We start from the raw sequence: 52,379 nt of genomic DNA on the forward strand, positions 1-52,379 counted from the left end.
TTTATACCTCAAAATCTAAATTTGCTCTCAAAGGAAAGACAACCAACAATTAATGCCATAACATAGCCAGTTAAGCAAAAATGTTTGGTGCAATTGCACTCTTCATTCAATTGATTATGGTATGAAATGACATATCCTCAAAACAGACTAAATTTTTGGATATTCTCTAATCACCTATGTACAATCCAAGATACATATATTCACTATACACGCATATCAATAATCAATTGTAACAAATACTCAAAGTTATTGTCCCCTTTAATTAAAATTCATTTATAGGACATTAAATGAATTGAGTATAACATATGAAGGTTCCACTTTTACTATGTGGTTCGCCTTTTACATTCCTTTATCCTCTCCTCTTACACTAGTTTTTCTTGTAAGACACGTTACGAGCTTTGCCTTAGAAATAATAGAAAAGAAAAGCTCAAGGTGACAATCTAATAAAATAAGTAATGATTTTAACAAAGATAACTCATTAGCCTTCCCAGGAACCCACTTAATTATTAGCTAAATTCATCCAAATTGCCAGCTTATTTCCTTCCATAGCTTTCACCAGTTCATGAAACGTCCTAGTGCACCAAAAGATAATCTTGGTCTCTGTCACTTATTTAAAGAGACTATCTTCTCACACTTTAAATCATAAGATTTTAAACCAAATATGGCAATACGTGAGACATATCTGAGAGTTTCAGCTCCATTGCTGGCCTATTTCTTGATGTGTATCTTTGGAGTCATTGCTGAGGGTAATTTCTATGAAGATATTGCCATCACTTGGGGTGAGCATGGAGGTGTGAAGATACTTGGAAGCAACTTTCTCGTGCTTTCTCTAGACCAGTTCTCTGGCTCTGGCTTTCAATCCAAAGCAGAATATCTGTATGGAAGAATAGACATGCAGCTTAAGCTTGTCTCTGGCAACTCAGCTGGCACAGTCACTGCGTATTATGTGAGAAATATCCTCAGTTTCTGTCCTCATCTTAAACTTAATTGCATTTACATTTGATGCTTCTTTTTTACTGAGATTATGTGTCATGCATGGTGTTGCAGTTATCTTCTGAAGGGCCAAATCATGATGAGATAGATTTTGAGTTCTTGGGAAACATCAGTGGAGAGCCCTACATAGTCCACACCAATATCTACACCCAAGGCATAGGCAATAGAGAACAACAATTCTATCTTTGGTTTGACCCCACAAAACATTTCCACACTTACACAATTGTATGGAACCTTCAACGCATCATGTAAGAAACATAAAGCTTTCATTGTCCATTTACCCTATAGTTTACTATTTATATCTATTTTCTTTATGAAACTATATATGTTTAGTAAAACAAAAATGAAAATTTTCATGGAACCATCCTTGTTCTACATGTAATGCATAGCTACTCCACCTGATCCTCTATGTTTCAACATTTTGGCCAGTTTCTTGGTAGATAATATCCCTATTAGAGTCTTCAACAACTATGAATCCAGGGGAGTTCCATTTGCTAGCCACCAGCCCATGAGGCTATACTCCAGTCTATGGTGTGCAGACCAGTGGGCAACAAGAGGAGGGCTTGTGAAAACTAATTGGTCCTATGCTCCTTTCAAAGCTTACTATAGGAATTTTGATGCTAAAGCATGTGTGTGGTCCAAAGGATCATCTTCCTGTCCTTCAAACTCAGTTACCACTACTCACAATAATACTTGGCAAGTTCAAGATTTGGATGCTTATGGTAGAAATCTTCTGAGATGGGTGCAAAAGTATTACATGATTTATAACTACTGCAAAGATTACAAGCGATTTCCTCAAGGTCGACCTCGTGAATGCAGGCTTTCTAGTTTCGCTTGAGTGTGGAATAAGTACATTTTAGATCAATTTGATTCTTTTAGTTTGTGTGTATGTTCCACTCAAATACACTTTCTTGAATTTGAGATCAATTTAATTTACTTTTGCTTGCTTCAACTGATAATTGCCTTTGTTTATTTACTTTTTTTACCTATTCTGAACAGTGTAGAATTATAAATCGAAGTGAATTCTTCATTTTAAAGGTATTACAACCATACAATTAGATTTACAAAACAGTTCTATTCTGTTTTCACAATAAGTTTAAGCATGATAATTGACAAAACAGTTCTATTCTGTTTTCACAATAAGTTTAAGCATGATAATTGACGCTTTATCAGAAACTATAAGATCAAGAAAGAATCATTAAATATAAGGCAATACCTCATAATTTTGCGAATTTCAAGTCAATAATATAACTGTTCAAAATATCAATTTCTTCTAGCAAGATGTTAATTAACTTTACATGAGGCATAAGCAAGCAAATCAACTCTCCAACAAATTCAAATGGTGTGAAAGTTGCATGAGAAAGCTAGTTTTTATCTGGTTTGTGGAATGTTCATGCACAAAAAGAATTCTTTGGAGATATTATGAGGAAACAAGTATTTGAGAATGCTGAAAAATTGCTTAGTATGGAAACATATAGCTGCAAGGGTTGCGCAAAAATGAGGTCAGAAGTTGGTGGTTCTACTTAGCAAACCTGACATAGGAAGCAATGAAATTAAAAGAAAAAAAAACTACAAGCATTTAAAGTAGGAAAGTTCACGCGACCACTATATATAGCAAATTGATGTACAACAAATGATTGATCCAAACTACATCAAACAATGTACAAATAATTCAATAATATATTACATATAAATTAAACTACTAGGACCAATGGCTTCATTCCCTATTCCAAACTTCAGGCATATCAATCCATAACTCCAATACCTTCAAGCAACAAAAAATCTTTCATGTGTTACACAAGATTGATTCCTTGTGCCAGCCACCACAAATTTCCCCAAACCTGTAAAATTCACGAGAAGTAGCAGGGCCAATTTTTAGAGGTAAAACAAAATGTTGAGGACATCAAAACAGTAATGTCAGGGAAAAGAAAATGAATGCCAGATTGTTGCTACAAAACATAAAAATAAATTAATATAACAAAAAAAGAATGATACATAAATAGAAGGATAAGAATATCATCAAAAGCAAGAGAACAAATCAGTACATTAGGAAGAAAACAAAACATTTCAACATGCCCTGCCCACACACACATGATGAGAAATTTATCTTGGCCATACAATCACAATAGAAGATCAAAGATTATATTTAAGTAAAATGATTCTAGCCATACAGAATTAGCCCCTATAAAATAAAATCCCAGTCAGCAGCAACAAAAAAGGGATTTTTATTCTCTGCCAGGACTTGTGTGGATATCTATTTCATCCCAGTTTAGCCCCACACATGTGTGAACTTCACTCAAGGTTTTTAACCCTATTTCACATGCCCCATCTCTGTTTCAATCCCAACCCACCTCAACCAGACCCATCCTCTATGTTCACACTATCAGTATCCAGCTTTGTTTCACACCAAACAAGGTTCCATGTTCAATTATATGTGTACTACACTATTACCAGTTTCTGAACTTTTTACATTGTATCCTCTACCCTTGATGTGTGTTTGGTACAATCAGAAAAGTCACTTCGCAGTATTTCCCTTTTCCAAATAACTTTCACCAAAAAGGACCAGAATGATAAACGATTTTTGTTTATGAATACTAATTCCAATTTCTAGCAAAAAAAAAATACTTTTTTGAATTACTTTGATACGTTTGAACTTCCATCTCCAAGTACACTGGATACACTAATCTCCTAGTTAACTCAAGACAAGCTATTCTGTTGATCATACACTATTCAAATGATAGTGGATAAGATTTTCTGCATATTCTGGTATTTTGCTCTTTTGACCAACTCAAAATATTAACATATAAGGGTAGATATAAGTAATAGCTTGGTCAAATTTGTATTCACAATGAGAATATTGCCTAACAAGCTTGTGATGTTATTTTAAAAGAGATGGGTACAGGCAATCTTCAAGGAAACACGTAGACAAAACATATCAATTGCAATCCCCTCCAAACTTTCTCCAACTACCCAAGATTACATATATCTTGGACTGGTCAGATACAATGGAACACTTGGAGAAAACAAATGGAAATAAATTGGATTAATGAAGAAAGAATTTGTTTTAGTAGGCCCCACTACTAGAACTCCTTGCATTACCCATCCACTAAGTATATGTTTGCAACACAAGGTAGCATTTTTACCTCTATTCTAATAAGCTGTCTCTTGGACAAATCATCCATCAATATCCACAAGCACAGGAACTCTCAAGAAAGCAACATAAATAAAAATCACTACTATACTAACCCAGAGAGAATGGATGTTGCACACAACCTTATTCAACCACAAAATCATACACTCATTTTTTTTCCTTCCATTAAGTAGCAAACAAAGATATATAATACACATCAATCTTTATCTTCTCTACATTCCTTCCATGAAGTAGCAAAGATAATTCATACTCGTCAATCTTTTTCCCAACATTCATATAAGTACGTCTCTTAAATTAAATCACTACAGTACTCAAAGAAATACTCTTAAGAATAAACTAGATCAAATCCTTGGCCAAAATACTGTATGCTCTAGCACCAAGAATAACAACATAAAGATACCCCAGAGTATAGTAGCACATTCAAAATGGAAACGAAGACTCACATCAGAAATGATGGTAATAAACTCATAGTTATAGTGCTTAGTCAGAGACATAACAAGTTCAGAACCAAAGAAGAGACTTTGTACTAAAACTAAAAGGAAAAAACAAAAAAGATAAGTACTTTAACCATCAAAACTAAAACCCTATGAGAATAGAGCATGGACGAGAAGGAGGAGAGGGAAAAGAGTAACCTTTGGAGCAGAAAGCACGTGTTGAGGAAGTGGGTATGAAAAATGCCATGGGATTGGGAAAGTGAGTTCTTATTCGCTGAAGACACAAACAGCAGAGATAAGAGGCGAATGCGGGAAGATGAGACCTTATATTACAGAGAGGTGAAGAGAGAGAGAAAGAGGTTCTTTCTTTTTCCGAATTCCGAGGTAATGTATACGGTTTGAAAATGAAAAGCCCCACCTTTCGTTGTATTGTGTTGTGTGCTGTGCACCCATAGTCTTTTCTTGCTGTTATGTTGTAGCTAATGGTTTTAAAACAAAACAGATTTTGTTTACAAAAAACAAAAAAACAAAAAAAGAAGAAGATGAAGTGAAACAAATAATTTGTATGTAAGTATGTGTATTATTAATTAACCATATTATTATATTAGTACATGAGACTAAAAAACAAATAAATGATTTTTTATTTATTTTTATCTAATTTTTTAAACTTGATGCTGGTTGTAATAATAAACTTGAATTTTTAAGAAAAGAATGAGGAGAGGTAAAGTTTTTTATTTGTATTTAAAATTACTTTAAAACTGAGTTCAAATTTCTAAACGAAACTAATAACTACATTTTTATAATTTGTTGAAAAAGGTAGAAAATAGTTTATTTGTTTTATTAAACTTTATTATCTTTTGAAAAAAAATTTCATATAGGACGTTTTCAACAAAAGTAAATCACATGATATGTTTGGTATATTGGAAAATATAACTTGTGCTGCATACATTATTAAGTAACTTGTACTAAAATTTTAAGAACTCTAAAATACTCACAATTTAATATTTTTTTTTAATTTAGACTTTTATTGTACACAATAACATTTATTGTTCCAAACCAATGAACAAAATAATGTGTTTTGCTCTTAAAATTTAATTGTTTGGAATTACATAGAGAAGAAAATATTCAAACTTTTTAATTAGATTATAAATAGGTTAAATATGCTAATTTTGTTCTTATTTCTAGTCTAAACTTATAATAAGGAAATTATTAAAATAAATATATTTTCTTAATTAAGAAACAAACTTTTAGCATGAACTTTTAACATGAACAGAATTATAATATTCATATCAGGTATGAAAATAATATATAAAACTATCTATCATTTATATGTTACTATTTTTTAAACAAGCATTATAAACAATTGTTTTTAGATGATCTTATGTCAAATGTCAGTTCAGATGATTCGTTAATTATAGTTTAATTTTGATTATTTTGTATGATGGAAGAACAAACGTTAACGTGTAAAGTTAAATATGTATATTAAAAAAGAAAACATTTAAGTGTAGAATTTTTTTTTATAAGTTTCCCAACCATTTTTTTTTAAACACACTGTTTGAAAAACTTGATTTATTTATTCTAATAAATTGAATTATTGTGAAATATATAAATGTTGATAAACTTCAAAATACGTTATATGTGATTCACATCAATTAAATAAGCTGAAAACTGATATGAATATAAATATAAATAACTTAGTTTTCTATTGATTCAAAACGATTATATACTTAAAAGTATTTTTAAATTTTATAGAATCAATTCATTTACGTCAATTGTTTTAAAATAGACATTTTTAATTTTACAATGAATCACAAATTTTCATAAAACGCTTAACTAATTGATGCTTATTTAGCAAACTCTCAAATGTTTTTTTATCAGTTTGTTGTAGATGATGGGTGAATTATTAATTAATTTTGAAAAACTTAAAATCTTACTTTTATTTATTTAGCAGTATAGTAGATATGGTGCCACTATGTATCTCTTAGTGATACACCTTATATAATTATTTTGTATAATGCCTATAACTTAAAAATTAAATTGTGCGTAATATTACTATTTATTTTCATTATTTAGTTAAATAATTTATTTTGGGTATTTAACAAAACTCTTTTAAAATTAGGCAGACATTAATAGATAAAATGTAATATACAATTATAATATTATTTTAAATTAAAAATATGGAAATAGTTTCGTATATAAATACATATTATTTATGAACTAAAGTTATGTGAATAATATTTCATAGTCATTCTTCATTAATATAATTTTGTGTACAGTATTTATAATTAAAACATATATAATGTAAATTTATTTATTTTCATTACTAAGTTAAATCCCTAATTTTGCACTCAATAAAAAGTAATAAAAACATAATTTAATTGAATTTTAAAATAATATTTTTATGTGAATTTATATTAAATTTACTATATAGTGATAGTCAATATCGTGGTTCGGACAGAATGTTGATGCAGTGATTGGGGTGAAAATGCTTTTAAAAAATGAGAACACAATTGGATTAAAGATATTGTCTTTAAGAGAAGTTGAGTTCAAGAACAAATTAGGACATTTTTAAACATATTTCTCTAGAAGGAAACTTAGAAAAAAAAAATAATGAAATAAATGTTTGTATAAGTTAATATTAGTTTATATATAAATTAAAAAAATGAGATAATTTCTATAAATTAACTTAATTTATGAATAAACTTATTTCATTTGACCTTTTATTTTTCCCACTTAAAAGGTTTTCTGACAAAGTTTGTATAAACCCTTAAAACAATAAGCACTACAACAACTTTACCTCCTTCAATGAATTGATGCCAATTAACTCTAAAAATGCAATGTAATCTCAACTATTAAATTGCACTCCTCTTGTTATAACCTTAACTATTATCAAATCGCTAACTTTAAAAACTTCATATTTTAAAGAGACAAAAAAAAAAAGCTTAGCAAGATTCCATTATAAAGCCAACTAGTAATGAATCACAACCCTTGGTAAAAGACAAAAAGAAAGCTCCTTTGAAAAGTAAAGTGTAATCTATAACCAAGTGTAAAACTTGATCAAACTGATCTTGCCTCAGACTTCTCTTTCCTTGGGATTGTACAAAATTTAAACCTTATCTTCATTCTTCCAACAAGTACTACCACAAACATGAAATGATATCAACAAAGACACATGTTTTCCAATCAATCAATTAGAATACAGAAGACAAAAGGAAACATCTGTCTGTGGCCAAAAAAGTAAAAAAAATATGTATATATGGAAAACTGTCTGCAAAGGTAGTGTCAAGTATCACCCTTGAGGAAGGACAGACCACATGTATCTTACCCCACAGCTTAACACCCTTTTTTCTTTCTATTAATTTTGGGGTAGCACTTCATTTCACTATCCTTCTCCCACCCCTTTTGCTTATCCAAATTTGAACAATGTAGTGCAAAACCATATGGGAAATAAAGAATGAATAGCACAAGATGAGTAGAATCTAGAAAACTTCACTGGCTGAGTTGCTAGAGGGGATTCTTTGTCTTTTCTCCACATATGCAGAAGGAAACCATCCTGCTCTACCATTGCATTCTCCTTCTGACCATCCTGCAGGGCTCACCTGGACAAGCATTTAGAAATTTGGTAAACATGGAGGCTCAAAAATTGAGAATATGAGTTAATCAGGCAAATTTTGCGATGAAAAATGTTTTGCATAAACCTTTCGCACAACCACAAAATCGCCCTTTGAAAAACTTAGTTCCTTTTCTGATTCAGCACTGAAGGAATGCGTTGCCTGAAAGCGATGCACCAAAGAACAGTTGATGAAAAATAATAATAATAATAATAATAATAATAATGATATTGCTAATCATCATAATAATAATAATAATGATATTGCTAATCATCATAATAATAATCAAAGGAAAGATTAGCTTTAGGAACATGTAGCATACTTCAGCCAAGAAGTACATAGTTTTCTCTGAGCCATTCTCAGAAATAGCCACTGGAGGGGCAGATTCTTTCTTCTGTCTATCTGAGACCATCTGAGAAGTCCCAATGAGATGAAGCATTATTAATATTCAGAAAAGAACACAAGGCATAGAAACAATAACACAGTGAATAAAAAATAAATGATAACTAATTATTTAAAAGTTCAATAAATTTGGTTCTCACCTCAGCTTCAATTTCACCAAGAATAGCTGCAACTCTTAAATGGAAAGTCTTTTCTCCTTCAACCTAAATAATTATAAGCATAATCTTTAAAATAAAATTCTAAAACCATCACAAATTAGGCATAAATTTATATATAACTAGCAATCACTGTTATCTTACCATGGCAACAAGCCTTTGAAAAGTAAGTCTCTGCTGTTGTGCTTCAACAGCAGCCAATGCAGCTGAAGCTTCTTTACCTAGAACTGCCATGTTTGCTTTCAGCTCCTGCATCTTTGCTTCCGCAGCATGCAGTTTGGCTACATGTTCAGCAGTTTGAGATTCCCGAACCCGTATTTGTCTTCTAGCAATCTCTTCCCTCTGATTGAATTTCAAAACCAATGAGTTATAAGATTCAGAAAAAATAAGTAACCACCAAACTCTGAAGTTTATGTTATAGATAAGAATCATGATCTAAAAAACAGTGCATTAGAATGTTAGGTAAGCCCAATAGAATGGTTCCTGTTCTGTCAGTTAAAGGAGTTAGGAGTTAGTGATTGTTAGCATTCTAACAGAATTTGGCAGAGACTAGAGGCATTGAATTTCTGTGAGATTGATCCTGGGGGAGAGATTTGATGCTCTCAAATCCTGGCTTGTACACACTTGTAGTTATTCTTTCTCTTTCTAAACTGGGTTCATCATCAATCAAGGACTGAAGGGGATTTCACCAATAAAATCCCATCTTTTATTTCAATCTTTCTCTAATTTCTAAACAGTAGCTAAGAGACTATCGTGTGTTTTTTTGAGATTCTTGTGAGGTTAGGAGTATCATTGACCTTATACTAGTTGTATTATGCCCAGCCTACGGTAGTAGCAAAACCTGGGTTGAGAGATCAATGCTTCTTATTTCAAATTATCATTGCTTAAATCAGACCACAATATTCTTAGTCTCCCTTATTCATCTTCAACATTGGAGCAAGCCTATCAACCATTACTTTGGGCCTGTTTGGAGAAATTTCTTCATAAGTTTTTGCATAAGCTAATCTATAGAAACTTTATTTATATTAACTTCTTCAAAAATTGATTTTTAACTTATGCATAACCTAATTTTAATTTATGGAGAAACTTCTTTTATTCTTTTCTTCTCCTAAAAGTGTTTATGTAAAAGTTTGTCCAAATATACTCTTAAATTAGCCCATTCTTGGTTACAGTGGTACTTGATCAAAACTATTTGTGTAAATAGGAATAATAGATTAATGTTTTTATTTTAAATGATATCTTAAACCACCTCATTAGTTATTCAGAGTCTCCCTTTTTCCTGCTTTTTCCAATAATTTCCTCCCTACAGTATCTCTGTACTTTGACATTTTACTTCCCCAGTGGCTGTCTCCTTACTACAGCCAGCTGAATCGAATATTCCAATTTTTTCCACCTACTTATGGTTTCCAAAGTGCACTTTCAAGACATTATTGAAGCCCGTGTAGGAGATCCAGCAAATTCCAATTGTTGCTTTGCTTGAATCAGTCCTCCTTCCTCCTTTCCATAGATGCTTTCCATATTATGTGGTTTAACTGTTTAAGGAGCTTTTCTCTGCCTTAGTTAAGAGTGTGCATTCATACAAAGTTGAGAGCTAGCTTCAACTTTGCGAGGATTTTTATGTTTTAGTAGACTTGAACCTTTGGAATACCACTCATTCAAGCTTGTTTTTGTAGTAGTACCCTTGTACTTGGCCTAGAATATCAGTATAAATAGGAGTATCATGTTGCCCTTTTGTAATCTCACATCAAAATATCTTATGCGACTAAGTAACAGAAAGTAACTACAAATATACATATTTAACAACATGAAAATGGTAGTCTTCAATTAATCAGATAAAATGACAGAAAAATGACAATCTGGGGCCACAGGAACACGAAAGGAAAATGGAAAAGGTAAAGTTAAATATCTCCCAGCTCCTAGAGCTGTGAGCCCAAGCCATTTTAACACCACTGCCCTCCACTCAGAATAACAATCTCCTTTCATATTTGATTCCTATATGTCCTCTCTTTCCTTCTAGAATAAACTTCCAGTTATTTGGTCCATGGCTGAATTGATCCAATCCAGCACCTGGCTCGTGACCTCTTTGGGTTCACCTTCTCAAACTCTATCAACATCTTTATCACATAACAACTATTGAGAATCTTTCATTATATATAATTTCAACATATATTGTTTCTGCCTTCCTGGTTTATATCACATCAAACATGACACAAATTCAAAACTTCACCTTTGATTCCATTTCATAAATGAGATTAAGAAATCAAATCACAATTAAGTTAATGGTTGATCCAAGAGAAGACATTGCTAATTCATTTGACTTACTTGTGCCTCTGCTTCTTGTCTCATTCGACTATATCGTTGAGCAAGATGACGTGCATCCTCCAAAGGTGCACCATTGATCATCTGCCTCAAAGGATCTAATACCTGGAAATTGAAACCATTGGATCCATGTTTCTCACCTTACAATATTTAAAGATAATGTGAACATTGTGAAAGATAAATTAAATTGACCTTCCTTGAGGATTCCAGATGTCACCAAGACCTCCTCTATAGTATCAGAACATACACATGTTCCTTACATCGAATTTTCAGCAGGTTCTTAAGGGTGTCAAGAGTGGCACATGATTGATAACAAATAAAATTTGGGACTACTATGTTTTGAGAGTAGGAGGTCAATGCAATATTTTATAAACTTAAGGGATATAGATATCATTTACTCTATCATAATATATTTTTCAATAAGCAAATTGACAATCCGATCTTCCAAACTAGCTGCAATAGCATGACCAAATTGATACTCAGATAATCTAGAGATTCAGATCAGTGTATTTTAAACATTAGTGCGTAATACAAAGTAACAATGATCCCCATGTATATCATACACAAAATACAGCAGAACATGGGTATTTAGGAGTTAGAATAGCAAAATGCGGCCACATAATAAGGTCAGGAAACAACATACACTGAAAAGGATAGTTAAAAAGGCAAAGGGAAATTCTACAATCCTTTGTATCTTATTGATAAGATTCTTTCACTGATTCATATTTTAAGCATAAATTCCTTATCTATCATCTTTTTCAACAAACCATTGACTAGACAATTGGTAAACAAAGTTTGGTCATTAGTAGACACTTCAATAGGATTATTGTACTATAGAAAACAGCATGGCAGTGAGCACTACGAAAAATGTCCAAGATTTAAGGACTCACATTTTTCTTTAGCTTTTTACTTTTCAAGACTGAGCAAAAAAAATTATTTAATGGAGAAAAGGCACAAAGAGAGGATATGTAACACTTGTACACAGCTAGGAATACTCACAAATTTAAATGTGGCTAGAAGATAGAACTAATAGTCTAATAGATTCTCTCATTTTGAACTTGCATTAAAACTTATATAAGTGCGATCAACATACAAAAAGTCCACCTGGGTAGATAAAAGCAGATTTAACTCTTCGTGCTCCTTTTCTACATGCTTGCGGGCATCACCATATACAGATGCAGCCTTGGCTAATATGTTATCACTGTTGTTCTCTGCTCCATATTTAGAGCAATCCTCAGAAAGTTTTGTTCCTGTCTACCATGGGTATCGTTTATGAGGATTTAATAAAATCATAAGTCGATAAACAAAATTTCTGGGTGCTTTTAATTCCTGAATATGTGTTATCATTGCTTGTCAAAGTATACTGAATTTGCAAGAAAAAAAAAAGAAACAAAAATCAATTTCCACCTGTTTCAATATGCTTGTAACCTATAGCTGTAAACGTTTCTGCTGCCTTAACAATTTCTTTCTGGAAATCCTGGATCAGAAGGTAGTCTTGTGCATATCAGTAAAAAGAACCAACATGGAAGTACAAATCATTGAAGATAAATTTATTTTACCCAAATGTTATATGACAACTGCTAGAACTGTCGTTGAAAGAGGCACAATCATGCTTATCCCCCACCCCCAGTTAATTAATATGTTCCCCATCCCTCACTACCTCACTCAAAGTAAATATGATAGAAACTACCTCACTCAAAAGTAAATAAGATAGAAACAGCTCCCATAACTAGCATGCATTCCAAGAGATATTAGATCAACTGTAGGGTATCCATGTTTTGGGGTAATAACAGCAACAACAAGAAAATCATTCAGAATAAGTACCCACACCCATCTTTTTTTAAAACCCTTTCACAGACTGCAGAGCCAAGCTTGATAAGAAATGGAATTAGAAGTTGTTACAAAAAATTAAATAAATAAAAAAGTGAGTCCATAAATATGACAACCACAATAACGTCACTCTATGCATGCGTGGACATTGAATAAACTTCCTTAATATACATATAACATACTATATTGAGTTTATAAAGTAGGAAAATTCTTTGCTGCTCAAACATTCACAATTAATCTAAACATAAAGAGAAAATCCATACCTTCCCTGAACGGGTGGCCCTATACAGCTTTTCCAGCTGATGATGTCTCTGCATTTCGACCTCATCAATGACCACAACATCTGAGCTCTCATAACCACTACTGCTGAACTGCTTTATTACAGCCTGAGTAACAAGTACATTCAGAGAGATCACAAACTCGAAATTGGAAAAAAAATAAGTACTATTACCCTGTAACTCTGAAAGTGTGAATCTAAACGACAAAAACAATGTGGTTGAACCATGCGAATGTGCCAAACGTAACCAGAAAAATATTAATCCAACACCTTACTTAAGTAAACGAGTATCTATCTGAACCTAAACTCAACAACTCCATTTTCACTTGCATTTCAGAATGATGACCAAATTCCACAAATTTGGGGTACCCATATGCTAATTTGAGAAAAAAAATCACTGAACTTGAAGTGACAAGACAGAAAAAGACAAACTTGAAGAGATGGGAAGCGAAACCTGTTGCTGTTTGGCAACTTGCTCTCTGAACTTGCTGGCTTGTTTCCTCAAAGCATCCATGGCGGTTACTTTCTGCTATGCTCTCTATTCTTAATTCTGAGAATCAAAGGTAACAATAAAAGTACTAAATCAGATCCAAATCAAATGGTTTCTGAGAACCCCAGCTCAACCGAGTCAATCAACTAGAATTATGCCTCTCATTCCCTCTCTCTCTCTCTCCCTTTATCTAAAATATTATTTTCTTCCTTCAGTTTTAACTTCTGGAAATTATTCTAAGTTTAGGGAAAATTATTTTAAGTGGAGAAATTTTATATGAAAATCATTACATTTTGAAAAAATTATCCATAAGTAAGTTTTCAAAAATGAAAAAGTTATGTTTCAATGATTTTAGTTTCATTTATTTATTTTCTAAATTTTTTACAAAGGTTGTTTTAGATATGACAACTTCTGATTATTTACAATAAAGGCACAAAGATTCACTTTATATAAACATTTAAATCTGATTAAGAAAAAAATATTTTCTTCATTAATTAACAATGAGATTTAAACTAAAACATAAAAATATTATTTCTATTTTCACAGAAGATGGCTGACATAAATTGCTTATCAGGAATTATCAAAATAAGAAAAATCTCCTTCCTACTCTTCCAAAAAAGTCCATGTGTATCACAATTCAACTATTGTACTTTAAAATATTTAAATATCTAAATACCATGAACAAAAAAAAAGTCAAAAAAATAAGGAACTGATGAAATTTTTTAGGCTTAAAATTCAAAAGGTGGATTTCTTGCTTCAAAAGTATAAAAAATATTATATATATTTTTTTAAAAAAATCTCTTCTTCTACCATCATATTTTCTTCTTTCTATAAAAACACGTGAAATGATAAGTTTGTTTTTTCTTTCCTTTTTTATTAATATTTTTTTTCAAATTTATACATTTTGAATTTTAAACTTAAATACAATATTTTATTATGGAATTTAAAGTTAAGAAGATATTTTTAAATTCAAAAAATATATTAAGAAGTCTAAAATTTGAAATACAAAATTATATTCTGAATTTTAAATGGATAAGATATTTTTGAACTTAAAAAATATATTATAAATTTTATAATTCAAAACAATACATTTTAAACTCTAAAATATAGAATACAGATGTATTTTTGAAGGATCACAACTATCGAATTTATTATCTTCTTACGTAAGAATACTAGATTTTCCATATAAAAGATTTAAAAATAATCTCAAACCTCGTTTTTTTTTTCTATTGCAATCTTTTGATTATTATATAACAATTTTTCATCATTTTCTATTTATAGAAATAGATAGACTAAAAATAGAAACTCATCTCTTCTCTCAATAACACCAAAATCTTTTTTGAATTTTATAATTTGAAATACTTAAAATAAAAAATTTAGTCATAAACAAAAACTATTTTTCATATTTTAAAATTTGAAATGTAATTTTATATTTTGAAAATTAGAATTCAGCAGGTCTACGGATTTAATACAATTCAGAAATGAAAAAAAAAAAAATTAAACTTTTGCTGAGGGGTAATTTTGAAATTAAAAATTTAATAAGAGAGGAGGAAGAAAGGAAGAACTTTTGTTTTTCTAAATTTTGAAATTGAAAAATGTATAGAGGAGGAGGAAGAAATTGATGGCTCTTGTTTTTCATTACTTGTTTTGAGTTGTTAAACAGAAGAGCCAAACATATATGCTTATATTTTAGAAGCAGTTTCATGATAATTCGATTTTAATTTTCTTAATACTTTTTGTCAACACTTATTTTCAACCAAGATTTAAAGCATAATACTTTTTTTAACCCAACACAAATCCAAGATTAAAACATGTATGACTAAGAGGAATTTTTTAGATGAATGTCCTTTTCAAAAGTTTATAAAAAAACAAAACATGGTGAAAGGATTCCTATAGACTATCATTTGTTAGATATTAGGGTTTCTCTTAGTATAAATTTTTTAAGGATAAACCAAGTAAAAATTAATATAAAATAGGTGAAACATAAAAGATGAACATCTTCTTAATAGAAATACATATATATGAAATGACCAGGACAAAATGAGAAAGATAAATAATTTTTTTTTTATGAAATTGTACACTTAGGATGTGTTTGGATTTAAGAGGGGATTTGAGATAGTAAATTTGAAGTGATTTGAGATGAAAGTAAAGTTGTTTGGATTGAAGTATATTAGAGTATTGTGAAGAAATTTGTAAATGATGTGATAGTTGTGTTAAAGTTTGTGAGTGATTTGATAGATATAATAAATTTAAAATAATTATAAATAATTTAATAACAAAACTTTAAAAATTAAAATTAAAATAAATTAATAAATAATAATAAAAATACATATTAATAATTAAATTTTAAATTAAATTTTATTTATTATTTTAATTATTCATTTTATTATAATATAAAATTATATAATAAATATTATAGTTATATTTATATTAATTTTTTTATATATAATTAATTTAAAAAAAAACCCACTTTCTTCACAAATCTCTTCAAACCACCGAATAAAATTTGTAAAAATCAAAATGCATTGTTTTTTTGTGATTTCATCTTACTTTTGTCTCGTTTTTTCAATTTTCCTTGCATTGACACCTTTCTTCGCTTTTCTTTACTTTTCTAATTTTGAGACTAGTAATAATATCCTACAAAATTTGTCAATGAAAATAAAATATACTTACTTGTGTTGTTGTTTGTGGAGAGTAAAATGAATCTTAAAAGTCACATAATATCCCAACACATAAAGTATATAGCTTTAGTAAAAATCATCATATTTCACTAATTTAATAAAAAAAATAGTATATAATGTAAGATAACATTGAAGTAGGAAGATCCATCAACAAAATTTGGAGAGAATCTTCAATAGTTGTCACATGTTATTAAAGGAAAAATCAAAGTTAATATAATTATTCTTGAATGAAGTATTTTATTCTTTTTTTTTTCTTCATAAATTTTAAAATCCTTAATGTGACATGTTAAGGTTATTTTTTTACATATTAAAATCCTTAATAATCACTTTCAAAGTTAACTACATGTTAACTTTTTTTTTCTTTAATAAGTACATATGACAATTACAAAACATCAAACATCTCAATTATATTAATAATTATTAGAATTCAAACAAAGTTAACGAAATCAAAGTTGTTGTATTAATATTAACATTTTCTTATGATACTATTCTAGAATAAATGCACTGAAAATTCATTACTTGAATAAACTCTCTAAAATAAGAATCCATGTAAAATAGTTGTATACTCTCAAAACACTTAAAATTTTCACAAGTCAATTCTATTCATTTATTAAGTGTAACTTTGTAAAAAAAGGAAAACCTTATTTATAAGGGAGAAAGTTCGAAGATCATGCGAGTAAGAAGCCATGTAAGTACAAAATTAATAATTATGAAAATGACGTAGAAAAAGTTACAATTCTCATGTGTTACCTCTCAGTTTATTGTTTGTTCAGTGTATTTGGTTATAAGAAATTATAGAATATTCTTGAATCTAATATCCTGGAATGTCCTAAAATTTAAAAGTTATTTTACTTCTTAATCTAATATTTTCAATATTCATTTATTCTTTATTTCTTTCTCTTTTCTTTAGCCACATTCCTTGTAGAGACTCTAAGAAATTTTATTCTTTTGAAAGTCTTCTTCCTCATTTATTTTCTTATAAAATATCAGTTTTATAAAACATATACTTTTTGAAATTTAAAAGGTATAAACTAGTGTTAATTTAATTCCTAAAAGATAAACAATTTATTTAATTCTTGAATGTATAGAAAATGTGACAATTATATATATCTTTTAAAATGTTAAACGTATAAGGTATACAATATTTTGTATAACGTAGTATTCACAGGAAACGTTTTCTTCTAATTGTTGCATTATTATTATTATTATTATTAAGCGTTTTAGAAGTTTTTTTCCCCTTAAATTAATTTCCCCCCTCTTCTGATAAGTGTTGCTCATGAAATTTTATGAATTAAATTGAAACAACCAATCAGAAAGAGATCCCAAAAGAGATAATTTGTGATTTGTTACCGCAAAAACAAATTTGAAAGTTTGAAACTTGTCTTGGTGGGTAGTTCCCCACAGTTTGAAGTTTGAAGTTTGAAGCTTGAACATGACATGACATCCTTTTTTTCACAAGCCCAATAATTCTCTTTGCTGTCTCACTCTGTTGCAGTATATATTCAGAGCGGAAGAGAACACATAGTTGTTAACCGTTCACTTTCACACTCTGTAGATTTGGTTTGTGTGTGGTAGCTTCATCGCCCCCACTGAATAGTGAGGGGAACCATAGCACCCCACCATCCTATTTCACTCTCCTAATCATGCCTTCAGGTGCTAAGAAGAGAAAAGCCGCAAGGAAAAAGAAGGAAAAGGAAAACAAAATCAATCCATCGACCAACAATCCCCAAGGTACCCTTCTTACTTCAAATGCATGTGCATCTTGCAATTAATCATAGATGGGCCCTTTTCATTTGTATATCATATCTGTTTTTGGTCTTTTTGTTCTATTTGGGTAGATGGGTTGTGTTAATTATTCTTGTTTTGTTTCACTTTCATTGGGATTTTCAAAAATTGTTGGGAGTATGCAGCTGTGATTGGTTGTGGCTGGGTTTGTTGAGTAGGGTCCATGAGTATTTTGTAAATTTGGTATTAATTGATAATAGTTTGATTGATTGTGCGACAAAATGTTAGGAAATGGTGGTTTGAAGTCAATAGACGAGGAAGGAAGTGATGGTGGTAAGGGTAATTTTCCTGCCATTCACGGGCAGGATGACCAGCATAATCCATTCAAAGATGGAAGTGAAGAACTGGAATCTGCTGCTCAGCCGCATGCTTCTGATGTTGAGTCCTTGAAAGTAGTCTCTAGTGATGTCAAGATTGACCAAGAGTTAGGAGGAAAGGAAGATTGTGTTGTTTTGGTAGAGAGAAGTTTGAATTCTGAGGAGAGTTTTGAGAGCAAAAATATAAGTTTTGAACACAATGAGACTGCCAAGGAATCATATTTTAAGAATGGGAATGGTAGCGATACTTCAAAGGGTGAATCCCTCTTCGAGAAGAACTCGGACAATGGGAATTGTATTTCAGTCGAAGAGGCAATTGTTTGTCATGTGTTTGTTAAGTCCAATGAGTCTGTGTCTGAGGTAGAAAAAAGTGATAGTGGAAGTGTAGTACTAGAGAAGTCAGTAGTCCATCCTGAAGAAGTGACCAATCTCGCTATGAAGATAAATGAGGATAATGTATGTCCCTTAACCAATGAGAATGTGACAACATTAAGTATGGGGGAGCCTAAGCCAAAGCAATGTGATAGTAAAATTTTAACTCCAGTGTCTGCTAGTCCTTTCACTAAATATACCATTGGTGCTGAACATATTAAAGGTTGTGAGCTCACAGAAACTTCCAAGGACCAGGTTTTACATTGTCTCACATCTACATTACAAGTTTTTCACCACACAATTATTATTTTGTATTTTTTTTTGTTTAGAATTAATTTTAAATATATTTTTCTTTGCTGCATTAATATGCAGCCTCATGCAGCATTGGCTCCAAATGTGGTGAAAAAGACCTCATGGTTGAGTTGCTGTGGATTGTTTGAAGTTCTCTCAAGTTCAAATAGATAATTTCAGGTTTTCCCTTTGAAATTATTTTAGCAGGTATGATCATGATTTTGTGGACTATCTTTCAACATAAAAGAGTGTATTTATAGACATAGAAACGCTCCCTCTTGTATGCTTGTTTGTGGTTGTTTTAAGTGCTTATCCGGTTGCATTGTTTCTAATTGGTTCGGATATCTGCGCTTTGTGAATTTTAAATTAGAGGGAAGTTTGGTGTGTTTTCTTTATCCACTAATTATTGCTTGTTTGTCTTTTTGGTGAATGCGAGGTGTCATAGGTCTTTCGACCAATTTTTTGATACTAGCTTTAATGGTTTTGATACGAATAAAGATGCTAAATTTTGGTGACTATCAATCCATGGTATTTTTTGGTGCATTTGGGTATAGCACAAAGATAATATTTTTTTTGAGAAATGCCTGACTGAGCAGCTGTTTTAGAATGTGATTAGGAAATTTGCTTCTATTTGGTTTTAAACACATGGTCCTTTAAGAGGGTTTCTCTAACATACACACAGAGTGACAAGTTAACTTTGCTCCATTAGTGATTTATCTTATTCTTTGTCGTGAGGAATCCCTTATCCTCTAATTGTCTTATATAACTTAGCTTTCTTCATCTGATTTTCTCTTTTATTGTTGATGACACTGTCTTGTTCATGAGATTCATCTAGAACTAAGTGTCTGCATATCATTCTGAAGCTCGTTCTTTGTTGTTATTTAAGTTCTACTTAGTCTAAGCTGAGCATTATCAGATATTCATGTTTCCTGGACAGAGATTGAAATATTCAAGATGTAGTTCTTAGTTCTATGTGTTGTATCAGTTGATTTTTGAGTTGTACTATTCTTTTTGATAATGTTTATTTTGGGGATTATTGTAGTAGAATATCTCTGTATCAGTATACATTTTAAACTTGCAAATCAACTTTTCTTGCAGAAATACAAGCGAGAGAGTATCTCAACTGATGGATCAAACTTGTGGAGATTTAGAAGGATTTTGTCTGAAATTTTGCTATGTGTTGATATAGGTGATCTCCTTTTAAGATTTTCTAAAATATAGCAGGCAAACAGGCCAAACTGTATAATCCATACAACATTTGTTTACATTACAGTGGAGGTTGGTTTGTAGTTATTGTGTAAGCAACAATGACAATCTTTCAATGTGTTTGTTAATTCTGCGTTATTAAATTATTTTCTCAGCACTGTTTACTTCACCCTTTCAATATGTTTATTTCACTTTGGCCTTAAACATCTGATGCACGAAGAATCGACATTCTTCATCTTCAAACATATGGTGCAATTACATCTCTAATGTGTCATTGTTCAAGAAATGGTCTTGGATAAACCATTTCAACACCCTTAATATTAAAAAGTATTTATTTAACTAGAAAATGGTTGTACTCTATTTACTTAAATTTTAAAAACATTTTATATAGAAAACTTTAACCATACTCTAAAGTTATCTTACCAATATATATATATATTAATTACAAGTTATAGTTATTCAAAAGTATATAAAAAATATAGTTGATATGGATTTTTTCCCAATAATAAAATTATTTTTTCTTCTTGCACCTCATAATTACTAACTGCACCCTTATGCTAAGAAAAATACTAAAATACTCTTCCTTGTTGCACTATGTTGTCGCTACCACTGTATCTCTCACTAAACCTCCGTTTTCCATTGCCGCTGCATTCTTTGAGAGGAAGAAGAAGAGAGGAAAATGAAAATTTTGTTTTAGAATGCATCTCATATGTTCTAAAAAGTTTATTCCAAAAATTCATTTTAAGAAATATTTCGTATCTTTTGAAAAGTTTTATTCTAAAAATCATGTTCTGGAAAGCTTTTTAGAATGCACTTCATATGTTCAACAAAGTTTATACCAGAATTTTTGTTATGAAAATTCTATTATGGAAATGATGTTCTAAAAATTCTGAAAAGTTTGTTGTAGAATATTTTTGGAACCGGTAATCCTGAAGTCACCTTTAATTATATATCGACTAAAAATTGTCTCATCAAGAGATTTAAGGTCTATTTCAAACATATCTTAATTTAGATTGAACAAATATGATTTAAATAAGATTCAACCAAAGATTATATGACATGAATTGAGTCAAAGTTGTCCAGATCGAGTTTGAACAAATATGTTATCATCATTGATTTTAAGTTGAAAATGTCTTTGTTTCAATTAAATTAAAGATATTCTAGTTAAGATTTATAACAAATTTCTCATACAATTCCAATCATTCAAACCACACTCCAATGCTAATTCTCCTTTGACATTTAGGGGACAGAAAAAGAAAGGGAGAGAAAAATACAAGCACACCAGTACAAGCCTTCATGGCAAAAAAAACAAACAAACAGCATCACCAGCACCATCTTCCCTCAACCTTCAGGTTTATCTTCTGTATGCAGCAGCAGCACCGTGAATAGCAAATATGTAGAAAAGCTGTGTAGCTGAAAGTATAATGATAAAAGACTCCATTGTTTTCTGCAAAATTGGACATTTCAGTGGTCTGTCAGATGAAAATATACTACAATAATGTTATTAAGAAAGTAAATTGATGTTTCTGTCTTACCAGACGTGCATTTCTGACACGAAGTCCAATCTCTTTCCAGGCAAAGCTGCATAAATTTAATTATAGGTAGATAAGTAAAATAGTACTGCATAATTAGTTTTTGGGAATGGGTGAAGAAGAGAAAAGATTACCCCATGGCCAGGAGTGTAAGAGTCCAAGCCATGGTAGCAACTGAAGCTGCAGATGGCAAGCTCTCAGCAGTCCAGGACCGGATATGATTGATTCCTGATATTGCTGATGCAGCACCAACCACTCCAGCAAGCAAAGAAAATGTTACAAAGAATCCAGTGGAAGCATTTCCCATGGGGAAGAATAAGGGTGAAAAGTGTGCTGGCAGTTTTAATTGTGGACCTGCATAAATAGTGTCTTAACAACATAAGCATGCTGAAGAAACACAGAATGGTTGGTTGGTTAGATTAGAGGAAACACAGGGACATTATAAATTTTCTCACCTATAATAAAACCATGATCTATTGCTCTGTTCATGGCCCATCCACCAATGCCCAAAACTATGGCATACATGCAGAAGTTCAACCCCAGAAGAAGGGTGGCAATAGGCTTCATTTGCTCATTGGCCATGTTTTCTAGATAAGGGAAAAGGTGCTGGGAATAAGAAAAGTGTTATGGGATTTAAGGAACCTCAAAAGTAGCAAAGGAAAGGCTGTAATCCAAGGAGCAGGAGATGCATATGTTTTGTACAATGAGAGTTCTTATAAATATGTGAAATGGATAAAACAAGAAGTTTGGGGTTCTTTTCTTGACAAGGCTGCTAGTTAGCTCAAAAGCTCCATGCAGGCCTGGAAAGATGATGCTTCATAATCACACTTCACATCAAAATATGACTGATTCTTCCTTGCTTATTACTTTTAGGTTTGTTTAACTGTAATACCTTCTGAACATGCAACTTCTTAATAGTTGTCAGTAGTTTGTTCTGTGAGGCTAGTCATATTCTTTGCCACTCCTCCACTCTTCTCATTCACAGAACTGGCCCCATTCCCAGTTAAAAAAATATTGCACTGTTTCTAATGAACTTAATAATGATGCCCAAGTATTTATTATTTAGTTTTATAAGATAGAATACTTGTTTGCTTTTACTGAAACAGTTGTTACAATCCCAAGAAAATAAACAAATAGGAAAATTAAGTTAAGGAAGTTCTAAAAGCTAGTTGAAAAATGTGTATTTACTATTTAATATTATTTCGTTGCTGAGATTTGAGAGACAATCGAATCCTCGGATCAGAGGTTATTTTTCTGGTAGCAACCAATTGGTCCTATTGGTGCACAAGGAGAACAAATTATCTTTATAAATGACACCCATGGAGGAGGGAAGGGGATAAAACATTTTTAAAAACTAGACTGAGGCTACTACCTTAAAACAAGAACAGTAATAGGTTAAATTATAATATAGCCAGCGTTCAAAACACATTTTAATTATAAGAACTACTCAAGTTTATATATGTTATATATAACATGCTAATATGTTGGTATTAATATGGTTTGTTCAAATATATTTTAAGCCATCCATTATTACATGATACAAGTTTGTATTAAGTTTAACACTGAAATAAAATCCAAGTGACAGTACGAAAGAAAAAAATGAAACTTTTACGGAGATCTTTTTGTCGATCTGGAGTCTCTTGAACGTCTTGATCCTCGAGTTCTCTTTATTCTGTAATTTTTCTTAATATGTATTTTTACCTTTAATGCGCAAAAGAACATACTGCTGATCTTTAAAGTTCTGACGTTGAAGATATTATTATTGGGGTATGTTTCATTCTTCTTTATAAGCACACTAAAAAAATTACGTTTATCAATATTTCTTAAAAGTTCGTTCAGACCCTTTGAACCATGCCTGGAAATTAACTTTGAGAAAAACAATGTATTTTACAGTTTTCTGAAAGCAATAAAAAAAAGATTATTTAAAAAAAAAAGGTTAAATGCTCAAAATGATAGGATCAAACCCAAGCACAGGGACTTCAAGCATGAACTACCTTACCAAGATAACTGGGTTAGAATAGCAGAGTCAGTTTCCGTTAAGAAGCCAGGACGACATAGTTTATTGGAGGGGAAATATTATCACACTCAGATCAGATTATAGATTTTGTTATTAAAAAGAAATAACCAATGTGTGAATGATATAAATTATTCATCAGTTCCGCTCTTTCTTCATAAATTTTTTGGTTCTGGATAAATAGCTATGAAAACAAATTTTCATTCAGAAGAAACAGTCGCCAAACTAAGATCTATTGGGTTGGTAATTACCAATAATGAAGGATAACTAAAAAGCAAGCTTCAATAGTTGCCCCTTCTCTGCAGTAGTACACTGGCATGTTCCGTGCATACAAAGATTACACTGCAAATTATTATGGCTGATAAATCTGAGGAAGCTGAAGACCAACACTTGAAGCAGATTTTCCAAGAGTCCTTTTCACTTCATCTGATCTATCCACGGCAATATTGTATGAAAAAAGTAAATCCTGCAAAAAATTGTCAATAGTGATGCATGGTCAAAGAGACAAACGGATATAATAAAATGAGTCAAAACAAAATGATATCAGTAATAAGACAATCTGAAATCGATTTCTCCTGGCTCAGACACGCCTTGGTGTTGTTGATCACTGGTAAAAAAAGCACATCCTTTTCCGTGTCTCTTATTTTCGTTTAATAATATACACGCCTTAACTAAAGCTTTTAAGGGTTGACACATCAAGTTTTTAACAGAACAAATTTGTGTAAATCTCATTTGACAAATAATAACTGTTCAATCAAACTTCTTACCCACAGGCATAAATAAACGAGTATTTAAACTTTAAAGGAAAATGCAACAGAAAGTAATAATACCTTCTGATGGTGTACACTGTTAAGAAGAAAAGTATAATCACGAGCAAGTTTTATTTTCTGTTGGACAGACACACCATCAGACAATTTTTGCTTGTTACGGAACTCTGAAGTTACAAATTCTAGAAAATGACTCTTGTGCTCTTCATTCCCAATATGTTTCTTGACCGCCTTGAGAAGATGGCGATAAATCTGAGCTGTTTGGAAGGCGTCGGATCTCATTTGTTTCTATTAGTATCCACAGTATACTTTCCTGCATAGGATGGCATATTTTAAATACATAAATTTTTAGGAATCTTGCTAGCAGAATTTTTTTTTGAGAAGATCACAGAAGACATGCAGAAAACAAGTTTATCCCATGTTGATGCATAACAATTCTATTACAGCATACACTTCAACAAATTTTACAAATGATGTAACTAGTTCAAAACAACTCGACTTATTATGCTAAAGGAGAGCTGTGATATTTCAAATTTGAAGTCAATTCCATCAACCATTGAATAGTGGAAATACTTTGAATGAATCCATCATCATTCTAAAGAAAATCATAATGCTTGAATACGCAGGTAGCATGTTTTTCCTGATTCTTGCTCTGCCAAAGCTGTCACAATACATCTGTGAAATGTCGAGATAAAAGGCAACTAAATTCTTCTAAAAAAATCCATTTGTGAATTTCAATGATGCATTTCAAAATCTAGACAACTCATTTGCTTCAGTTGAATTCCCTTCAGTTGCAAAATGTGTTTGTCTGAATAGAGAAATTACATTCCCTCAATTCACAAAATCCCTATTTGGATAAAGTAATCGATCTCCTTCAAAATCGATGATAATTTTGATATATTGTTTAACTTGTGCTATATATACCGTGTCATATAATATATGTAGTCTAATAAACTACTAATAACAACAGCAGGAGGCATGTCCAAAGAAATTGCTGTAAATATTTTTATAAATAAAATTGAAAAGTGGACCTCCAAGATCGCAATCTGTGGTCATCATCGTTTTTAGAACACACATCAAACAGTTTGTGGGCAAAATCAAATATATTGAAAAAGTGGTGTGTAACAAAATGTGAAGCATAGAGGAATCGACTAACAAACGAGGAACTAAACGAGTTGGTATGTTAGATCATACAATGAAATTTCCAACGAGATAAATTGAACAAACCTAGAATAGGAAAATAAATCAAATATATAAAACTCAGACCTAAGAACACCATATGGTCGTAGTCTTGAACGGTTAGCAAAATGAACACAGCAGTTAAAAAATGGTGAATAACACGTAATAAACAACGAAATACCCATATTTAGCACCTATGAAAATGAAGGAGGTGAATTGAAGTATAGGAAGCAAAGCAATGACATTTGAAGAGTGAAATAGAAGCAGCGTTGCTTACTTCCTTTTCTTCTGCCTGTGAATGGTTGATGCTCAAATCAAAGCGTTTTGCGTCGCAAACAAAAGGTGTCTCCGCCTCTGCTACGGCTTTTTGGTAAAAAATAAAAATAATTGCTATTTCTTTCAGCACCCATAGTTTTTCTTTATACAAATAAATGTTATTGTACACAAAATTTATGGTTTGGTCAATCTTTTACATAATCATAGCATGTATTATTTATTTTAAAAAATATTGACTAATTAATAAAAACGTAGCATAACTTGTTATAATGCCAACACAACATTTAAAAAAAAAATGAGTTTTTTAACTAAAGGATTGTATAGTTTATTAAATAAAATATAATAAATGAAATTTGTAATATTTTTTTTTTAATTTTACAAAACAAAGTCATGATTCAATGCCCGTATCTATAGTATGTTAAAACAGGAATTAAAGTTTGCACTTTAAATTAAATAATTTTAAGTAATTAAAAGATTTTTTAATCGGTTAAGGAGTGTTAGATTACAAACTTAATATTTAAATAATTTTAATTTATTTAAAACTCGTCTTAATAGACTAAAATAAAATAAATCTTAAGATTTAAAATTTGAAGTGATTTTAATATACTAATTTATACTTTTAAATATTTAATTTCTTGCAAAACTAGTGAGAGAAAGAATATTTTATCAGAAAGAACTTTTAGTACATTAAAACGCAACTTAAATTTTTTAATGAATCTTTAAATTCTTTCAAAACACTTTCTAACCTTATCAATTAGAAATCGCGATTAAAGAATCACTTACAGTGCACTCCAAGTCAAAGTTACAGCTAAATAAAAAATCAAAACACACAATACGAGATCTTCATCTATAATTAAATATATGAATGGAAATAACAAGTACTTTCTCTTGAAACTTACAATAATCAATATCTTCATGTTTAATATATAATTAATATACTTAAAAAATATATGGATGAAATTTTTAAGTACTTTATCTTTAAACTTACTTTATCATGTGAGGGTAATTTATTCTTGTAAAATGTTTAAAATGTTTTACTAAAAATTGTTATTTGGATAAAAAAATTAAAATAAATTTAAATCCATGTATATTCACAATTGACAGCAACAATATACTTCATTGACTGAAAATCATATCCAACTCTAGTAATCTCTTTCATAAAATAAGGTTGAATCTCGTGTTTGCATAAAAAAATTGCAAGGATTAAAGGAACATCATACACGGATACATCATATATATATATATTCCCATCTTTCTGTTTTTGTTATTTCTTTTTCCCTCATTTACATGAGTAACGAAACACTATCCAATCCTTATCACTGTATAATTCATTGAATTATTCTCTAACCTCCACTATACAAACCTTATCCAACGAACATGCATTCAAGGAACTATATATACTACAAGAAAGCTCAAATGAGTTGGGAGTGGAAGTGGTGACAGTAACCCATTCTTTGTCAACTTTCTCCACAAAGGAATGTGCCCTTGGGATTGCATCAAATTGGAGTTTGTTGGTCTGCAACTTCTTTACGAAGTCCAATGACAATATCACGTCAAAATATTTTTCCAAATCATCTATCGTTGGCGAAATTTGCATCCCAATCTTGGCTTCCCGTGAGTTAATCAACCCAAGAAGCAGTGAGTTTCCCCCACCAATTTGTTCACTTGGGCAGCATAACTGCAAGAATGTACAGCAGAAATGAACCAGGGAAAGTATATGGCCATTAAAAACCAATGAAGAATAAATATAGCTTTTTGCTCAGATAAATTTTCTATAAACACTTGTAAGAAAAAAAGGTAAAATGAACTAAGTTTCTCCCATGAGTAAATAGAGTAAAATGAACTAGCTTATGCACTCTAACTTTTGGAGAACTTAGATGTAAAAGTTTTTATAAAAGTTTAAGTGCATAAGTTGATTTTAGTGAAACAATTAATTTTAATTTTTCCTAATAAATGTTTATGGAAAAAATTATCTAAAAAATACCTATAATCTTTCTAAACCAATAACAGGTTGTTATATGTCTGTCTGGCACATAAAGCTTGCAAATAAATAGAAATGGAACAACTTTGAACAAAATTACAACCTCATCCACCTGAGAAAGTTATCAAACTTCTTTTAAAGAAATGTATCAATGAAGAAGGCACAATAGTTCGATAGAAAAACAGGGCATGAGTAAATTTGGAAAATCACTTACACCTATTTATAGAAAGAAAAAGAGTTTAAAAAAGAGAGAACTGAAACTATGTAATGCAATAAAATTCTGCAATTCTTCAACAAAAACATAGGCACAAAAAGACATGATCCCAAGGCCTGTAGCCTTAAATATAAGCATCTCAAACGTCCTTCATTTCATACATAAACTTGGTGGTACACTTAAACAACAAGAAAAATAACACTGCCTTAAAAGAATGATTTTTTCTTTAATTCATCAAAGAATGATTGACCATATATATATTGCAAGAGGTAATAAATTTTGTGCAACTTTACATATATCCTCATATTATTATATTAATATTATTAAAACAGACTCCTGAATAATTTTTGTGCATAAGTGAACGTCGGAAAACTATTTAAGAGAAAATCAACCATAATAACTGTTCATCAAAGACTAGAATGTAAGAAGAACCCAGACAGAAAAATCATAGAATCATGTTGTCCACCCATTCACTAGCATCTAAACTTTATTTACCTATTTGGCTAAAAGGATAAAGCCATAGAGACTGCAATAATGAGTCGGACAGTAAAAGTAGAGGCATCAAATCAGCAACAAAAAAACCTAACAAAAATTATGTTGCTCTGTTTTGCTCATAGAGTTATGCATTACAACTTAAAAACTAAAAGTATAATCTTTATAAATCTAAATATATAGAGAAAAAAACTAACCTCAATGTACTCAACACCCATGCCAATAAGATTATCCGCAATACTATGTTTTGATAACAAGCTAATAAGTCCTCCAGATCCAACGGGAGAGTGGAGTATTTCCCAAGGTGATTTCATTAAAATCTTATGTTTGTTCTGCTCCTCAGGCAAGCTGCTAACTACTGGCAGCTTCTCTTCCTCCAAAAACCATACCTGAAAGAGGGTTAAAACATGAAATCATGAGTGAGGCGAATTATGCAAGCATTAGAAGACTTCGGCACTAGAAATATATTTTAAAATAAAAAAGGCCAATGCTATTTTGTGTACCAATAGAATGCTGATGAGCCAATGAGCAAACATTGAAAATTTCAGTTTCCAAGCAGTGATCCAATGAGCAAACAACATATTCCATCCTTTACACTTACCCAGACTAAACTAATATGGCTGGATGACATTTTTAAAGCTAAAACGATCTGGCTGGATGACATTGTTAAAGCTAAAACGATCTGGTCATGAGTCAATTTGATCTAACAGTCTTCTCTCAACCATCTATGTAGACAAAGTTAATCTAAATGATGCTTAAATTTAAGCATAACAAATAATGTCCTATTTTGATGAACTAACATATATATATATATATATACATACATGTTTTAAAGCATGTTCATCAGGAAAATCTGCAAGACTGTCTCTCTATAAAGCTAAGACTATGCTTTGTCTTCAAACTATCTTATTTGCATAAGTTGGAGACGCTCTTCTAAAGTTCATACAAGAGAAGACGTGAGGTGTAAGACATTATTTCTTGCGAAACCATAAGAGTGTTGATTCACACATTCCCATAAAGGCTCTAACAGAGCTACGTTCTGCTATTGCATGCTTAAAATAGTGCTGTTAGTATAAGGAAAGTATGTTTAGAACAAGGCATGGTAAAATACAACAAGTTGAATGCAATAGAAATCTTGTTAGCTAAAAGTTTACCAACTATTACAACTCTGACAGGCAACAAAAGATCAACACGCTCCTCACAACGGTCTTATTCAATGACAAGAGTAAACTTGGAAAAAAGAGAAAGAAAAGAAGTATTTTATTAATTACTATCATGACAATTACATTCTCAACTTTTCTATTTTTAACAATCACATTCTCTTAAAAAAGAAATTAAAATCATTTGAAATGAATGAGTAGATTCTAAGGATATTTTCCTCATAACTACAGAGATATTAGGATATTTTAATTCCAATAATCTCCTATTTACAACAAGTAACTGTGTATTTGTTTAAAATTAGAAGTAACGGAACCCTTTACTATTACAGTGAAAAGGAGAACTGAACCAGTATAAAGATTTAAAGTGTTTCGCTACCTCTATTACACTGGTATTAGTTTTTGGCTGTTGTTTACAAGTTGTTTGTGAAAACCTTTTTGAAATTCTTTTTAACTATTAGACAATCATTCCCAAAAATCACCACCATCTAACAAAAAGTTTGCAAAGCATTTTTAAGCTCTATTCAACCTCTCTTCTAGAGCTAACCTATTTATTTTCAAACATCTAACTCATAATGCAATGTTGACAAAGAGACAAGAGAAACCATCAAGAAGTAAAGGAAAAGTAGCATTTCTAGATGAAAGCCTAGGAAATGTGGATACTAAAGCCACATGAACCCTTTCCTTCAACAAAAAATTCTGACGTAAGTATATGTAACTTGGGATAGAACGAAAGATATGCAGCACTAAAAAACTTGACCACATTCTATCTAAGATAGTACAAGACATAACAAGAGATGCTTTATGACATGAACCTTTTCAGCGTCAAAATTGAAGTAATTGTTGCTTGTAAACAGATCTCTTAGAGACTGAATTTGTTGTGCCGAGGAAACCAAAATTAAAGGCACAGAAACATGACCTTTGATCTGCAAAAGATGCAAATTTATTAGATGAAGAAAAACTATTCTGTATATAGTCACTCCAAAAGTTACTTACTATATAATACCATGCAAATGAGCTTTACATGTATCATCAAGGTAGAAAAAGAAAGAAACATGATAGAAGATAATACATTCTCTTCAAAGATAGTGGAAATGAAATGAACATGAATAACAAAACTTCAAATGATGGCATTTTCTGACTTGTTCAAGTATTTGTTTAAGAGATTATTGCTTTGTTGTAATTATATTAATACACAAGATTCATCTGATGGGTCACAGGCAAATAGATTTTCACGACAATTAATCATTACCAAAAGGATATCTACAAAAAGTACATAATTAAACACAAGTTTACAACCATTGCAAAATTTTCACTGCACTACCTTTTGAAACATGTGAATAATCGAAGTGTCAATTGCTTCATTTTCTACCATGTTAGAGTCATAAATGCTCCCATGATGCTCTTTTTCATTCAAGAGGAAGACCGTAGCTATTTTACCCTCAGACACGAGCTTAAGTCCCTTCTCCTGGATATCTTTAACCAACTTATTTTCACTTCCATTTGAGAAATATTCCTCTGATAATTGGATGGAATATATAAGCTTTGCTTCTATGGCACTGGTCAACTCAGCTACTTTCCATCTGATTAAAAAAGTCAAAACACAAATGAAAATTCAAGGAAATGAAACCACACATAAATAAAACAATGTTTCCTTTTTCAATAAAAAAGGGGTTAGGAAGTGGTGACAAAAAATATTAAATTAGCCGTAACAAACTTTCATTGTTGTTATCGTCATATTAGCTTGCCTCTTTGCTGGACGTTCAAGACTTTGTAAAGCCTCCTGGAGCAATTTGGAGTTTACACCAACAATCTGATCACTCAGCAAGCTCCATTGATCTTTCTCTCCATGTTGATATCCATGAAATACATGTTGTTGCTCCATTTCAGAGAGTTTCTTTTTTGCTGCAATGAGACGCTTTTGAAACTTTTTCCTTTCTTTCCATTCCTGACACCATTAAGTGAATTATCCAGAGCCAATTAAATATCTGAATCAATTATCTGGCAAAGAGCATCCGGTCAAATATTGATATCACAACAGAGAAAAAATACATAAAAGGAAGTCTAGAATCAAAATAATAAAAGTACAAATATTGAGATCTAGAGTGGAATGCTGCCACCTTTGGAAAATCAAAATTCCACTTGGGTTGGAATGATATATATATCTGCCAGCATGACTTGCATAGTACTAAATATTATATCTAAATGATAGATAATTGCATTCAATTAACCTGTTTTGGTAGGAGTTACAATTATGCCTCGTTCACCTTTAAAAGGTAGAGACTGAGAAATGTAATCTCATTTGGAATTAATTCAGATTTGATATATATGCCACTATGATATTGTTGAAAATTAAAAATACCATGCATCATGATAGAACAAAGCATGTGGAAATTGGTTGTCATTTCATAAAGGAGAAGATTAATGATAGGATAATTAAACTTTTGCACACTACTTCAAGCCATCAAATTGCTGACATATTGACCAAGGCTTTGCCAATAGCAAATTATGAGAACTTGAGATCCAGGTTGGGCATGATTGACACCTATGACCCAACTTGAGGGTAAGGCTGAATTGGAATTAATTCAGGTTTAGAATTAGGATTTAATGTAATTAGACTTTTCTCTCCTTTCTAGCTACAACAGTTATAGGAGTAATTGTTTTCCTAATTTTTAGGCCATATTAGTGTTTCTCAGTGAAATACATCCAGTTTCCAAAATTTCAAACATATTCAGTGGCAAAGAAAAGAGACTCCTAACAGTAACAGATTAGTAATAAAGTATCAAGAAGTATGGCTCACAAGTTGGCGCCTTTCTTTTTTGGATCGGTCATCAAATCGTAAATTTATTTCGAGGAGTCCCTTAGGTGGTGTAATATGCATTTCTCTTCTTTTCATATCAACATCTGGAACGATGGCTTCAACAAAAGGTACCAAAACAAGCTGACCAGAAACATCTGTTCCTGCAGACTTTGACTTTCCACTCTTATCAAGCATATCAAAAGATGAATCAAGCACAATTTGTAGTAGGTCGTTGGCTCCACTATTGAAAACATTTACAATAGTTCCCACAAGTGTTCCATTTTCCTGATAGGAACAAGCATGGTCAACACCTTCAAAAATTGCATTCAGGATTAAAAACTCATTATAAGGTGACAAAGATACCAGAGTAGAAAATTTAAAGCTCATCCATATCAACATAACAATATCTATACATTATGTATAGTAGCCTTTTTCATTTTTATCACTATGTTAGCACTTGGCATTTCATTTGCTGGATCCTTGGTACAAAGGGACAGCTAGCACTCAGATATGTATCTAGAAAAGTGTTCAATAGAAAAGAAACAGTCCTGTTTCATGGAAGAGTATAAATTATATGGCAAACAGTTTGCATTTCTGTCACAACAGCACACAGCTGGAGTCACAAAATTACAGAAAAAAAACTGATGAAGGAACAGGTGACGCTTTAGCAACAATTTAAATAATGAATAGGGGGAGGTAAAGTGGTTTGTTTTCATATATACACAAGATTTGTGATAAGAACAAACCTTCATAAAAACTCTCATCCCTATCAAATCATGTGTGTAAAATTCACCCTCCTCTAATTCCGGCCTGTCATCTTTTGTCACAAGCAAGGTAGCACCGATAAGCATCTTAGCCTGCACAATGTATTGATTAGCCAAGGCCAAAAAAAACATGTATAAATGGGCTGTGTCAATATACGAAACAGGGGCAATAAACAGAGGTGAGTGTCAATTATTTTAATAAAGTGTAGCATTTGTGTTTGTTATTGTTGCATCAAAACTGACTTTGGAATAAGATTAGTCAAAAGATGAATTCTCTAAGGTGCTTCCTCTTTCTTCAACTAACATATAGTAATATAGTAATATACTGACATATGGGACATTTAGAAGAGCTTAGAGAGAGCTTATTTGGGCTCAGGAAAATAGCTTATGACTCCTATATAAGTTATTTTGAGTTAGTTTATTTTCAATAAGCCTGACTTATCAAATAAGCTCTTTTTAATTTGTTCCAATAACTTTCATGATCAAATTTATTAGTTACGTAAAATTTCTACATTGAAATCAAACTGTTTAGTCCATGCATGACTATAATAGGCTAGTAAAACAAAATTTTCATTATTAGGAAGTGTATCGAAAAACCTGTTCCACTGTCTCAATTCCTCTGAATTTGAGTATCCAACTCTTGAGTCCATGGTGTTCTCTACCTTCCTCCAGCTCAACTTCTTGAATGCTTTGTCCACCCAAAACCTTGCTCTTCAACCATCTTCTCCCAGGCTATTCAACACAAAACACAAGGTTGTTACTTAGCAATTTAAATACCAACAAATACAATAAAAGAACAGAAAATAAACATTACAGTGGCAAAACGCAGTTCAGGAAAATCAGTGGCTGGTTTCACGCGAATCTCTCCGTGAATACCATGAACACTCGATATGTAGCCAATGTTAATGAAGCCCTGTTCGTTTTCACCGTCGTTTACTAAGTCCGGTTCGGTGTCGCCGTCGTCAATAACAACCCCATCGATTTCTGTAACCGTTGCAAAAGAGGGACGAAACTTAACTGAATGCGAAGAACGTGAACATAGGATGAATGAAGAGTGCAAAGGGGCGTGTTTGGTTGGAGTTAGAAAAGAAGGTTTGAAAGTGAATCCAAGAGAAAGCGGAGCAAGTAGAGGCTGAAACGGGCGTTGGCGAAGCGGGGACAGTGCCTGTATCTTCATTTTCTGCTCACTCTTTTGGCAACGATGAACTACACATAAATACCAATCACAATATTAAGTTTTTGATAAAAATATCGTATAAATTATCAGATTAAACATCGGGGAAAATACTTATCCATGATTATATTATAAATTAAAAAAAACAAAAATAATGTTTATATGTTTTATTTTTCATATAAAATTATTCATGCTTTAGTTTTGCAACATAGTATCTTACAAGTTTTTATAATCAATTTTATATAAAGCTATCAATCCGGTAATATTTAATAAAATTATAAATATAATTTGACCTGTTTTTATTTATTTATTTTGTATTTATTTGAAATTAATAATACAACACAGATACTATTGTTGTGTTAAACTTTAGAATTTTTATCCATTGATTTTAAGTAATTATAAAACATCAGAATATTTACTATCATTAATTTATTTACATTATTTTAATTGTATATTTTCTTCTCTATTTTTTTATTTTGATTTCTTCTTCAAATTTTATCGCTATTTTATTCAATCAAACTATTTTAGTCATTAATCATAATTCAACTCGTTTAAACCATAAAACAAAATGAGTAAATAGTAGGTAGAATATAATTTTAGTTGATTTATTTTTGAATATTAAAATTAAGTAATTTAAAAATAGCAACAATTTATTGTCTATAATTTATATAAATTAATCCTGTATTAAAATAATTACACACGATTTTTTAAATAATATAATATCATACACTTCAAAAACACCAACTATTTTCATGAAAGTAACATTATTATTATTATTTATTTAATAGTAATAAAAAAACAGGTAGAAATTAAAAAAGCAAAACTGTGGAGAGCGCGAGAGAAGTTGGGAACGGGCGAAAACCCGAACCTATATTTCTTTTCATTCTCGCTCTCACCTCAACGACGGTGCTGTGTGGAGCCAAGATTCTCTCTCATCGTTCTCTAATGGCACCGACACTATCGTCAGGTGAATCTTTCTTTTTCTTTTTCTTCTTCTTCTTCTTCTTCTTCTTCTTTTCTGATTTATTTATTTGTTTGTATGAATGTTCATTATTATAACTATTGTAATAATTGTTATTGTACATTTTATTGTATTTGATTTCGTCTTATCACGTATACGTGCCGTTCTCTCTTTGCTGAGATCGACTCTTTAAACACAGTAGAATCTTGACCTGTGCTTGTAATTTAGTTTGTCGCTTTCTGAAATTAGATTAGACTGCAGTTAAAATCTCACGAGTGGTTAAATAGTGTGGCATTGTCTAAATTACAAATGCATTTAAATGTAAACGTAACTGCTGATTAATGATTGTAAGTTGATTGAGGGATAAAGGTTTGTTGGCAGTGATACAGAACAAATTAATAGATTCATTTAGAGAATCTGCCAATGTTTATGAACCATATACGAATCCTCTGGCGCATTGGAATCTTTCGTTGAGCCCAGAATTCACTGTTCAGTGTTTTATGTTAAATAGTGTCAGGGTCCATGGTTGAACTATAAGAGAGAAGAGAGAATTGGAGAAAAATGTGATAAACTGGAAAACTGTAAATTGTCTTAGAATGAGTAATTTCAGTTCCAAAAAGTATAATGGGGCTTATTTAGCCAATCTAGACAACTACTTTTGACTAATTTTCTAACTGATTTAACTAATCTATAAATAACACCTTATATTTATATCTATAATAAAATAGGTTGCTGTCAACTAAATAATTTAAGAATTTTGACCTGTGATAAGTTTCAATTTTAGGTTAAATTGCTTCAAAATCAAACAAAGTTGCAGGTTTAGTGGTGAGCAGAGTGAAATTCTGTAAATGGTTGTGTACTTTCATTGCATATCGAAATCATGAAATGTAGTGATGGATTTGTCTGACGTGTATTGGCAGCGTATTTATTTATACATGGAAATTTTTAGTCCATTTTTTAAAATACTGTCATCTTATGGTAGCCTGTTGGCAAATTATTATAACATTTTATGCTTGTATGTATAACTTAAAAAATGACATGTAGGTGAGGTCTTAGCTTCTTATTTGTACTTGTACTTCCTTCCTTCCTTCACTACCCTTTATTTTTTTGGATCTTCTTGTAATTTTTTTCTTCACCATTTTTGGAGAGTACTTGTTAATTAAGAGATGCTTCTTTTATTAGTTACTTCATTGCGTTTTAGTTATCTCTCCATATTCTGTAAGGGTTATTTCTTCATCCAATCAATCTTTTCAACACAGAAAGTTACTAACAATGACACTGAGTTGGGGTTGTCATTTATTTTATTGTTTTTTGCAGGTATTGATGACAATCTTGATCTTCAAGAAGTTATTTCTAAGGGCTTATCAGGTTTCGATGAATGGACTTTACTGATTTCAGAGGTTGAGAAATTATTTCCGGTAAGTTTGATTTCAATAACTGAACATGGTAATTGATTTTATTTCATTTTCATGAGATCAACGTAGCAAACTTATGTTTGATATGCTTTGTATGGCTGTATTAATTTAGGTTAACTAAATAAACTGGGTAATTAAATTATCGTCTTTATTGATTGTCTAAAATGTTGGATGCTTTCCTCCCTCTTCTCTGGCTCTGGTTTGTGTCATACTAGGTAATTTTGCTAATTCTGATAGGAAAATTAAAGTCTAGTTTCATACTCATGTGGAAGTTCTGTAGATGATTGTGAAGGAGAGTTTGAAATTAGATGGTTTTCATACACTTTTACTGACCTTTTTTTCACAGAACAAGACTTTATTAACTGAAATGTGAAATGCAGAATAAGAGGAAGCCCTCCTAAATTAGTCAAAATACTTGGAGAAACCAACTACAAGTATTTGGGTTTAATGTCCTTTTCAGTACTTCTTTCATTATTTATACAACACTGAAATTTCCCACATAGGAAAAACCATTGCTGATGCTTAAGTTGTATGTGTTGAGATCTCACATTGACTATAAATATGACCAACTTATAGTATATATAAGTTTATATCTTACAAGCTTGTTTTGTGAGTTTGAGTTAGGCTTATAGTTCATTTTCTAAGAGTATGCAAATTTTAGAGGTGTTTATGATGTGATATTGATAATATTAATGTCTTCATTATAGTAACTTGTAAATTAGATGATGGATTATAGGTGAGTTTGTTTAAATTTAAGTATAAGCGCTTTTAAGAAAAGTGATTTATTTATAGGTGATTTTTATTAAACTAACTTAAAATTAATGTTTGGTTACAATTATAAAAAAAAGTTTTTTTAATTAAAAGTGATTAACTTGTTTTGGGTATGACATTACAAAAGTGTTTTTTTTTCTAATTACGTAAAAGACCTTATATAATATAGGTATTTATAAAATAACATATTTGTTTAAAAAAAAAGTTTTTTAAAATTAAAAGTATTTAGTATATTTTTACATTTTTAAATTATATTTTAGCTATGGTCATTAACTCAATTCAACCAACATAATAAAAGATTGAAAATCAATTTTTGATGAGTCTTTTTTGTTTTTTAATTGAATCTTATTTTTCCTCATGCAATTTTTTCTCACAATTCTTCCAGTCTTCTAATGTATCCAAAGTTATTATAAATATGTGATCCTAAGAGAGGGAATTTCATTCTCTCAAATTCATTCTCTACTCTTCGATATTTTCTCAAGTGCTATTATGGGATTTATTGTTACAACAAAGTTTGAGTATCAATAATATATCTTGTTCAATTTCTGCAGGACGATGTGGAGAAAATATGTTTGGTTTATAATAATTTCTTGTCCGAATTTCCTCTGTGTCATGGATATTGGAGGAAGTATGCTGCCCACATGTCATGCATATCCACCACAGATAAGGTTGTTGAAGTGTTTGAAAAAGCTGTGTTAGCAGCAACATTTTCAGTCAGTGTGTGGTTTGATTACTGTAGCTTTGGCATGTCAGCTTTTGAGGACCCATCTGATATTCGGAGGTAAGTGTAGTTAACTTAGGGAACGTGGCACACAGTAAAAACTGTTTGGGATAAATGGTTTAGGTGACCTATTCCAGCAGTATCCATATGTTTCCACACTATTATCTCTTTATTCTCTTCTAAGGCGTTTACTCTAGCTTCTGCTGAAAGAATGAGCTGATTTCTTGATATGTTTTAATTCAGATTGTTTGATAGAGCCATGTCCTTTGTTGGGAAGGACTACTTATGTCATATCTTGTGGGACAAGTATATTCTCTTTGAGTTTTCCCAGCAGCAGTGGATATCCCTTGCTCACATTTATATCCAAACTCTTAAGTTTCCAACCAAAAAGTTGCACCAGTATTATGACAGGTAAGGCTTTTATTGTGAAACTTCTTGATGGAAATTGATATTAAAACAATGTTTGTTTACTAGGCTATGAGTATGAAGTCATATATAACTTTTATGTCCTTCTGCCCCCTCTTTGCTTGAGGTCTGAGTTAATAATGGAAACTGTGCTACACTTACATTCTTGTCAACTTTATGTGTTAAAATAAAGGAAAAAAGATATAGGATTAATCCCTTGTGTATATTGAACACATAGGGTTATGTTTATATAGAGATTAATCATACAAAAAGTATGGACTAAGTCCATTAGTGCATATAACTTGTATGTATCCAATTTGTTACAAATATAATCAATTCTAGGTCCTCGTAAAGATTAAGTAAAAATATTTGCTAATTGATCATTTGAATTAACAAACTCAGTCTTGTTGTCTTCAGATACAATATTTTCTCGAATAAAATGACAATCAATTTCAATATGTTTAGTCCTTTCATGAAAGATGAGATTAAAGCTAATACGAAGAGCAGCTTGTTTGTCACATATAAGTGTCATTTGAGTGACCTCTCCATATTGGCAATTAATAAAAAATACATAATATTAGTTAAAATATTCTTGCCAATATAATTTATAACCTTAAATTAAATTTAGTTAAATTTTTGAGATACAGTTCCTCAAGCAGAATAACATTTAAATATATTATTATGTCTCTCACGTTATTAATTCTATATACTTATTATATTTAGAAGATTATAATTTATATTTGTAGTATATAATCTCCCCTTTCAATGATTTGAATGAGATGTTTCTTTAGAGTGAATATATATAATTCTAATTAACAATAATATATCATAAAGAGTGTGTTCATTGGTCAAGATATTTTTAACTGGTAATTTTTTCTCTTGATTAATTAAGTAGAAGAACTAAAAATGAAAACAGTTTAAGAAAAGGGTATTTATATGGTAATTGGAATTGCAGATTCTTAACAGGGAGTAGGAAGCAAGTATTTAGTTTTTCAACAGTTACTTGTCATTTCTTGGAGGCTGTACTTCATATCTTTTAGTATTTACTTAGATATTACATCTTTGTTTTAGTCTCCACCTTCATTTTATATTGTTTTAAATGGATCATTGTTATCAAATTTTATAAACAATGCTTGCTCAACAAATAAATGTCTGCATTATATATGGGTACATTTTATATTATATATGCATATATTTGAATAATACACTAACCAGATATTTGTTATATATTTCAGTTTTAAAAAGTTACTAACTGTTTTGGAGGAGGGCATAGCAAACCATGAATTGCAATCTGAGCCATGTTTTGATTGTGAAATTCCTATGACTACGTGTTACAAGGATGGTGAGATTTATCACATTATCAAAGATATGATGGATTCATCTGTTGGATTGACTAGTTCAATAGCCCTAAAAAGGTACAGGGCCATTGGAGAACAGCTTTATCATAATGCTTGTGAATTGTATTCGAAAATCAGTCCCTTTGAGGCTAGTATTCGAAGACATTACTTTCATGTTCAGCCTCTTGATGCAAATCAATTGCCGAATTGGCATAATTATCTGGATTTTATTGAACTTCAAGGGGACTTTGACTGGGTAATTTTCCACAGTACTCACAGAAAATTTTGTCAGTTGCTTTATTTTTATGCTGGCTAAAATCTTTCATTCCTCCCATTGAGATAGGCTGTGAAACTTTATGAGAGATGTTTGATTGTGTGTGCCAACTATCCTGAATACTGGATGCGTTGTGTGGACTTCATGGAAGCCAAGGGAGGAAGAGAAATTGCAAACTATTCTTTAGACCGAGCAACTGAAATTCATTTGAAGGTATCTTCATATTTACCTCAAGTTGATTTAATTTCTTATTAATTCTCTGCTTCTGCACATGCTTCTTTTTTTGAGTTTCTCTGTAGTAGTCTGGGAAACAATAGACAAAGGTTAGGTATTTTGAAGAATGCACGTGTGAAGTATTTACTAATGTTAAATGGAAATGGATGTCTATAATTCAGAGACTAATTTGTGATGACATTTTATAAGTGAAAAGGAAGAAAATGAAATGTAATGGCTTGAATCTGGAAGGTCACTTGCATTCTGAGTCATGTTTAATTGAGGGGGAAAAGACAATTAATTTGGCACATCTTAATAACAGTCTTGTGATATTTCTTGAATGTCTATCCCTACTTTTGTGGCTTTAGAATATGTTTATTTATGTCGTTTGCTTTTGTTTGGTGCTATGCTCATCATTGATTTCAAGGAGTCTTTTGAATTTAAAGGATGACAAAAATCAGTGAGTATTGGCTCAGCTGATATTTTATACATGTATGAAAAAGGTGAGAACAAGTACAATAGAAGGAAAAAGATACAGCATATGATATGACCCTTAACACTTAAGTTAGATACAGCAAAAAAACAGATTGGTTAAAGCTAACGAGTAATAAACAACTATTTTAATAAAATCAAAGATAGAGCATACAAAATACTTGCTTCATATTAAAAAAAAGCCAAGATGATGGTTATTCACCTTCCATTTTACAAAATACCTGTTTTATCTCAAATTTCAAATATGTTAAGATAGGAAGAAGAGAAACACCAAAAACTTAAATTGGTTCATTTTTTACAAGAGAACTACATCTAGTTGTTTAATAACCCTGATTAGAACAATTCACTAGTTTTCAAAGTTTTACAAGACTCACAATAAAATAAGAATGAAAAACTACCTCACAAGATCTTTTACAGTAATAAAAAAGGAACAAGATCACTTGAACAAACTCTTAGAAGAGAAATGAAAAAGAAAGACTCAAAGGTGATCCCCATCTTTGATGAATGATCTTGAAGCTTTTTGATTTTCTAAAGAAACCAAGAAATGTGTTTTTAATAGCTGTAGAACTCTCCTTAGGTGTTTGATATATTTTGAATCTTTCTCAATTTGATTCAATGAAAATAACTTGAAGTAGCTCATACATATAGTTGATAGGATTAATCAATTAAAATAGAATTTAATCTGTTAAAATATTCCTTGCACAAAGGAAGGGCATTGAAATGGATTAATTTGAGTTTGTTATCAATTTAAATTCTAATCGGTTAAATGTGAGATCTTGTAAAAGCTCAAGTGGCTTGATGTGAAATTTACCAATTAAAACTTGATTTTAATTGATTAAAATGTTCTTGTTTTCCAGCAATTTGAAGAACATTTTAATTGATTAAAATTGTTTTTAATCCATTAACAACTTTTTACCCTTCAACCTCTAACAAAGCAATCCAAATTGATTTCTCTACATAGTTTTTACACGACCAAAGGCAGCAGAGTCATTTACATGACAATAAACATCAAAATTATAACCTTAAAACTCAAGATTAAACTTCCAAATCAAGTCATAATCATTTGGCACTAGGTGGTTCAAAGCATTAGATATTCTAACTTCAAGCTTTTCTGAATCAGCAGTCTTTTTCCATCTCAGGAAATTAACTGTTCAAGCGGCTTACCAAATTAGTATGAAGTTAACACATTCACCTATCTTCAAATATTCTCTAGGTTGGAAAAGGTTTTTATTTTATTGTTAGTGCATGATGCTCAAATAGTGGTCAATGTTCATATTTGGGAATTTTGGGCCTCGACTTCAAAACTTTTTCTTCTTCTGAAAAATGAATAAAATGAAGGCCTTGTAATTTCCATGGGAAAAGCCAAGTTTCCTTGGGATCATGAACCAATTTCACATAAGTTGGAGTTGTTAGGTGAAGGTAGGGGCATGAATGGTTTTTTTACCTTAATAAACCCCTTATGTGAGTCTTTTGAGCTTCATGATGAGAATTTGGGCACAGGGCTTTATTCAATCCCTCAAAATTGACTTATAAGGTGAGGATTGTCCAACATTATACGGTGGTAAGATCTTTAGTCAATGTGAGATCTCAACGCACCTTCTCATTCCTAGATTAGGCATTTGAAGTGTGGACAAATGTGGGTGGCCTAATAGCAACACCTACATCTGAAGTACAGAAAAATACGGGAGACCAAATAATGGATTTAGGATAAGCTCTTATAACTTCTAAAAATTTGGGCTTATGATCTTATTCAACTATAGAAAACCAACTTGTAAATGACTAACCAAGTCTTATGAGGATTACAGTGGCCATATTAGAACTACAATTTTTCTTTTGTCCGAACTCAGTGATAATTCATTTTTAGGCACTCTTACAGTTCAACATGAAATGAAAGTGATACACTTGGTTAGAGCACCATATAAAAGGATAATCCACAATATTGCTGAGGCATTCTTCCTGCTCCTCTTCTGCTCCAATTGAAGATAAACAAAATACCATAGTTCTATATAAAAAAATGTGAAAATTCTATATACTTTGTTTTTTGTATTCTATTGTGTGGTTTATGATGGGAAGGTTACTAATGACAACTAAAAGGAAATCCAACTAAGTTTGTCCACTATTCTTTATGGCAAGTTGAGTGGTATTTTTGCATGGTTAGTTAATTCTTTCCAATCTCATTATTTCTTAACTTCATGCCTAGGTTTTTCCTTTCTTCTTTAGGCTTAGTTTTCATAGCTTTGATGCCTGAAATGCAATGTTTATAGCTCCATCATATTTTTGCTGCAGAGGGTGCCAGGAATCCATTTATTCAATGCCAGGTTTAGGGAACAAATAGGAGATGTTTTTGCTGCTCGTGCTGCATATGTTCAGAGTGGTAAAGAGAGAGATTCAGACTTTGTGGAGAATGTTATATCAAAAGCTAATATGGAAAAACGTTTGGTATGCAATGAGCCTTTATTCCAATTAAAGGAAAATCTGTAACACCCAGGTACAAAAAAGTGACTTCATGTGCTGCTTTATATTTTTTATTGCAGGGAAATACAGAATCAGCTTTCAGTATATACAAAGAAGCACTAAAAATGGCAGCTACAGAGGAAAAGTTACATGCACTCCCTATTTTATATGTTCATTTCTCCCGGCTAAAATATATTGTAGGTATTATGTACTTATCTGTTACTAGGAACTTAACAATTTGTTTTGGATGTTACTATAAATATTTTTTTTTATGATCTGAATCACTCAATCAATGTTTTTGTGTTTTTGAGAATATTCATTTACTCTAATTATTTTTTCTCTTTTTATTCTTTCTTCTAGATTGTATTAGATGGAATTTAGTTCTTTGGATGTCACTAATGATAATCCAGTTAGAACTTACGAGAATTCAAGTACAAAAGAAAAATTCATTAGAGTGAATAATATGTATTTTGTACAAAATTTGAGCTAAAAGCACTTACATTTAGTTCCTTAATTTAATGAAAAAGCTCTTTTTGGTATATTTTTCTTATATTATTGAGTATAAGAAATAGGAACATTTCTCACCCTAGATATCAAATAAATTTTTTTCAGACCCTAACCTTCTGATATCCTAAATTCCTTAATGTTATAAACATTTTGTTTGCTTTTTCTTGTCATTGGCTAATCCTACATCAATTAGAGAAATATGTAAATTTTAGTATATAAGTGGGTGCAAACCTCACCTTGCAAAATGATTTTTTAAGATTGAGTTAGACATAAAATCCACTTTCTAAGATAGTATTAGAGTATGTAAAATAAAATAAAAAAGCATAAAAAAACAAAAGTTATGAAGATAGGGGCCAAGCCTGTTACATCTAACACTCACCCTCAAGTTGGTGCATATAAATTGTATGTACGAAGCTTGTTACAATATAATCAATTCTAGGTTCCCTTAAAGATTTACTTAAAATTTCTGCTGGTTGATCATTCAAATTAACAAACGGTCTTGATATCTCCAAATATAATTTTTTGTTGAATAAAGTGACAATCAATCTCAATATGTTTGGTCTTTTCATGAAAGATGAGATTTGAGCTAACATGAAGAACTACCTGATTGTTACATATAAGTGTCATTTGAGTGACCTCTCCAAATTGCAATTCTTTAAGTAATTGTTTAAGCTCACAAGTAGCTGAGACCATAACTCTATATTCTACTTATGCATTATCTCTTGCCACAACATTTTGGTTCTTTCTCTTCCAAAAGACCAAATGGAGGCACAATATTTAGAAGTGGATCTCCTAGAAGGAGTTTCTGCCCAATTAGCATCTGAATACATACAACTTTAGTATGGTTATTGTGACATACAACAAACTTTTTCTAGAAGAACCTTTAGTGTACTTCACTATACAAGTAACTACATTCCAATGATCTACATATGGAGAATTAAGAAATTGACTCACCATACTGACTCCAAAGAAAATGGAAATGTCAGGACAAGTAACTATAAGATAGTTCAATTTTTCAACTAATCTTTTGTACTTCTTAGGATCTGAGTGAGGCTCCCTCTAATTAGGTAGGAGTTTGGCATTGAGATCCATAGGTGTGTCAACAAATTATGAATTCATTAACCTAGTTTCTTATAAAATATCCAATGGATACTTCCTTTGAGTTATAACAATTCTGTTGTTGGATCGTGCTACCCCCTCAATCCCAAGAAATATTTGAGTTTTCCAAGATTTGTGACAAAGGTGTTGCTTTACTTGTGAGATGTCATGGTGATCACTGTTTGTAAAAACAATGTCATCAACATATACTACTTGATAGATACACCTAACACTTGAGTGATGATAAAAAATTGAATGATCTGCCTCATTGTTAGTCATACCAAATTAGTGAACAGCAATGTCAAATTTTCCATACCAGACCCTAGGAGACTGCTTGAGGCCATATAAAGATTTGTGGGGACTACATACTAATCTAGAACACTCCTCTTGAGCAACAAAACTTGGAGGTTGTTCCATATAAATTTCTTCCTATAAATCCTCATTAAGAAAAACATTTTTTACATTTAGTTGATAAAAAAGGTTATAAAATTTGGTATATAAAAGATAGAGAGAATGCATAAGAGAAAGAGACTGAATATTATTACATTCATAATTGTCTGAGTACAATGAAAGAAAGCCTATATATAGACTTAAGAATAAAGTCCATATACAGATCAAACAGAACAAGGCCCATACATGACCCAAACAGAAAACAGAAACACAAAAAACAGAAAGCAACAAACAACAAAGTTTTATGTTGAAAACAATCAACTGAACATTTACATTATACAATACTAATAAGAGGCCATTGTTGAAAAGCAACCATGACTGTGAATAAGCAAACGAAGACCCTCTTTGCCAGTAGAGAAAAACTGTCACCATAGTTTAAAACAAAAATTTGTGTATAACCTTTGGCTACAAGACAAGTTTTGAGACGATCAATAGTATCATCAAGACCAACTTTGATAGCAAAAGTCCACCTAAAACCGACAACAAATTTCCCATAAGGTAAAAGAACAAGTTCCCAAGTTCTAATATTTTGAGTAACACTTATTTCATCAACATGACTTGACGCCAACCTGGAAAGCCTAAGACATCACCTACAAATTTTGGAATTGACACATAACAAATAAATGAAATGCAAGTATAAAAAGGTTGAGATAACCTGTGGTAAACTCAAAGCAGTATAATGGAGAGAGAGAGAGATTATAGATAGTGTATAGCTTTAATGAGAAAACATGCACTAAGAACCACATCACTAAGAGAGAACATGCACTTGAAGTTTGATGAAGAGTACCATGAAAAACCATAAAATTTTGAAAAGAATGAGAAGATACCCACGAGTATTATTACTGTACAAGGTTCAAACAAAAGTTCCAAATTGATTTTTAATTTCATTATAAAAAGATTGAAATATAGAAAATAGCTCAGAATAATTTTTCATTAAAACAACCAATTACATCTTGAATAATCCTTTGTAAAAGTAACAAAATACTGAAATCCTAAATTGGACTTAACACAATTTGGTCCCCAAATTTTAGAAAGGAGACAAAGCACATTGTGAGATGCTGCTAGGAAAAGAATTACGAACGATTGTGTTTCCCTAATTGACACGACTCACAAGACAAACTTGATAACTTAGACAAATTTGGATCAAACTCTTACATTTTGGCAAGAGTAGGATGTCTCAGTTGAACATGAATGAGAGATGGAGAATCCATTACCGTACCAACATGTGCAAATGTCCATAGGTGATAAAGACTGTGAGACTCACATCCAGTGCCAATCATCTGTCCCGAACTCCGGTCTTGTAAACAAACAAAATCTTTAGTAAATGAGATAATATAATCAAGGGAACGTGGGAGAAGACTAATGGATAATAAGTTAAGTGGAGATCCAGGGATATAAGAATATTATCAATAGATTTAGAAGGAAGGAAGAAGATAAATAGTCCAACAACATGTGATGAGACCATAGAGTCATTGGACATGGTAACAAATGGTAAATAACCCAAAGTAAACAGAGAAGAGAAAAAAGATTGAGAGTCTATCCTAGTAAGGGTTATTTGACCAATCTTGTCATCTATATTGGACTACCCACAAATATCTAGTCATGCTTAAGATGTCCAGTCTTCGGCGCAAGGGAGTGTGCGTAAGGGAGTGTGTTTTGTGAGGTTGATTTACAATTAAAATCCACTTTCTACGACTAGCAATCAAGCATAATCGGTATGATTTTTTGGAAATTCTTTCTTCCTATTTTTTCTCCTCCATTGTTTATTTTATTTCGTTTTTTAATATCAGCAATCAGTATGGCTTTGTAGAATGGCATTCAGTGAGAATAACTTCTGTAGAATTAAAAGACTGGCTTGGGTACTTTTAGGCTATTATTACTCATTACAATTAGTGATTTCAACTTCTTTATTAAGTGCTTGACAAAGGAATGATGTAGGCATATCATATCATAATTATGCGGAGAGTTCTTTTTAAATGGAAACAAGAAAAAATGTCACTTTAATGAAGAATGCTGTTGTCAGGAGTAATTAACAACTTCTTTAAACTAATTAACTAATAACTATACACAGGAGTTCTTTTTAGTGGAAAACAAAAAAATATCTGTTGCCTTTATTATGAATGCAGTTGTCAGTCGTATTTAACTAATTTTTGTTTATCATCTATTCCTTTCTTGGTTTAAGAGTACAAATAGTGCGGATGCTGCCAGAGATGTCTTAATTGATGGTGTCAGAACTTTGCCTCAAAACAAATTGCTTCTGGAGGTATGTTTGTAATATATTAAACTAAAGTAGAGATGGTTCGATAAGTATACATGTATATACACTTTCCAAGGGTTAGATTAGAACCCTTCTCCTTCCAAGACACCGACAACCAACTTGGTCTGGTACCAATTGATAAGATGAGCAAAGCATTTGGGGAATTCATCTTCAAAGACTAGCTATTAAAGGTGGAGAACCAAGTACTTAAATACTATACTGAGCATTCCATAGTGCTTGATGTGGGACTTGCGCACCCCATAATACCCATGTTCATACCAACTTGCTGCTGGATTCAGAGGGGCAAATTCACACTGACTGATCAAGTAAAAATTTAGTTACTACTAACCTACATGGTTAGTGAGAACTGGGACACCACCCAATAAAATGTGGCGAGGAAGAAATTATGGGGTTTCCAGGTGTCCTGTTTGACTCAATAAATAAACAAACTAAATTATGAATAAAGATAAAATTAATTTGTTTTTTAGACAAAATTTGAGTACAAAAACAAGGGTCCCCCTAATGCATAGGGTTTCCTCTCTAACAAGGAGTTTCCTCCTTTAAAACACAGGAAATAGCAATCCCACATCTTGATTCCCCTTTTACAAGTATGTAACAACTTATATTGCACAATGCGTCACTTCGTAACCTATAACTGCCTAATCCAAAATTAATGAAAATGACTGCTTAATCCAAAATTAATATGAAAATAACTGTCTAATAACTCTCTGGTATTATAACTGCTAAATAATCATGTTCCACTTAAAGTTATTAGACTAAGATGAAAAACTAGAAAGGGACAGTTCGTATTCCCTCCAGATTGCGGCATTGTTGAAAATTAATTCACGTGCCCATCGAGCAAACTTCTTTTTGAGCTGGTGTGAAGGATAGGCTCACTATTAGCTAGTGCTTAAATCGGCAAGATCACAGTTTGGGTCACTTGAGAATTGTTATTTCTGTTAAGCTTGTGCTTTCAGGTACAAGCCCAGGGATGATTTTATTTTCAGAAGGTAATTTTTTGCATGTGTGGATAAAATCACATTTTAAATTATGATAAATTTTCTTCAGTTGATTTTAAGTACTTTTCCAGGAGTTGATAAATTTCTCAATGATGCATGGAGGTACAAAGCACATGGCTGTAATAGATTCAATTATTGCTGATACAATATCTCCAAGGTCTGGATCACAAGGTTTGAGCGCAGAAGATGCAGAGGATATATCAAACTTATACCTGGAGGTTATATTCTTTATGTGTTCAATTATAATAGTCTGTCATTATGATTTAGGGTTAAAGTAATATAAAGTGTTTTTTTTATATATTTGTTAAACTAGTTATTTTTCTCATGATTTAACCTGTTAATATTATAAATATTTATAGTTATGCTTGTGCATGGAAGTACTGTTATTTGTGCTATAGTGCATCTCCCTTGAAAAATATTTATGGCTTTTACTTTGTCACTATTATTTCCTGAAAAAAAAATCTTTCAATCCGCTGTAAGCTCCTAAACTTGTATTTAGTGTTTTAATAAAACAAAAGTATTTTAAATATTTATAGATTGTTTGGTTTTGCTAGTGGTGATCCTTTTTATACTGATATTTCTATTGGTAAACCTTCGCCACTTGAAGCTTAGATACCTTAAAAAATTTATTCTAACATGTCTATGTTAATATACCAGTTTGTGGACTATATTGGAACCATACATGATGTAAGGAAGGCGTGGAATCGGCACATAAAATTATTTCCAGACTCTGCTCGGAAAGATTTACATGAGCAATCTGCCAGACACAGAAAATTGCTTAATTTGATGAACAGGAGGGAAGAGATTTCTGTTGTCATTCCTAATCAAGCATCTAGAGATTCTATTTCTAATTTGCAGGCACATTTACATAAAAACGACAAGAAAGTGGCATTGCTAAAATGTTGTGATAACCAGTGTGATGCTACTAATGATGGATTACTATTGAGGAAAAATAAAAATACTTGTTCTAATGATACAGATGCATACAAGCTTCAAATTATGGAATTAGATGACAAAATAGAAGAAAATGGGAGAGAATTTTCACTCCCTGTTTCTGAGGAACCAAGAGACAATGATCCTGAAAATAATGTGTCATCTTCCACTTTAGTGGAAGTAAAAGAGGAATCAACCAGAGTTGTTAAGAATATAAAAAATAGTTCTGAATCTGATGTTTCATCAGAAGAATTTTTACGTCAAACTGGATATAACCAATCGTCACAAGCATTGCAAACTCCCTCAAAGGAAAGTACTTCTTTTTCCAAGGAAAAGTGTGAGTTTGAGTCTGAAGAATTGAAGCCACGTTCTCTGAAAAGCATATCATTGAAACACCAGGAGTGTGTAGCCATTCCAGAAAGCCATAAGTCAAATAGTAGACCAATAATTGGTGGTCATACCATAAATGAGGACAACTCTGCTAGCACTCAAGATTTTGAGTGTACCCAAGTTTGCAAAAGCCCATATTCCGCACGCCATCGAGATCAGAGAGCAAGAAAACCATTTCTACCACCTCGGTCTTCTGGTAATAGTGGTGGAAATTGGCATAGAAAGAGAAATGCTGGTCAATTTAAAGGTCCCAAATTTGGCTATAGGGGAAATACAGATAGAAAACAGCACCAACGGCAGCAGCTATCTCCACAACAGATTCATCCACCTGAAGCGGGTGCACAAATGGCTGGTACTTCAGATTACTCCTCTCAGCAATGCAATCCAGGACAAAATCAGTTTCAATCTACTGCTGCTGCTACTGGGTTAATGGCAGCTCCATTTTGGCCTATGCAAAACATGCAGATGCAGAACACTTCATCTCAGTCTCAAACACCTGTCAATACCACATCACTTGTACTACAACATCCAATGCAAGGGAATGGCCAATATGGATATATGCAGAATGCCCAAGAATATAGTCAGTCATGCCAATACTATTACTATCAGCAGCAGCAGCAGCAACTACAACAACATTATATTCAATTACAGCAGCAACCGTTCCAGCAGGAACAGTCACAACAACTCCAACATAGTTCACTGGAACCTCTTCAACCACAGCAGCTCCAACAACAGGTTCTGCCGCAGCAGCAATATTATCAACAGCAGCAACCTCTGCAGCAAGAACACCCTAGTTACATCATGCACCAGCAGCAACCTCTGCAGCAAGAACACCCTAGTCACATCATGAACCAGCACCAACCTCTGCAGCAAGAACACCCTAGTCACATCATGTACCAGCAGCAGCCATCAACTCAGGTACATTAAATGTCAAAATTATAGGGTTTAGGTGGGGAAGAAAGAAAAGAGAGTATGAATATATGATCTTAAAGTGACTTGGTGTGTGTAACCTTGTAAAATGGGAAGCACCAGCACCGCTACAGATATAAGTTCAAGTAGGCTTGATTAACGCAGTGAGACAGATTCTAGATGAACAATTTTATTATTACAGTGAGATACTGGAACAACTTTTTCTGAACTCCGTTTGGACTCAAATCTACTTTTTTTGTAATTGCAGAGCAGCAGTCATCCTGCAGAAGACCAAGGGCAGGCAATATTGACGTCGCAGGTGAGTCTAATAATAATTCTTAATAAAAAGTGGTATCTTGGCTGGAGAATGATTTTTTTTGTAGGTAATTGCTGCACATATATATGGCTTGTTTTCCGGACCATTCTATCCTGAACTTTTTGATTCTTTGATCATGTAGGGCAACGGAGCAATAGTATCGCAACAATTAGACAAACTTGGATCGATTTCTTCTCCAGTGGTGCATTATTCTGAAGAGAAATCTACACAAGAGTGACATTTCTTTGTAGATATGATGGAATTTCAATTGTAAAATCAAGGATCGACACTGCAAGGGCTTTAGCTCAAAGAAATATAAGCATGAAATGTTAGCAAAAAGAAAAATGCTTGTAGTAATTCACATTTATAAAAGAAGAGCCTTAAGTAGAATTGTTTAATGCGACTCCTAAAATCAATGTCTATGTACTGTTCATTTTTTAAATTAGTGCGATTGGTTTCACTTTGAAAAATGATTTTGGATCCATTTTTTCTATATATAAATTGACATACTTGCACTTAAAATATAAGCATGTTAGTAATAAATATGTAGTACTATAAAAGGAAATACAATTTATAGAGCACACCTATATTTAACCATTTGTTATGATTCTTAAAAGCTTGAATCTAAAGTCGCAGTTAATTAGGAATTTAAACCAATGTGTAGTGTTATTGAATTTAAGTAACTTTTTAAATAGTTTTTGCAATCAATAAAGTTATACTAAGCTGTAGTAATACCTTGCTTTTATAATAAAAATATCTAAATATAAATCAATTTTGTCAGAGCTAATTATTC

General features: G+C 31.6%; 7 protein-coding genes and 1 long non-coding RNA gene across 13 annotated transcripts; 3 read left to right on the forward strand and 5 right to left on the reverse strand.

Annotated features, from left to right (window-relative positions):
• Positions 1 to 612: 612 nt before the first annotated feature.
• Positions 613 to 1,909, forward strand: LOC137812193 (putative xyloglucan endotransglucosylase/hydrolase protein 16). Its single transcript, XM_068614111.2, has 3 exons — positions 613 to 946; positions 1,048 to 1,241; positions 1,423 to 1,909. Exons 1-3 carry the CDS (start codon positions 662 to 664, stop codon positions 1,829 to 1,831), a joined length of 888 nt encoding a protein of 295 aa, XP_068470212.1. The 5' UTR covers positions 613 to 661; the 3' UTR covers positions 1,832 to 1,909.
• Positions 1,910 to 2,571: 662 nt separating this feature from the next.
• On the reverse strand, positions 2,572 to 5,040 carry LOC137812194 (uncharacterized). The gene is made up of 2 exons (XR_011081241.1): positions 4,777 to 5,040; positions 2,572 to 2,834 (listed from the first exon to the last, which is right to left on the reverse strand). It is a non-coding gene; the product is annotated as an uncharacterized LOC137812194 (long non-coding RNA).
• Positions 5,041 to 7,732: 2,692 nt separating this feature from the next.
• LOC137812195 (SH3 domain-containing protein) lies at positions 7,733 to 13,880 on the reverse strand. The gene is made up of 10 exons (XM_068614112.2): positions 13,627 to 13,880; positions 13,159 to 13,281; positions 12,473 to 12,542; positions 12,170 to 12,315; positions 11,069 to 11,170; positions 8,891 to 9,088; positions 8,732 to 8,794; positions 8,512 to 8,601; positions 8,277 to 8,351; positions 7,733 to 8,177 (listed from the first exon to the last, which is right to left on the reverse strand). The coding sequence occupies exons 1-10, from the start codon at positions 13,684 to 13,686 to the stop codon at positions 8,058 to 8,060; spliced, it is 1,047 nt and encodes a 348-aa protein (XP_068470213.1). The 5' UTR covers positions 13,687 to 13,880; the 3' UTR covers positions 7,733 to 8,057.
• A 3,601-nt stretch (positions 13,881 to 17,481) lies between these two features.
• Positions 17,482 to 20,442, forward strand: LOC137812196 (uncharacterized). Its single transcript, XM_068614113.2, has 4 exons — positions 17,482 to 18,074; positions 18,357 to 19,072; positions 19,190 to 19,315; positions 20,207 to 20,442. The coding sequence occupies exons 1-3, from the start codon at positions 17,987 to 17,989 to the stop codon at positions 19,280 to 19,282; spliced, it is 897 nt and encodes a 298-aa protein (XP_068470214.1). The 5' UTR covers positions 17,482 to 17,986; the 3' UTR covers positions 19,283 to 19,315; positions 20,207 to 20,442.
• A 1,036-nt stretch (positions 20,443 to 21,478) lies between these two features.
• On the reverse strand, positions 21,479 to 22,795 carry LOC137812197 (membrane protein PM19L). The gene is made up of 4 exons (XM_068614114.2): positions 22,302 to 22,795; positions 21,981 to 22,200; positions 21,850 to 21,895; positions 21,479 to 21,761 (listed from the first exon to the last, which is right to left on the reverse strand). The coding sequence occupies exons 1-4, from the start codon at positions 22,426 to 22,428 to the stop codon at positions 21,669 to 21,671; spliced, it is 486 nt and encodes a 161-aa protein (XP_068470215.1). The 5' UTR covers positions 22,429 to 22,795; the 3' UTR covers positions 21,479 to 21,668.
• A 1,127-nt stretch (positions 22,796 to 23,922) lies between these two features.
• LOC137812198 (complex 1 protein, LYR family protein) lies at positions 23,923 to 26,217 on the reverse strand. Of its 2 annotated transcripts, XM_068614116.2 has the most exons (4): positions 26,059 to 26,197; positions 26,001 to 26,017; positions 24,691 to 24,940; positions 23,923 to 24,326 (listed from the first exon to the last, which is right to left on the reverse strand). In XM_068614116.2, exons 3-4 carry the CDS (start codon positions 24,907 to 24,909, stop codon positions 24,213 to 24,215), a joined length of 333 nt encoding a protein of 110 aa, XP_068470217.1. In that variant the 5' UTR covers positions 24,910 to 24,940; positions 26,001 to 26,017; positions 26,059 to 26,197; the 3' UTR covers positions 23,923 to 24,212. The 2 variants fall into 2 exon arrangements, with proteins under 2 accessions (XP_068470217.1, XP_068470216.1); XM_068614115.2 differs by lacking the exon at positions 26,001 to 26,017 and having other exon boundaries at positions 26,084 to 26,217.
• A 1,074-nt stretch (positions 26,218 to 27,291) lies between these two features.
• On the reverse strand, positions 27,292 to 34,716 carry LOC137812200 (16S rRNA processing protein RimM family). 3 transcript variants are annotated; one of them, XM_068614117.2, is made up of 9 exons: positions 34,305 to 34,716; positions 34,088 to 34,222; positions 33,473 to 33,583; positions 32,727 to 33,011; positions 31,675 to 31,874; positions 31,251 to 31,509; positions 30,742 to 30,852; positions 28,967 to 29,158; positions 27,292 to 27,760 (listed from the first exon to the last, which is right to left on the reverse strand). In XM_068614117.2, exons 1-9 carry the CDS (start codon positions 34,665 to 34,667, stop codon positions 27,419 to 27,421), a joined length of 1,998 nt encoding a protein of 665 aa, XP_068470218.1. In that variant the 5' UTR covers positions 34,668 to 34,716; the 3' UTR covers positions 27,292 to 27,418. The 3 variants fall into 3 exon arrangements, with proteins under 3 accessions (XP_068470218.1, XP_090155006.1, XP_090155007.1); XM_090298880.1 differs by lacking the exons at positions 34,088 to 34,222; positions 34,305 to 34,716 and having other exon boundaries at positions 32,727 to 33,037; positions 33,473 to 33,580; XM_090298881.1 differs by lacking the exons at positions 33,473 to 33,583; positions 34,088 to 34,222; positions 34,305 to 34,716 and having other exon boundaries at positions 31,675 to 31,927; positions 32,727 to 32,843.
• A 752-nt stretch (positions 34,717 to 35,468) lies between these two features.
• Positions 35,469 to 51,998, forward strand: PRP39-2 (Tetratricopeptide repeat (TPR)-like superfamily protein). 3 transcript variants are annotated; one of them, XM_068614118.2, is made up of 13 exons: positions 35,469 to 35,631; positions 36,943 to 37,043; positions 38,363 to 38,592; positions 38,776 to 38,943; positions 40,173 to 40,530; positions 40,618 to 40,761; positions 43,540 to 43,692; positions 43,788 to 43,904; positions 47,945 to 48,025; positions 49,110 to 49,256; positions 49,696 to 51,279; positions 51,539 to 51,589; positions 51,729 to 51,998. In XM_068614118.2, the coding sequence occupies exons 1-13, from the start codon at positions 35,610 to 35,612 to the stop codon at positions 51,822 to 51,824; spliced, it is 3,252 nt and encodes a 1,083-aa protein (XP_068470219.1). In that variant the 5' UTR covers positions 35,469 to 35,609; the 3' UTR covers positions 51,825 to 51,998. The 3 variants fall into 3 exon arrangements, with proteins under 3 accessions (XP_068470219.1, XP_090155008.1, XP_090155009.1); XM_090298883.1 differs by having other exon boundaries at positions 35,511 to 35,631; positions 47,945 to 49,029; XM_090298882.1 differs by lacking the exon at positions 47,945 to 48,025.
• Positions 51,999 to 52,379: the final 381 nt, after the last annotated feature.

This window comes from Phaseolus vulgaris, chromosome 2, assembly GCF_051622355.1.
Source record: "Phaseolus vulgaris cultivar YP4 chromosome 2, ASM5162235v1, whole genome shotgun sequence".
Classification (NCBI taxonomy): Eukaryota; Viridiplantae; Streptophyta; class Magnoliopsida; order Fabales; family Fabaceae; genus Phaseolus; species Phaseolus vulgaris.

Excerpts from the sequence above, each read along its gene's own strand:
- LOC137812193 (XM_068614111.2), top strand. The coding sequence starts at position 662 with ATGGCAATACGTGAGACATATCTGAGAGTTTCAGCTCCATTGCTGGCC. Across the intron at positions 947-1,047 it reads GCACAGTCACTGCGTATTAT|TTATCTTCTGAAGGGCCAAA; the intron begins GTGAGAAATATC and ends ATGGTGTTGCAG. Across the intron at positions 1,242-1,422 it reads TGGAACCTTCAACGCATCAT|TTTCTTGGTAGATAATATCC; the intron begins GTAAGAAACATA and ends CATTTTGGCCAG.
- LOC137812196 (XM_068614113.2), top strand. The coding sequence starts at position 17,987 with ATGCCTTCAGGTGCTAAGAAGAGAAAAGCCGCAAGGAAAAAGAAGGAA. Across the intron at positions 18,075-18,356 it reads ATCGACCAACAATCCCCAAG|GAAATGGTGGTTTGAAGTCA; the intron begins GTACCCTTCTTA and ends ACAAAATGTTAG. Across the intron at positions 19,073-19,189 it reads CAGAAACTTCCAAGGACCAG|CCTCATGCAGCATTGGCTCC; the intron begins GTTTTACATTGT and ends ATTAATATGCAG.
- LOC137812198 (XM_068614115.2), bottom strand. The coding sequence starts at position 24,909 with ATGAGATCCGACGCCTTCCAAACAGCTCAGATTTATCGCCATCTTCTC. Across the intron at positions 24,327-24,690 it reads ACAGTGTACACCATCAGAAG|GATTTACTTTTTTCATACAA; the intron begins GTATTATTACTT and ends AATTTTTTGCAG.
- LOC137812195 (XM_068614112.2), bottom strand. The coding sequence starts at position 13,686 with ATGGATGCTTTGAGGAAACAAGCCAGCAAGTTCAGAGAGCAAGTTGCC. Across the intron at positions 11,171-12,169 it reads ATCTGCTTTTATCTACCCAG|GTATTAGATCCTTTGAGGCA; the intron begins GTGGACTTTTTG and ends TTCAATTTCCAG. Across the intron at positions 8,178-8,276 it reads ATTTTGTGGTTGTGCGAAAG|GTGAGCCCTGCAGGATGGTC; the intron begins GTTTATGCAAAA and ends ATGCTTGTCCAG.
- PRP39-2 (XM_068614118.2), top strand. The coding sequence starts at position 35,610 with ATGGCACCGACACTATCGTCAG. Across the intron at positions 51,280-51,538 it reads AGCAGCAGCCATCAACTCAG|AGCAGCAGTCATCCTGCAGA; the intron begins GTACATTAAATG and ends TTGTAATTGCAG. Across the intron at positions 51,590-51,728 it reads AGGCAATATTGACGTCGCAG|GGCAACGGAGCAATAGTATC; the intron begins GTGAGTCTAATA and ends TTGATCATGTAG.
- LOC137812200 (XM_068614117.2), bottom strand. The coding sequence starts at position 34,667 with ATGAAGATACAGGCACTGTCCCCGCTTCGCCAACGCCCGTTTCAGCCT. Across the intron at positions 29,159-30,741 it reads TCAATTTTGACGCTGAAAAG|GTATGGTTTTTGGAGGAAGA; the intron begins GTTCATGTCATA and ends ACCCTCTTTCAG. Across the intron at positions 27,761-28,966 it reads TGGGTGTTGAGTACATTGAG|TTATGCTGCCCAAGTGAACA; the intron begins GTTAGTTTTTTT and ends ACATTCTTGCAG.
- LOC137812197 (XM_068614114.2), bottom strand. The coding sequence starts at position 22,428 with ATGGCCAATGAGCAAATGAAGCCTATTGCCACCCTTCTTCTGGGGTTG. Across the intron at positions 22,201-22,301 it reads AGATCATGGTTTTATTATAG|GTCCACAATTAAAACTGCCA; the intron begins GTGAGAAAATTT and ends CTATTTATGCAG. Across the intron at positions 21,896-21,980 it reads CTTACACTCCTGGCCATGGG|CTTTGCCTGGAAAGAGATTG; the intron begins GTAATCTTTTCT and ends AAATTTATGCAG.